The 61775-nt window shown below is 51.5% G+C and overlaps 2 protein-coding genes across 4 annotated transcripts; both read right to left on the bottom strand.

Moving 5' to 3' along the window:
- Positions 1-6370: 6370 nt before the first annotated feature.
- On the bottom strand, positions 6371-28288 carry Slc6a18 (solute carrier family 6 member 18). 2 transcript variants are annotated; one of them, XM_045138998.1, is made up of 12 exons: positions 27988-28288; positions 23599-23739; positions 23241-23378; positions 21639-21820; positions 18805-18915; positions 17968-18080; positions 14904-15032; positions 10630-10786; positions 9068-9272; positions 8537-8696; positions 8218-8380; positions 6371-6691 (listed from the first exon to the last, which is right to left on the bottom strand). In XM_045138998.1, exons 1-12 carry the CDS (start codon positions 28142-28144, stop codon positions 6500-6502), a joined length of 1848 nt encoding a protein of 615 aa, XP_044994933.1. In that variant the 5' UTR covers positions 28145-28288; the 3' UTR covers positions 6371-6499. The 2 variants fall into 2 exon arrangements, with proteins under 2 accessions (XP_044994933.1, XP_044994934.1); XM_045138999.1 differs by lacking the exon at positions 21639-21820 and having other exon boundaries at positions 17897-18080.
- Positions 28289-29315: 1027 nt separating this feature from the next.
- Positions 29316-59265, bottom strand: Slc6a19 (solute carrier family 6 member 19). Of its 2 annotated transcripts, XM_004666119.2 has the most exons (12): positions 58948-59265; positions 46542-46682; positions 45372-45509; positions 43413-43594; positions 42540-42650; positions 42005-42117; positions 37107-37235; positions 36831-36987; positions 34462-34666; positions 34186-34345; positions 31475-31637; positions 29316-31288 (listed from the first exon to the last, which is right to left on the bottom strand). In XM_004666119.2, exons 1-12 carry the CDS (start codon positions 59147-59149, stop codon positions 31085-31087), a joined length of 1905 nt encoding a protein of 634 aa, XP_004666176.2. In that variant the 5' UTR covers positions 59150-59265; the 3' UTR covers positions 29316-31084. The 2 variants fall into 2 exon arrangements, with proteins under 2 accessions (XP_004666176.2, XP_044994939.1); XM_045139004.1 differs by lacking the exons at positions 46542-46682; positions 58948-59265 and adding an exon at positions 45710-46107.
- Between the last annotated feature and the right edge of the window lie 2510 nt (positions 59266-61775).

The raw sequence follows: 61775 nt of genomic DNA, 5'->3' as shown, positions 1-61775 counted from the left end.
TAGGAGGATCGCCGTGAGTTTGAAGACGGCCTGAGACTACATAGTGAATTCCAGGGTCAGCCTGGGCTAGGGTGAGACCCTGTGTGGGGAAAAAAAAGATAAAAGCAAATGTCTCAGCCGGGCGTGGCGGCGCACACCTTTAATCCCGGCCCTCGGGAGGGAGGCAGGAGTAGGAGGATCAAACAAACAAAAAGTCTCATGTTGGTGTAACATACTGCAACCCAGGTTAAAAGTCCCAATTTGGGGGCTGGAGAGATGGCTTAGCGGTTAAGCGCTTGCCTGTGAAGCCTAAGGACCCCGGTTCGAGGCTCGGTTCCCTAGGTCCCACGTTAGCCAGATGCACAAGGGGGTGCACGCATCTGGAGTTCGTTAGCAGAGGCTGGAAGCCCTGGCGCGCCCATTTTCTCTCTCTCCCTCTATCTGTCTTTCTCTCTGTGTCTGTCGCTCTCAAATAAATAAATTAATAAAAAAAAAGTCCCAATTTGGGGCCATTATCTTTGGTATGGACCATGGGTTAGGATCTTTCCAGAGTGTTCTGTGAGGCAGGCCACGGAAGGGGCAGAGAGGCCCTGGTGTCAAGCTCACGGTTGCTCTGGTCTCCATCCCCCATTCAGACTCCTGGGATGCTCCATGTGCCTCATTGTGTCCGTCCCTCTGTCTGCTCACTTTAGGCGTGTGCTTGTGGGGGTCTTGTTAACCCTCCTCCAGATAGGTAGTGTGGGGTACCTGGCATGTGCCAAGTTCAGTCATAGGTGCTGAACCTGGGGACATAATGTCTAGAGAGCCGATACAGAGGACGTCTAGTAGTCAGCATGGGAATTGTGGACATGGAAGTTTTTGTTTTGTTTTTTTGAAGTAGGGTCTCACTCTAGCTCAGGCTGACCTGGAAATCACTCTGTAGTCTCAGGGTGGCCTCGAACTCATGGCAATCCTTCTACCTCTGCCTCCCGAGTGCTGGGATTAAAGGTGTGCACCACCACACCTGGCTGGAAGTTTTCCTTTTTGGTTTTTAGCATATTCTATTTAGTTGAGAGAGAAAAAGGGAGGGAGAGAAAGAATGGGCATGACAGGGCCTCCAGACACTGCAAATGAACTCCAGACGCATGCGCCACTTGCCCTCCCCACATTGTGCATCTGGCTTACATGGGTCCTGGAGAATAGAACTGGGATCCTTTGGCTTTGCAGGCAAACGCCTTAACCACTAATCCATCTCTCCAGCCCTGGACAAGTGCCTTTAACAAGATCCTGGTGGTCACGTGGGGAACCAGGACAGAACCAAGGGACATGATGGTGTGAAGTCCCCACCACAGAAAATGGCTCGGACAAGACCAGCTGAGTAGAGAGTAATTCCAGGATGTCCCCTAGAGGTCACAGACAGCAAGCCTTGGTCGGGGTTCCCTGTGCCGATGCTGGGTGATGGACCGCGCGGGGTCGGTGTTCGCCCTCCCTGGCTTTGGCGTATCTGGTGACTAATGCGTTTATGACGGCCCCAAGTCCAGCGAGCATGCATCTTGTGTTCTGAATGAAGGATGTGTGTTCCTGGCTCTTGGCAGCCAGCCTGCTGGAGCTGACCCGGTCTCAGGGCAGAGGACGTTGGAGAACAGATCAGAACAGGGCGGGGATTCCGGGAACGGAGGCCAGGGCTCAGCTCAGCATGGCACGCGACTGTAAGTCTGCCCTGTGGACTGGACACAGTGGGGCCTATCTGGCCTGCCAGTGGCAGATGGCAAGTTTTTCCAGTCACCACAAGGTGCTGGCATCCTGTCTGGAGGCAAGTGTATCTTTTATTATTATTATTTTTGTTCATTTTTATTTATTTATGTGAGAGCGACAGAGAAACAGGCAGAGAGAGAGAATGGGTGCACTAGGGTCTCCAGCCACTGCAGACGAACTCCAGATGCAAGCCCCCCCTTGTGCATCTGGCTAACGTGGGTCCTGGGGAATCAAGCCTCGAACCGAGGTCCTTGGGCTTCACAGGCAAGCGCTTAACCACTAAGCCATCTCTCCAGTCCGCAAGTGTATCTTTTTTAAAAAAAATAATTTGTTTTAAAAGCTATGGGACTTTTTTATTTATTTATTTATTTGAGAGCGACAGAGACAGAGAGAAAGACAGAGGGAGAGAGAGAGAGAGAGAATGGGCGCGCCAGGGCTTCCAGCCTCCGCAAACGAACTCCAGACGCGTGCGCCCCCTTGTGCATCTGGCTAACGTGGGACCTGGGGAACCGAGCCTCGAACCGGGGTCCTTAGGCTTCACAGGCGAGCACTTAACCGCTAAGCCATCTCTCCAGCCCTAAAAAACTAATTTTTATTTGAGAGAGAGAAAGAGGCCGGGTGTGGTAGCCTTTAATCCCAGCACACGGGAGGCAGAGGTAGGATTGCTGTGAGTTCGAGGCCACCCGAGACTACAGAGTGAATTCCATCCAGGTCAGCCTGGACTGGAGTGAACCCCTACCTTGAAAAGCCAAAAAGGAGAGAGAATGGGCATGCCAGGCTTTCAGTCACTCCATACACATGTGCTTGCATCTGGCTTACGTGGGCACTGGGGAATTGAACCTGGGTCCTTAGGCATTGTTGGCAAGTGCCTTAATTGCTAAGCCATCTCTCCACTCCCAGGCCGGTGCATCATGTTCCAGCTTTTCTCAGGATCACCCGTGTTCCTACCAGCTTAAACCCTTCCAAAGAGCTTGTGTCCTGATCAAGCCCAGCCCATGAAGCGTTGGCTCTCCGACCACCGTCAGATGGTTAAATCTGCCCAAGGCTAAGCAGAAACGACAGCTGAGAAGGAAAAGCTGCCCTTGGGTTTCTCTTGGCTCCGAGCCTCCCACGAAGCCAGGCATGTGTTTATGGAGCAAGGGGCATTCAGCATGGAACAGAACTGAGAAACATTTGAGGAGAAAGGCTGCTTTCCCCGCGGGGTGAGGGATTGCCTTCGCAAAACTGGAAACACCCTGGGCGTTGGCTGGGCGCCCGGCTACCTGGGTGCTCACTTGGGAAAGGTATATAGAACCAGACGGAGCTCCTAATTTTTCCCGGGAGCTTGTAGTGGGCAGAACAGTGACCTCCAAGATGCCCCAGTCCCCAGACCCTGTGACTATCTGACACGGGGAGAGGGGTAGGCCTATAGATGGAATGGAGGGGGGTGACCTTCAACTAAAGATCATCTGGTGGGTCCCACGTCATCACAGGGGTCCCTGGAAGTGTAAGAAGGAAGCTGAGGAGAATTAGGGTGTGAGACTCCACCAGCTGCTGTTGGCTTTCAGCAGCGGGGGCACAGTGAACCAAATGAAGGGGTCCAGCCTGTCGTGTGTGGACACGGCCTCGCTCCGCGCTCCTGGCCGCACGGCGGTCGGAGGACAGTTACGTTTATGATTCGCACCTGATCTTCAGGAATTCATTTATGCACAGAGCTTTTTCTCAGGTGGGACTCATGGCCCGCTCTGGGGACTGTGTGGGGAGCTGCTCTTGGTCCTGGTGTCCGCACCTCGGGCAGGCTTCCTCACCTTGACCCGAGTCTTGCTGAGACGCTGGTGCGGATGAGGCATCGGAGCTGCTGTGGCGTGCCCGCTCCCAGGTGGCGGAGGATGCCAGGTGGGTCCTCCAAGGCTGGATGGGCCTCTTTGGGCTACAGTCAGTGTACCCGGCTGTTGGGCCGTGGAGAGTTTAGGAAGCCTGCTTGTCGTGCACCTGTAATGCTATCAGGAAGGTGACTTCTGTGGTCTGCCCTCCTACAAGCTTGGGCAAGAAGGAATGGATCTGGGCAGGCCTTGCTTCCTCCGTGATAAGCCGCAAAACCGTGGGCACCTGCAGCCCTGTGTCACATTGCGGGCTCACACACACCCTGCCCAAGGTGGTGATGTCTTTTTGAACGAGTCCCGGGCACTCTTGGTTTTTGGAGGTAGGGTCTCACTCTGTCCAGGCTGACCTGGAATTCACTATGGAGTCTCAGGGTGGCCTCAAACTCATGGCAATCCTCCTACCTCTGCCTCCCGAGTGCTGGGATTAAAGGCATGTGTCACCACGCCCTGCGACCAGGCACATTAAAAAAAAAAATATTTATTTGCTTATTTGAGAGCGACAGAAAGAGGCAGAGAATGGGTGCTCCAGCCACTGCATCTAGCTAATGTGGGTCCTGGGGAATCAAGCCTTGAACCAAGGTCTTTAGGCTTCACAGGCAAGTGCTTAACTGCTAAACCATCTCCCGCCCTAAGCATGCTTTTTATGGAGATCAAGTGTTCTGTGGAGCCGTGGTGGGGAGGGAGGTGATCAAAGGTAGAATTACCTTTGATCCCAGAGTCTAAAAGGTCACCTCTACAGAGGTAATCCTCGCCTTACTCAGGATGGAACCGAGCTCGCAAAAGGTGCTGGGAGGGGAGTGACTGGTTGACAAACATGGGGTCCTTACTGATTTCAAAGCTGATAGGCTGTTCACAACTGTGTCATAGTGTGTGTGTGTGCAGATGCGTGTGGAGGCCAGAGGTCAAAATCAGGTGATTTTCTCCATCATCTGCACCTTATTTCTTCTTCTTCTTTTTTTTTTCTTTTTTTTTGAGGTAGGTTCTCACTCTAGCCCAGGCTGACCTGGAATTCACTCTGTAGTCTCAGGGCGGCATCAAACTCATGGCGATCCTCCTCCCTCTGCCTCACAAGTGCTAAGATTAAAGGCGCATGCCACCACACCCAGCTTCCACCTTATTTTTTTTTTTTTTTTATTTCGGCAGATGGGGTTCACTCTAGCCCAAGCTGACCTGGAGTTCACTAGATGAATGCCCTTTGGTATGAGTCACTTGGTATTGGTTGTGGTGGAAGGAGAACTGGCCTGCAGTGAGAATGCATGGCATTTCAGCTCACATGAGGCTGAGCTTGGCGTGCCACGCTGTTCTATGTGGTGGCTTCACCATACCATAACACATTCTTTTTGTCTTGGGGTGTCATGGTCTACGATGCCAGGGCTAAGCGGAGTACTTCCTCCTCTGTGGGTTTGAATGCGTTGGGGCCCTCTCATTTGCATTCATCAGCTTTGCAGGCTGAACTACAAAAGCCTCAAGGGGGCTGGCTGGCCATGGCAAAAACGGGTCCCAGTACGAGTCATGTTCTGCACATACTATAAATCTTGCTGGCTGAAGTTTTCAGTACCACGGACAGAACCACCTGGTCAGGTACTTACTTAAAAGATACCGAAGATGGCACCAGGGCCCTTCCAGGCAGCGTGAAGTCATTGGCACTCATGGGTCCTGTGGGGCAAGTTCAAAGCAAACATACCTGGTCATAGCCCCATACCTAGGATCCGCAGAGCTGATGGAAGGTGGGGGGAGAGCCCTTCTGTGTTTTTTCTTGTTGTTGTTTGTTTGTTTGTTTTTTGGCAAGCCCAATAGACTGGCTTCTTTTTTTTTTTTAATGCGAGAGAGGGAGGGGGAGGGTATTGGCACATCAGGGCCTCCATCCACTGCAGTTGAACTCCAGATGTGTGTTCCCCCTTGTGTGCAACATTGCACGCTTGTGTCACCATGTAGTCTGGCTTACATGGGACCTGGGGAGTCAAACATGAGTCCTTAGGCTTTGCAGGCAAGTGCCTTAACCAGTAAGCCATCTCTCCAGCCCCCAATCCATGATTTTGAAGTCACAGGTGGCTGACTGAGGGACGCACAGACTTGCCAGGGAAGGGTCCCAGAGAGTGACCAGAAGTGAATGAATGAATATCACTCTCTTGATACAGTAGGAACCTTCATGGGCGATTAGCTTTTTGTACTTTCTTGATAAACAAAAAATAGACACTGGGCTGATGGCTCATCAGTCAAGGCACTTGCCTGCAAAGCCTAGGGACCCAGGCTCGATTCCCCAGTACCAATGTAAAGCCACATGTGCAAGGTGGCACATGCATCTGAAGTGGGCTAGAGGCCCTCGTGTGCCCATTCTCTATCTGACCACCCCCTCTCTCAAATAAAAAAGAAATAGACACTGTGGGAAAACAAAATGGCATCGTGTAGGGTAGGCCAACACCTCCCATCTGTGGCATTCCGGGGCAAGGGGTTTCTGGGCTCCCTGATGGTTCTCTGACATCTGCACCTGCCGGTCCCTTCGCAGATGTGGCCTTCCCAGGCTGATGAGGGTAAAGGAAGATGCCTTCCTGCTTACACTGGGAGCTTCCCTTTTCAAACTCAGATCTGCTTTGGAGACCAGCCTTTAGGCTGGATCGCTATAATCAGCAACATGGAGACCCCCTCGCTGAGAAGGAGCCCATGGCCCCATCGCTGTGCCAACCAAATCCTTTCAAGGTTGCCTCACTCAGTGTGGACTCCAGCAATGGTAGCACACACCATGCCATGCAGGGTCTGGGTCAGGAGAATTGTATCACACAGACGGACGCTCAGGACACCTTGCAGCTGCCTGGGACCCATAGAATAGGGCAAAGCAGCGATCGTGTTTACTCAGCAGTGGAAAGCCAGTTCTGAGTGGCCAGAGGCCCGTGCCCCTCACCCAACCCATGCAGTGGCTCAGCCACTCAGCAGTGTCTTCCATTCTGTAGCTTCAGACCACTCTCCAGCTGGGCGTCCTTCCACTTCTGTCTCTGCCGGCACAGTAGCTGGGCCAACGCGACTCCTGGGACCCACAGTGAGGGCAGGAAGGACAGGAGCACACAGATGACCTGGACCCAGCCTGGGTAGAGCTTCTCCTGTTTCAAGGGAAATTGTTCCTGTGGGGACAGGGGAGCATGCTTACACAGGTGCCCTTGGCCGGCATGACCAGCTCTGTTAGAACCAGGTTAGCCCTCAGCCACCATGAAATTGAGCCAAGGGGAAGCTACACCCCCTTCTTTCTCTGAGATAACAGTGAGCGCACAGCTTCTCCGTCAAAGGAAAAGGAAAGGAGTGTGGCCAGAACAACCGCTTGCAGAGCCCCTCCTAGGGGTTGGCATGGGCTTCACAGCCTGCATCATGCATCTTACACTTCTTCCTTGGTGACATGGTGAAACCACTCACCCACCTTCTGGTACTTGATCTGAGGCTGTGGTGGCTGGATACAGGTGTCCACCATAAACTAATGTGTTCTGAATGCTAGGTCCCCAGCTGGTCACAATTTGGGAATTGGAGCCTCCTGGGAATGATGTATTTTTGGGGACGGGCTTATGGGTGTTATAGCCAGCTTCTCCTTGCCCAGTGTTTGTCACACCCTCCTGCTGATGTTGTCCACCTGATGTTGGCCAGGAGGTGATGTCCGCCCTCTGCACATGCCATCATTTTCCCCTGCCATCATGGAACTTACCCTCGAGTCTGTAAGCCAAAATAAACCCTTTCCTCCCACAGGTTGCTCTTGCTCAGATGTTGTCTGCCAGCAGCGCAAAACTAACTGTATCAGAGGCCATGTGGGGATGTGTTGGGTACATCTAATGGGACCCTTGTCATGAAAAGCTGTCAAGGGAATGTCCCCCTTCACCGGTCCTTGCTGTTTTGCTGGGGTTTCCTCGAGCCGGGAATATGGAGTGGAATTACACCCTTGCTCCTGAGAAGGGGAAGTATGGGTGACTCGGGTGGTTCTGAGATGTGCGCATGAACGAGACAGGGTGGGGCAGGACTAAGAACAGAGCCCACAGGCAGGATGGGGGGGCTGGCCCCTTGAGAACCTGTGGCCACAATGCTACCCTCTGCTTGTCACTTATCACAGATGGCTAAAGACCGGTTTTCTGGTTTTTTTTTTGGGGGGGGGTTGGTTTTTCGAGGCAGGGTCTCACACTAGCCCAGGCTGACCTGGAATTCACTATGGAGTCTCAGGGTGTCCTCGAACTCATGGCAATCCTCCTACCTCTGCCTCCCGAGTGCTGGGATTAAAGGCATGCACCACCACGCCCGGCAAGACCGGTTTTCTGGATGCTTGGTACCCCCTTCCCACACACAAGAAGTATGGAATGATCTCCAAGGAGGTGGCTGGGAGGGTACCCGTGTCATCCCCAGCCTAGTTACCACTGGGGTCCACACTTCACTGATTACTGAAGCTCTTGCCACACAGCTAGGACCCCAGCGGGGCACTAGACTGTTGGCGATCTCAGGACTTACAGGAAGTCAAGTATTTACATCCCCAGTTTCCTACAAGTGGCCAGGCTACGCTGTCATGTAACGTCCACGTGTGGGTCACCTGGGCTTGGCCTTGGATAGCACCATGAGAGTTAGGCCAAACCTGAGGGATCCAAGGGGTTCTTCCTCCATTGCCAGGGGAAGGACTTACGTATTGCGGGTTCCAGGCCTTGTAGCTGGGTGCCTTGTGGGCCAGGAGAATGATGTACGCGAGGAAGATGCTGAGTAGCAACAGTGGGCTCACTACGTACCACGCCACCCGCCAGTACAGGCCGGGCCGCTGCCCAGTCATCCATTCGATGTCGTCACAGAACCTGCGGCAGCAAGATTCAGGCTTCCTCGAGAGGATGTCGTCCTCCCCCCCCCCCTCCCCGATTTGGCTTTCCAGCGTCTGAGCAGCTACGGGCTGACCTTCACTCCCGACACCCCCACCCCACCCCGGCGGGGCTTGGTGGAGAACAACAGCTCACCGCTTCATTCCGTACACGTAAATGACCCCGACCACCTCGAAGAATGCAAAAATGATCAAGTTGAGAGAAGCTGCGAAGTTGTCAAAGATCTCCAGCCAGTAGCTCCCAGACTGCAGCGTGAAGCAGGTGGCTGACAGGAAGCACATCAGGCAGACCAGCCCTAGGGACAGCAGTGGGAAGGATGGGGGACAGGGAGGCCCCTGGCATCAGGAGATGCTCCAGATCCCCCAGCTCCCAGATCCTTTCCCCTCCTCTGAGCTGTGCCCAACAGCAAGAAAACATCTGCTTGGTTTAAGGCGGGATGGGGGAGGGGAGCTCCAGCCCTCCCTCCCTCTCTTCCCCCCTTCCTCTCTCACTCCTTGTTCTCTCCACCTTTCCCCCTGGGCCCATTGGGAGCGGCCTGGCCCAGGTTCCCACGGCGACTCACACGTGGCCCCTGGAGCTCTGTATTCAGAGGGAGCAGTAGTGGACAGCGTGCCAAGGCGGCTGGCCGGGACGATGGACCCTTCAGTCATCTGTCTGTCCACTCACCTGTCAGAGCTTCCTTGGGGATGCCTTTGGGCAAGATTCCCATGTCCAGGAGTGGCGTGATGACGCCCTCCATATTCCCGAACATGGAGGACAGGCCCAACGTGAACAGCATTCCAAAAAAGAGTATGGCCCACCCGGTGGCCCCTGGCATGTTCAGGACAGCCTCCGTAAAGATGATGAAAGCCAGGCCCGGGCCTGAGGCACTCTGCAACACAAAAGCCATGCTGTGGGTCACACGTGCGCACACAATCACACCGTGACACATGCGAGCCCACGTTATCACGTGCGTGTGCCCCACGCCATGACCGACAGACGCCCTAAGCCACGATACACGAACACCCCTGAGGTTGTTTGAACAGATGTCCCCCCCGACCCCCAACACCAGCACATTCAGGAGTTTGTTACAGCATGTAATGTAGATCTCCAGCCACCTGGCCCGAGGAGGTGTCACTGTGGATGGAGCCTAGGCTCCAGCCCCAAGGTGCGTTTGGGGACTTGCGGTTCTAAAGATAATGCAAAGTGCTAGAGCTCTGTCTGGGATTCCTGGAGTGTGCTGGCTCGTGGCTTTGGGATATTTCCACCGCTGGGCCTGTGAAAGGGGGCCAGCTTCTGCCATTGCGGAACTTCCCCTGGATCTGTAAGCTTCAACAAATCCCTCCCTCCATAACTGTGCCTGGCTGGGAAATTCATCTCAGCGACGGGAGGCTGTCTGCTACACCTCCGCTGTGGCATACGTGGACGCCCTCAATGTGACATATATACTCCCACACCGTGATATGATACATGCATTATGCCACGTGTGTGACCACGCCGTGACGGGCGTACACCCGTGTCACAGGTACGTGGCCTGAACCGGAACACACACAAGTACACCCATGGTTAACTGTAATGTGACAGAGCCTGCTCTGAGGTGTGAATGCCCACGCTGTGATAGGTACATGCCCCGCACTGACACATGTGAGCACGCACTATGACATTTGAACACCCACCCTGCGATGTGTATATGTTCCCGCTATGACACATGTGCACCCCAAGTCATGACAGGTCCACACCCTACACCATGGCACATATGTACCCACACTGTGATGCCTACTGCCGCACACTGTGATGTGCACACACGTGTGTGCGCACACACATCCCTCTTAGTGTCAGGGGCTAAGGCACGACCCTGCCATTCTGGGAAGACAGGCTGCGAGAAGGGACTTCTTCCTTAAACAAAGTACAGTGAGCAGATGAGCAGGAAATTCAGGGCCTTGGGGTCGCGTTTCAGGAGCCACCACGCTGAGGGTCCACCTCCTGACTGCCTACCTGCCCGGATGCCCCTGTGACCCAAGCTCCGGATGCCCCTCCCGAGCTCTGTGTCCCAGCAAGGCTGACTCCCTCAGGTCAACTTGGCCCAGACACAGACGGACTGGGGTCCATGGTTCCCTGGGTTGGTCGTGGACCTGGGTCTATGGGAAATATTCCCAGTCATTTGCAGCCCAGGCTTCTTCCTGTGTGGCCCTGATTTCCCAGAGACAGATCTCCCGGGGACAGATCTCCCAGCCTGCCCTTGTGATTACCTTATCCAGAAAATCTTCCAGGTGGCAAGCCTTCAGGGGGAGCCGGGCTACCCTCTCTGGCTGGGTGGCATTCAGGTGCAGGAGGACAGTGGGGTAGTCGTCTCTAGGGATGCTCTGCTCTGGGAAGTCAAACTCGTTGATGAGGCTCAGGATGTTTCTGCAGAGACAGAAAAGAAGTGCCGAGACGGCGCTCTGCATTGGCCAGTGCTTTTGTCAAGGGAGATGCAGCGTCCTATGGGGGCCTGGGTCATTTCTTGCTCCTTTGGGGTCCCGTGGACACCCATGTGGGGTCAGTACTTAATGGGGTTCACTAGGAGGGAACGCTGTTTTTGATTCCAGGCCTGGAAGAGGGGTCTTTCCTGGGTGGATACAGCTGACTAAGGGGCAGCTTTCTCCCCCATCAGTGAGAGAGGTGCCATGTAGGGCTGGGCATGGTGGCACACGCCTTTATTCCCAGCACTCGGGAGGCAGAGGCAGAGACAGGAGGATCGCCATGAGTTCGAGGCCACCCTGAGAATGCAGAGTGAATTCCAGGTCAGCCTAGGCTAGAGTGAGACCCTACCTTGAAAAAACAAAGAAGGGGGGGGGTCGATGACTCCTCAAGGTTCACAGTGAGGTGCCTATGGCTCATACCCCTATATCCCCACACCCCTTCTCCACCCTCACTTTTTCTTCTTGTTGTTGTTGTTTTTCAAGGCAGGGTCTCGCTCTAGGGTCCCAGGCTGACCTGGAACTCACTATGTAGTCTCAGGGTGGCCTCGAACTCACAGCAATCCTCCTGCCTCTGCCTCCCGTCCACCCTCACATCTGCACAGACAGTTCAAATACCAGTGGTCTGCAGCGTGGTGGAGGACCAAGCCATCTGCAGGGTAGAGGCCCTCTTAAGGAAACTTCTCCCTGAGCTATTCTGGGGAGTCCTTTCGCTCAGCCCAGACTTGCATGGAGTGTCCCTACAGTCCTTAGGTGGAGGAGGGTCACCACTGGATATCTTGTCCCTGGTCTCTTCCTTTCTCCCCTTTTCTGCCTTCTGTCTGTCCTGGAGAGAATGGGTCTCCTCCACCATGCAATCCTGCTGCTGTGATGTTCTGCCCAAGTGCACAGAGCCAAATGACCTTGGACTGAACGAACCCTCTGAAACCATATGCCCTTGAATTGTTTCTGGTATTGCAGTCACAGTGATATGAAAGAAAGAAACACTGGAAAGCATACCAGAAGAGAGGGTTGCTGCTGGGATAAAGCCCAGTGATGATGCCCTAAGCCTTTGGAACTGGTTTGCAGGAGAAATTTGGAACAGCATAGGGAAGTGGGCTAGGAAAAGCCCAAGATGCAGCCAGGCGTGGTGGCGCACGCCTTTAAGCCCAGCACTCGGGAGGCAGAGGTAGGAGGATCGCCGTGAGTTCGAGGCCGCCCAGAGACTCCATAGTGAATTCCAGTCAGCCTGGGCTAGAGTGAGACCCAACCTCAAAAAAAAAAAAAAAAAAAAAAAAAAAAAAAAAAAAAGAAAAGAAAAGAAAAAAGAAATAGAAATAGAAAAGGAAGAACTAATTTGGCAGAAGAAATTCTGAGACAACATGGCAGTCAAGCTGTGGCATGGTTACCAGTGGCTGCTTTTAGTCAGGCTTACAGTGAGAATTGGGAGCAGAAATCAAAGCAGGAAGATTTAAAAATGATACATCTGGGCCCCTGAAAAGGAGCATTTTTAAAGTTTTTGACAGGGACAATATAGCTGCTAAAAAGGTTAGTGACATTAAAAATAAATCAACTGGAAGCCGGGTGTGGTGGCGCACGCCTTCAGTCCCAGCACCCGGGAGGCAGAGGTAGGAGGATCGCCATCAGTTTGAGGCCATTCTGAGACTACAGAGTGAATTCCAGGTCAGCCTGAGCCTGAGTGAGATCCTACCTCAAAAAAACAAAACTAGCTGGGTGTGGTGGCTCACGCCTTTAATCCCAGCACTTGGGAGGCAGAGGTAGGAGGATCGCTGTGAGTTTGAGGCCACCCTGAGACTATATAGTGAACTCCAGGTCAGTCTGGGCTAGAGTGAGAACCTACCTCGAAAAACCAAAAAAAAGCAAAAAAAACCAAAAAACTAACTAACTAAATAAATCTTGTGGGCTGGAGAGATGGCTTAGTGGCTAAAGGCACTTGCTTGCAAAGTGTGATGGCCTGAGTTCTATTCCCCAGTACCCACATAAAGCCAGCTATATAAGGTGGCACATGCATCTGGAGTTCCTATGCAGTGGCAAGAAGCCCTGGCATGTTCGTTATCTATCTATCTATCTATCTATCTATCTATCTATCTATCTATCTATCTATCTATCATCTCTCTATCTCTCTGCTTATAAATAAATAATAAAAATTTTTTTTTTTTGTTTTGTACGTAGGGTCTCACTCTAGTTCAGGCTGACCTGGAATTTACTCTGTATTCTCAGGGTGGCCTCAAACTCACAGCGATCCTCTTACCTCTGCCTCCCAAGTGCTGGGATTAAAGGCATGTGCCACCACACCCGACTAATATTTTTTTTTTTTAAATAAATCAGGCCAGGCATCCCAGGAATTGGCTAGACCTGACACATCCTAGGCTTTGGATATATATTTTTTTTAATTCATTTGAAAGAATTTTCCTAGAGAAAAGAGAGACTCTGGAAAATCCTGCTCACACAAGACTGCCTTGGACATGGTTTTTTTTTGTTTGTTTGTTTTGTTTTGAGTGGGGGAGAAAATGGGCACGCCAGGGCCTCTAGCCGCTGCAAACAAACTCCAGACACATGCACCACCTTGTGCATCTGGCGTACATGGGCACTGGGGAATTGAACCTGGGTTCCTTGGCTTTGCAGGCAAGCTCCTTAACCGTTAAACCATCTCTATAGCTCCCAGGGCATGATTTTCTCATGTTCATCCACTAAGGTTCTCAGAAGCCACTTTATGGCTCAAGAGGACCCAGATACTGCTTTTTTTTTTTTTTTTGGCTTTTTGAGGTAGGGTCTCACTCTGGTCCAGGCTGACCTGGAATTAACTCTGTCATCTCAGGGTGGCCTTGAACTCACAGCAATCCTCCTACCTCTGCCTCCCGAGTGCTAGGATTAAAGGCATGCACCACCACGCCCAGCCCAGATACTGCTTGAGTGGGCATCGGACTTTGATATTCATCCCACAAGGCTGATATAGCAGGCATGTAAAATACGAGAAATTTTCACATAAAACACAAGAAACTTCCATGTAAAACACAAGAAACTTCCATGTAAAATATAAGTTCCATGTAAAACACAAGAAATTTCCATGTAAAGTACAAGAAACTTCCATGTAAAACACAAGAAACTTCCATGTAAAGTACAAGAAACTTCCACCTAGATTTCAAAGGAAAGCCTGGGAGACCAGGCAATGTGTGATGGGCTCAGGGTCCCCCACAAAGCCCCTGAGAAGCTGATGTGTGAAGCTATGAGGGAAAAACCTCAGCTACGGTGGTTATTCCAGGATGTTGGCGATTCTAAGAACTTGGAACGTCAGAAAGAGAAAGCTTCAGACAAGAGAGAGGCCACACGGACTACAGCTGACGAGGCCATGGGAGCAAGGCTGCCTGCATCTGTTGATGTTGACCGCATGTCCCGGATGCCAGGCATATAGAGCTCTGGGACTTTTTTTTTTAATTAAAAATTTTTATTAACATTTTCCATGATTATAAAATATATCCCATGGTAATTCCCTCCCTTCCCACCCCCACACTTTCCCATTTGAAATTCCATTCTCCATCATATTACCTCCCCATTACAATCATTGTAATTACATATATACAATATCAACCTATCAAGTATCCTCCTCCCTTCCTTTCTCTACCCTTTATGTCTCCTTTTTACCTTACTGGCCTCTGCTTTTTTTTTTTTTTTTTTTTTTTTGAAGTAGGGTCTCACTCTAGCTCAGGCTGACCTAGAATTCACTATGTAGTCTCAGGGTGCCATCGAACTCACGGCGATCCTCCTGCTTCTGCCTCCTGAGTGCTGGGATTAAAGGAGTGCTCCACCACGCCTGGCTCTTTTCTTTCTCATATAAGGACATCTGTTCACTGGATCTAAGGCCACCCCTACTCTGGGATGATCTCAGCCCAATCCTTACCTTTGTTCCATCAGAAAGACACTTTTCCAATCAGGTCATATTCTGAGGTTCCGAGTAGAAAGAAACTTTGGAGGGACCCTGTCCAAACTTTGGACTCATCAGAGGAAATAGGATGTGCAGCTCACAACACACACCCTACAAAGCACAAAGCAGTACCTGTGCTCACCTGTCCAGACACTGCCCATAGTCGTTGGTTGCCTTAAAGCCCAGGACAGAGAAGATTATAATGGACGCGTAGAGGGAGGTCATGCTGTTGACCAGGGCGATGGTCACGGCGTCTTTCTTGCAGTTGTTCCTGGACAAGAGCACACAGCCATCATGGGGCTTTTTGGGTCAAAACCAGGTTTCCACCAGGCACGGTGGCGCACGCCTTTCATCCCAGCACTCGGGAGGCAGAGGTAGGAGGATGGCTTTGAGACCGAGGCCAGCCTGAAACTACAGAGTGAATTCCAGCTCAGCCTGGTCTAGAGTGAGACCCCACCTGGAAAAACAAAACAAAACAAACAAGCTTCCTTTGGGAGGAAATAGAGGAATTCTTTCGTTAGTATATATATAGTATATATAGTATATAATTTGTTTTATTTATGAGAGAGAGAGAGAAAACAAACACACCAGAGCCTCAAGCCACTGCAAACAAACTCCAGACACACGTTCCACCATGTGCATCTGGCTTTCATGGGTTCTGAAGGATTGGACCTTGGTCCTTAGGCTTTGCAGGCAAGTGCCTTAACCTCTGAGCCATCTCTCCAGCCCTGGATGTAGGTTTTGTTTTTTGGGGGGGGAAGAGGGGGTTGAGGTAGGGTCTCGCCTCTAGCTCAGGATGAGCTGGAATTCACTATATAGTCTCGGGGTTGTCTTGAACTTACAGTGATCCTCCTACCTCTGCCTCCTAAGTGCTGGGATTAAAGACGTGCGCCACCCACACCTGGCTTCTGGATGTAGGTTTTAAAAGGCTATCTCCAAGCTGGGTGTGGTGGCGCACGCCTTTAATCCCAGCACTTGGGAGGCAGACAGAGGTAGGAGGATCGCCATGAGTTCATTCAAGGCCACTGTGAAAATACAGAGTGAATTCCAGGTCAGCGTGGGCTAGAGTGAGACCCTACCTCAAAAAGAAAAAAAAAAAAAAAAGGCTATCTCTCACCGAGAATTTGAGGCCATCCTGAGAATACAGAGTGAATTCCAGGTCAGCCTGGACTAGAGCGAGACACTGCTTCAAAACAGAAAGCACTGTTGAAGGAAACCAGACCATTCAGGGCCTTACCCTGCTTCTCCTCACGCATCCTCCCACCCCACAGAGGGCATAAAGGCTGGAAGTTACATCAAGTTAGTCTGTCAGAGCCTGGCATAATGATATATCATCTTAGGAGCAAGGTCACTACGCCCTGTTGAGCTGTGTGCACACTGGGTCACAAGGCCATAGCATCCGTGTATGTCAGCATCCTGGTATCATCTCCAGGCTCCTTCTGAAGGTCAGTAAGGTTGACAACAGTGCATTTATGATTTTATGGCCCCTGAATCACACACATTTTGGTCAACATCTGCCAAGTATGAAAGAAATAAAAATGTTCAACATTTTGACAGAGAGGACTGAGAGAGACAAAAAGAATGAGACATTAAAACAGAGCAAAGACGATTTGGAAAGGGGAAGATGTTTAGTAGAACAGGAGAGGAACAAAGGAGGGTACTGGGAAGGGAATATGATCAAATTACAGTATGTTCATGTATGAAAATTCTCAATACAAAAATGTTTGTTAAAAGCTGGGTGTGGGGCTGGAGAGATGGCTTAGCGGTTGAGCGTTTGCCTGTGAAGCCTAAGGACCCTGGTTCGAGGCTTGATTCCCCACGTTCGCCAGATGCACAAGGGGGTGCATGCGTCTGGAGTTCCTTTGCAGTGGCTGGAGGCCCTGGCGTGGCCATTCTCTCTATCTGCCTCTTTCTCTGTCTGTCGCTCTCAAACAAATAAATTTTTAAAAACAAAACAAATTTTTTGAAAAGAATATATTTTTAAAAAAAGCTGAGCATGGTGGCGCATGCCTTTAATCCCAGCACTTGGGAAGCAGAGGTAGGAGGATCATGGTGAGTTTGAGGCCACCCTGAAACTACATAGTGAATGCCAGGTAAGCCTGGGCTACAGCAAGACCCTACCTAAAAAAAAAAAAAAAAGTTTGTTAAAAAAGTCAGATTAGGGTTGGAGAGATGGCTCAGCAGTTAAGGCGCTTGCCTTCAAAGCCTAAGGACCCAGGTTCAATTCCCTAGTACCCAAATAAACCAGATGCACAAGGTGGTACATGCAAATGGAGTTCATTTGCAGTGGCTAGAAGCCCTGACACGTACTTTCTCTCTTTTTCTTATAAATAAATGTTTTTTTTAAAGTCAGATCAGGGCTGGAGAGATGGCTTAACAGTTAAGGTATTTGCCTGCAAAGCCAAAGGACCCAGGTTCAATTCCCCAGGACCCACGTAAGCCAGATGCACAAGGGGGCGCATGTGTCAGGAGTTTGTAGTGGCTGGTGGCCCTGGAGCACTCATTCTCTTCCTCCCTCTCTCTGCCTGTTACTCTCTCCCAAATAAATAAATAAATAAAAATAAATTTTAAAGTCAGATCAAAATGGAGTTGTGTATGTCAGACACAACCAAAACTGAGCCGTGAAGAGGCTTCCATGTGACGACGGTCACGGGTACAGGAGACAGCTGATGGTCGCCTCACGCAGAGGCCACCCAAACCTCTCACGAGGAGCACTCTGTGAAAGCCATCTGCCAGCCACTGTCTGCTGAAGCTCAGGCTGAGGCCCCTGTGTCACGACATCTTGTGAAATCCCTTCATGCCTTTGAGGAGGTTCCCCTCGTTCCATCCTTTGTTTACTGGGGCGCACGCACGCATTCCTATTGTCTTGCTCTATTTCCCAATGGAGGTCATTGTTCTTGCAGCGTCTCTGAGCAGAGACCTGTCACTGAGAGCCTGCTTAGGTGAGTTGAGTTGTCTGGGAGGTGCCAGCAGCTGTCAGGGAGGGCCACCCTGGCAGACCCCCGGGGGATGTCCTCTACTGCGTCCAGGGATGGTTCGGGGACCTAGGGAGCCACACTGTGGCAGGACATTGCCCCCTGGAGTTCATAGTTCACCCCCATCCCACTGTGTGATCCTGATATTGAAAGTGCTTACTGTGTGTGTCCTGGGTTCGCTGGCTCAGCACGGGGCTGAGAAGGAGTCCACACCCCAAGCTTGCCGCCTACCTGGGCGGGTTGTAGCTTGCGAAAGCAATGTGTCCTCCGAAGGCCAGCGAGAGAGAGAAGAAGATCTGGGTGGCCGCGTCCAGCCACACCCGGGGATTCTGGAGCGTTTGCATCTGGAACGAATCAGCAAGGCCTCATTACCCGGAAAGCAGATCATACCAGCCGGACCACACCAACTGGCCCATCGGACCTTTCTAGAACCTTCTCCAGGTCCACTGGGAGGCACACTGATGAGCAGGAGGGGTGTGACTTACTCAGATGCCTCGGAAGTGACAGTGGCCCAGGATGAGGTCATGGTACTGTCGCCTCTCTCTGCTGGACTCGCTTGAGAATTTGCAATCACTAAGGCCTAGGGGATGTTCACTTTGCCCTCCTGAAGCAGGGGACCATCTGTCTACACTGCCATTTGTCTGCTGCAAGGGTTCTGCTCAAACCCACACACTTCTGCTGGCTTCCTTGGGGGGAGCTCACTTGTGCCAAGGTAACACCCTGCCAGTAGGCAGGGTGCTTTTGCCAAGCAGTTCCCAGGACCCTGGAAAGTATGAGATGGTCTGGAAGGGCCGTAGGCCACGGAGACTGGTCCCCTGATTCCTGTGGCTCCCTGTTACGGGGGGTCCAGGGCATACCCTAGCCATGCACACCTGGCCTCTGCCTGTACCCTACCCCATGCCCTTAACCTTCCATACTTGGCAGACATCCACAGTGGCCAAGACCGCCTGTCCCGCATGCTGTCTGTGATTCCGTCTCCCCTTCCTGAGACCCCCACGCCCCTCTTCATTACGACCTGGGTCGGCCTCACCTCAAGTTTGCCTGGGCATGCTCTCGGGGCCCACGTACCTTGGGAGTGAACAGGTAGGTCAAGCCCTCTGCTGCCCCCGGCAGAGTCAGGCCTCTGACGAGAAAGATGGTCAGCACCAGGTAAGGAAAGAGAGCTGTGAAGTAGATCGCCTGGGGGACACCAAAGGCGGCAGATGTGGGGTTGCCTGTACCTCGGGCGTGATTCTGAGGCGCAGCCAGCCGAAGGCGCACTGGGGATGTGGAGTCAGTGTGGGATCAGGGTCCCGATGGGGGCACATCACTGATACCACACAGGCCTTCATTGTGGTGTCGGCGGAGGTGGGCATTGACCTTCCAGGACAAGCACACTTATCTCAAGGACAGGAGCTAGGCCCTTTAGTACATGCCTGGGCTGTGCCTCCTTCTCCACCTCCCTCTCCCTACCTTCCTCTCCCAGGCTTCCCCTCTCCTCAGCCTCTCCCTGCCTAGGCTCCATGGCCACCCTCCATCTCTTTTTCTCGAAGCTTCTCCTTCCCACAAGCTCTCCTGAGCAACCCCTCTACAATGGCTCCCGTCTTGCCCGAGCACCTTCGTTTCTGACTTTGCGTCCTCCTCCGTCCCTCTCCAGGCTCTCCGTCCATCCTTATACTGGGCTCACTGGCCCTTCCCCTGTGGCTATCGCCCACTCACCCCGACGCCCTAGCTGTCCCCCGAGTCAGGCCCGCACCCCTCTCTTCCCTGGCAGGGCTATCCCCAATCCTCAGTTGGCATGGAAGCTTCTGTTCAGCAGGCCTCCATGGGACAAAAGATGCCCATGGGACATTCTTCTCTCGCTGTGCCCAGGTCTCCTACAAAGAGCTCATGGAGCCACCAGCCCTTTCTAGGACTTTCTGATGGGAATCGTTTGGAATCCCAGGCTCCATTGGCCATCCCAGTGAAGCGGAGTGTAAAGGCCTTTGGTGAGCCTTGGCAGCTAGCCCGAGAGCAGGAGCTCTGGGGTCCACGGTCGAAGGAGGGCCCAGGATGCAATCCCCGGCGCCCCCACCTCACAGCCACGTGGACAGGACATGCATGTGACGGGGTAGGGGACGTAGCAGGGCTCCCGAGGCCTCGGCCTTGGTGCTACCTCGGGGGAACCACAGTGGTACCGCTGTTCTCCACCTCTTGTCAAGACAGCCACCTGTTCAGAGCGCAGCCTGGCGGGTCTTGGGCTATTTGCATGTAACACATTAGAAAGCAACACGCGGGCCCATCGTGGTGGCGCGCGCCTTTCATCCCAGCACTCTGGGCGGCAAGAGGTAGGAAGTGGAAGCCACTCCGAGAATACAGAGTGAATTCCAGGTCAGTCTAGAGTGAAACCCTACCTCAAAAACAAACAAACAAACAAAAAAAGAAAAAGAAAAAAGGAATTGAAACACCATTAGGTTTATTTTTTATTTATTTTTTTGATTTTTCGAAGTAGGGTCTCCCTCTAGCCCAGGCTGACCTGGAATTCACTATGGAGTCTCAGGGTGGCCTCGAACTCACGGCGATCCTCCTACCTCTGCCTCCCGAGTGCTGGGATTAAAGGCGTGCGCCACCATGCCCGGTTTACGATTAGGTTTTTAAAGACACATGTGGTGAAGGGATCACAAGCGGGAACAAGACAGAAGTGTAGCTGTCACTTCCTAGAGGCCACGCAGAGCCCCAAGGCTCAGAGAAAGAGTAGCAAGGCAAGGAATAGATGGGACCTGCAGAAGAAAAGCCCATGGGAAGACAGAACCCGCCACAGCGTTACCATATTGGATATGGGCATGGTCTAAATGCCCCAGTAAGACAAGAGTGACCACGGATGGCCAGGTGGCGTGGTGGCACACACCTTTGATCCCAGCACTCGGGAGGCAGAGGTAGGAGGATCACTGTGAGTTTGAGGCCACCCTGAGACTACATAGTGAATTCCAGGTCAGCGTGGGCTAGAGGGAGACCCTACCACAAAAAACCAAAAAAAAAAAAAAAAAAAAAAAAAAAAAGAGTGGCCATGGATGGAAAAGACCCAATTATGGTGAGAAGGGAAAGGCAGTGGGGGAGAATATACTTGAAATACATTACACAGTGGCACAAGAATGACCTTATGTAATGTTGTATAATGAAAAAATTAAAAATATAAGTCAAGGGCTTGGAGGGATAGCTTAGCGGTTAAGGCACTTGCCTGTGAAGCCTGAGGACCTGGGATTGATTCTCCATGACCTACCCTAGCCAGATGCACAAGGGGGCACATGTGTCTGCAGTTCGTTTGCAGTGGCTAGAGACCCTGGCGCGCCCGTTCTTTCTATCTGCCTCTTTCTCTCTGGCTGCATATCTCTCTCAAATAAATAAATTATGGCCTGGAGAGAGATTGCTTAGTGGTTAAGGCTTTTTGCCTGCACAGCCAAAGGATCTCGGTTCCCAGGACCCACGTAACCCAGATGCACAAGGGGGCGCATGCATCTGGAGTTCATCTACAGTGGCTGGATGCCCTGGTGCACCCATTCTCTCTCTCTCTCTCTCTCCCTCCCTCCCTCTTTTTCTCTCTCTCTCAAATAAATAAATAAGTAAACAACAAAATATGTCTTAAAAAACAAAAAAAATTAAAACTAACTAAATAAATTATATACGCATATATAATTTTAACAAGACCCAATTAGATAGATGTTGCCCAAATGAGCACGTTTTCAACCTGGAGACACAGAGGAGAGCGGACACATGTGTGCACATGCGGAAGAGAGGTAGGCAGCTGTCTGAGGTAGGTCAGCTCCAGAGCACAGCATGGCCAGTCAACAGAGGGGTCAGTTCTCCAAGAAGATACCATCCCAGGAGTACAGGACCCTCACACCTAGCCTGCAGGCAGCCGGGAGGGTTCTGGGCCCCACACTCACCTTCCCTGTTGACTCAATGCCTCTGATGACACACAGGTACACAATCGCCCAGCAGGCCACCATGCAAAGGAACAGCCACCACTGGAAGGTACCGCTGTCACTGATGTCAGCCGAGATGTTCAGCGTCTGCCGGTACCAGAAGTAGCTCACGGTGCCGCTGCCCTGGCACTCTGGCACAAACCCTGGAGCCAGGATCCCGGTCACCCGCTGGCTGTGGGGCTCGGAACCAGTCCACACCAAGGCCCCAAGCACAGCTGGCCTGTCTGTCACATGAGCTGCCCCTGACCTGTCTGCTTTTTTTTTTTTTTTTATTTTTTTTGGTCAGTTTTATTTATTTATTTGAGAGTGACAGAGAGAGAGAGAGAGAGAGGGAGAGAGAATGGGCACGCCAGGGCCTCCAGCCACTGTAAGTAAACTCCAGACACGTGCGCCCCCTTGTGCATCTGGCTAACGTGGGTCCTGGGGAATCGAGCCTCGAACCTGGGTCCTTAGGCTTCACAGGCAAGCGCTTAACCACTAAGCCATCTCTCCAGCCCACCTGTCTGCTTTTATTGCCCCCTCCCCACACTTTAGATCCTTTCTTACTCTTCTGGACCTGAGGCTGAGATGGAGAAGTGTCTATACAAAGTCAAATGTACATTCCTTGTGAATATATCTGCCCTGGTGGCCCTGGGCCCAACAAGTAGCCAGAGGCCGACAGGGGAGATGAAGGACTGGATTTCTTTCTCTGTTTCATACATATATATATATATATATATATATATATATATATATATATATATGTTTTCCAAGATAGGGTCTCGCGTTAGCCCAGGATAATTTGGAGTTCACTCAGTAGTCTCAGGCTGGCCTTGAACTCACAGCAATCCTCCAATCCTCTGCCTCCCAAGTGCTGGGATTAAAGGTGTGCACCACCATGCCCAGCCCTTCAAATATATTTTTAATATTTTATTTATTTATTTGCAAGCAGTGAGAGGGGTGAAGAGTAAAGAATGAGAACGAGAGAGAGAGAGAGAGAGAGAGAGAGGGAGAGAATGGGTGCGCCAGGGCATCTTGTCACTATAAATGAACTCCAGATGCATGCAGCATTTTGTGCTGTCCTGGGGAATCAAATTCAGGCCTTTGGGGTTTGTATTCAAGCACCTTTAACTGTTGAGCTCTCTCTCCAGCCCCTCTTTTTTTTTTTGGTCTTGTATTTATTATTATTATTATTATTTTAATTTTTATTAGCATTTTCCATGATTATAAAAAAATATCCCATGGTAATTCCCTCCCAGCCCCTCCTTTTAGAAATATTTTTTATTTGCAAACAGAGATAGAGAGAGAGAGAAATGGGTGCACCAGGGCCTCTTGCCCCTGCAAATGAACTCCACATGCACCCACCACTTTGTCCATTTGGCTCTACCTAGGTGCTTGGGAATTGAGCCTCGACCATCAGGCTTTGCGGACAAACGCCTCTAACTGCTGAGCCATCCCTCCAGCCCCAGGGTTAGATTTCAAGCCCGCCTTTCAGGAGAGACCACAAAGACGCCCTCAGTGGTTCTGTCCCCTGGGTCTACCCCAGCATGGTGCACAGGGCTCTGGGCTCCTGGCAGGATCTACCTGTTCTGTTAAGATCCAGCGGGCAGGTACTCCAAGGCAGCGGGTGCTGGAAGGAGTTGAGAAAGAACCACAGGACCCAGACGAGGACAGTGTTGTAGTACAGGCTGACCAGGAAGGACACGGTAAAGCAGCCCAGGCCTGCAGAAGCGGTGGGGGGCCCCAGCACCAGTGAGGAGATGGAGGGGAACCCTTGCCTCCTCCATCCCCGGACACACACATGGCCTACAACAGCAGCTCCCACTTGCTCCCGCCCCCACTCTCCCGCGCCTGCCACGTCCTGTGGCGGGCACAGCCGGCTCCCACCCACCCGGGAGGTCCCGAGGGACCTGAGCAGGCAGAGCCCTGGAGGGAGGCGCACCTACTCCGCCGAGGTAAGGGGAGATGGCCATCCACACTCCGAGGCTGCCCCTCCGCAGGCGTTGGCCGATGGCAAGCTCAATGTGGAAGAGAGGGATCCCCTCAAAAACCAGGGCGATGAAGTAGGGGATGAGGAAGGCCCCTGCAGGAGGAGAATGGGCAGGGCTGGGGGATCAGAGACAGCGGAAGTCCCTGCGAGGACACGGGGGTGGGGGTGGGGGTGGTAGGCGTGACATCAGTAAGGGACAAGGGGCGCTAACTGCCTTCCTTCCGCTGGTAACCTGGTTCTCAGTACTGGCAGCGGAGTCCCAAGGGTGACACGGGACCTCCACCCAGGCTTCCAGGCCTTTCCGTTTTTGTTTGTTCCTATTTGTTCATTTTTCATTTTGTTTATTTATTTTGAATATTTTTGTTTATTTATTTGAGAGAGGGAAAGAGGCAGAGAGAGAGAGAGAGAGGGAGAGAACGGGCATGCCAGGACTTCAACCACTGCAAACAAACTCCAGATGCATGTGCTACCTTGTGCATCTGGCCTATGTGAGTACTGGGGAATCGAACTGAGGTCCTTTGGCTTTGCAGGTATGTACCTTAACTGCTAAGCCATCTCTCCAGCCCCATTTATTTATTTTTAAATTAGTTTTTAAAATATTTTATTTATTGGAGATACACACACACACACACACACACACACACACATATATATATATATATATACACACACACACACACACACACACACACACACGCATATATATATATGGAGAGAGAGAGAGAGAGAGAATGAACACTCCAGGGCCTCTAGCTATTGCAAATGAACTCCAGACACTTGCACCACCTTGTGCATCTGGCTTTACCTGAGTACTGGGTGATGGAACCTGAGTCCTTTGACTTTGCAGACAAGTGCCTTAACAGCTAAGACATCTTTCCAGCCCTTGTTTTCTTTTTCTTTTTAAATATTTCATTTATTTATTTATTTGAGACAGACAGAGAGAGATGCAGCTAGAGAGAGAGGAAGAATGGACTTGCCACAGCCTCTAGCCACTGCAAATGAACTCCAGACTACATAGTGAATTCCAGGTCAGCCTGGGCTAATGTGAAACCCTGCATTGAAAAACCGAAAAAAAAAAAAAAATTATGGTTTGCAAAGCTTTCTGAAGTCAGACAAGCGGGGGAGGGAGAAGATAGATCACGTGACTGCTGCCAGGGCGCAAGGGTCTCCGTGGGATTGGTGTGGGGCAGGGCTCTGTGGCCTCAGATCTCCTCCCTACAGAACAGGCCTCTTGACACTTCAGTAATCTCACCACATAGGATGATGAGACAGGGGGATCTAGAGTTTTAGGCCAGCCTGGGCTACATAGTGAGACCAAGTCTTAAAAACAAACAAGGGCTGGGCTTGGAGAGATGGCTTAGCAGTTAAGGTACTTGCCTGTAAAGCCTAAGGACTCAACTGTGATTCCCCAGAGCCCATATAAAGCCAGAGGCAAAAGGTGGTGCAAACATATGGAGTTTATTTGCAGTGGCTGGAGGCCCTGGCGTACCCATTTTCTCCTTCTTTCTTTCTCTCTCTTTCTACTGGCCTCTTTCTCTATCAAATAAATAAATAAAATAAAACAAAACATTTTTTAAAAAGAAAAGAGGACCAGAGGGATGGCTTAGTGGTTAAGGCATTAGCCGTCAAAGTCAAAGGACTCAGGTTCAATTCCCCAGGGCCCATGTAAGTCAAATGCACAAGGTGGTGCATGTTTATGGAATTCATTTGCTGTGGCTGAGGGCCTGGGCATACCCATTCTCTCTCCCACATCTCTCTCTTTCTCTATCTGCCTCTTTCTCTCTCTCTCTCAAATAAAATAAATAAATAAATAAATAAAAATTAAAAAGAAAAGAAAAATGCATTAGCCTGGGGATGTGGGAAAGGATTGCTTGAATCACATATAGAGACCCTGAGGTCGATCTCTTGCACCATAAAAGCAATAAAAAGTAAACCTTGGGGCTGGAGAGATTGCTCAGTGGTTAAAGGCACTGGCTTGCAAAGCCTAATAATCTGGGTTTGATTCCCTAGTAAAGCCAGATGCATAAAGTGGAACACGCATCTGGAGTTAGTTTGTAGTGGCTGGAGGCCCTGGTATGTCCATTCTCTCTCTCGCTCTCTCCCCCTCTTATTGCAAATACATAAGTAAACTTTAAAAAAGTAAGCCTTGGGCTTGAGAGATTGCTGAGTATTTTAGGCACTTTCCTGTGACTCCTAAGGATCCAGGTTCATTTGCCCAGTACCCACATAAGCCAGATGCACAAGGTGGTACATGCATCTGGAGTTTGTTTGCAGTGGCTGGAGACCCTGGTGTGCCCATTCTTTCTCTGTGTTTGCCTCTTCTTCTCCCCCTACCTCTCAAAAATAAATAAATAAATAAATAAATAAATATTTTAAAAATACAGCTTGCTGGGCATGGTACACATGCCTTTAATCCCAGCACTCGGGAGGCAGAGGTAGGAGGATCACTGCGAGTTTGAGGCCAGACTGAGACTACATAGTGAATTCTAGGTCAGGTCAGCCTGGGCAAAAAAAAAGTAAGTCTTAAGGTCCCTTGGCACATGGTAAGTGGCTTTCTCTGTTCTTGTCCCTCTGGGGTTAGTCTTGTGTGATCCACAGACACTCCTAGCCCTGGTGTGCTCTGTCCACCTGCGACATCAGAGCCCACACGCTCACGTCCCTGCCCACCTCCTGGATGACAAGGTCAAAATCTTATATTCCTGCCTATCTCCGTGAGAATGAAGCCAGAGTCATGGGCCCTGAAAGAGATACATCTCGTGTTTCCACGAGGGAAAAGTTTTCTATGACAAAAGCAGAGACGTAAGAGAATGGATGACAGTCCTGTGAGCCCTGGGTGACCTCAGGTCTCACTGGAGCTGAGAGAATTTAGGGAGCAAATTTACCTGGCATTCCAGCCTGGCTCCATACAGACACAGCTGTCCTATGGCACTTTGGAACAAGGTTAAGTGACATTTGATGTCAGAGCCTATCTGTCCCCTCCCATGTCCCAATGTACAGAGCTGCAACTGGGGCTGGAGAGATGGCTTAGCTGTTAAGGCACTTGCCTGCAAAGCCAAAGGACCTCGGTTCGATTCCCCAGGACCCACGTAAGCCAGATGTACAAGGTGGCACATGCATCTGGGGTTTGTTTGCAGTGGCTGGAGGCCCTGGCGCACTTATTCTTTCTCTCTCTCTCTCAGATAAATTATATATAGATAGATAGGTAGAGAGAGAGGGCTGCAATTGTGTGGTTACATGAAGACAAGCAGGTGTCAGAGTGAGGGTGGCTGTGTGGACGTGGGGGTGGGTTCTTTCATCAGTGAAAAGGCTTAGTGTGTGCCTAGTTTAACAATCAGGAGCCCGGATTGTCTGCAGAGCCTCCTGGGCTCTCGAGAAGAGCTCCTTTTAGGGGAGGCTCCTTGGCAAACTCAGGAAGTCTGCCCTGGCACCCTGTGAAGAACCAGGAAGAAGTCAAGGTGGCGACAGGAAATGTCAAGGCCGCTGCCTACGTTCAACCAAGGAGAAAGGTGGTGTGAATATTGGTTTCTCCTCCTCACTCTGCCCGTCCAAGACCCGGAAAGGCTGGCTGCCATGCAGTGGATTTTCTTTTTCTTTGTTTTGTTTTTCGAGGAAGGGTCTCACTCTAGCTCAGGCTGACCTGGAATTCACTACGTAGTCTCAGGGTGGCCTTGAGCTCACAGTGATCCTCCTACCTCTGCCTACCAAGTGCTGGGATTAAAGGCATGCACCACCACGCCTGGCTGATTTTTTTTAAACATTTTTTATTTATGAGAGAGAGAGAGAGAGAGAGAGAGAGGTAGATAGAAAGAGAATGGCCTCCAGCCACTGTGAATGAACTCCAGACGCATGTGCCACCTTGTGCATCTGGCTTACGTGGGTCCTGGGGAATCAAACTGGGGCCTTTTGGCTTTGCATGCAAGTACCTTAACCACTAAGCATCTCTCTAGCCCCTTGGAGTGATTATATATATACTTGTTAGAGAGAGAGAATGGACACGCCCGGGCCTCTAGCCACTGCAAATGAACTCCAGACGCATGCGCCACCATGTGCGTCTGGCTACGTGGGTGCTGGGGAATCGAACTGGGGCCTTTTGCATGCGCCACCATGTGCATCCGGCTTCCATGGGTCCTGGGGAATCGAACCTGGGTCCTTAGGCTTCCCTGGCAAGTGCTTTACCTGCTGAGCTATCTCTCCAGCCCCCTGCGGTGGTTGTGAAGGCATTAGGCTTCTCCCTGGGAAATGGGAAATTCCAGTCTCCAGGAAGGGACAGCTGCCGCCCAAGGACAGGACAGGCTTCGGAGGGAGGCCCACCCCACTGCGCGAGGACGGTCAGCCGCTCACCTCCTCCGTAGGTCTGGCACAGGTACGGAAACCTCCATATGTTGCCCAGCCCCACTGCAAAGCCGATGCAGCTCAGTAAGTACTGCACCTTGTTGTCCCATTTGGGCCTCTCGTCCTCGCCGTCCTCAAGCTGGCCCAGCTCGCTGACCTGGGCCATCCTGTGCAGTCACCCCCAGGTGCAGGCGCAATGTGTGGGTGCGTGCTGGGTGTGTGTGTGGGGGGGGGATTAGTGTCCTGAGGCACACTGTCCCGTCGAGGCGCTGTGAGACTCCGGCTGGCCCGTGGACGCAGAGCAGTGAGTCCCTCCTCAGAGGCATTTCGTTTATTTCAAGGAGAGCAGTTAATTGATAACCGGAGTCAGGTTCCCGCTGCTGTGTGGCCTGTCCCAACACCCTCGGATTCACTGCCTTGCCTCCGCTTTCCCAAATAGCAAGGAACAGAGCCCCAGAATCCGCTCTCACCATACACAGTGCGGGCTGCTCACTGCGGGGTGCAGGAACCCAGTGCCAGCACAGGAAGTTTGGGCGTCTATTCATATCCATTCATTCATTTTAAAAAAATATTTGTAGCTGGGCTTGGTGGCACATGTCTTTAACCCCAGCAGTCAGGAGGCAGAGGTACGAGGATTGTCGTGAGTTTGAGACCGCTGTGAGTTCAAGGCCATCCTGAGACTGCATAACGAATTCTGGGTCAGCCTGGAATGAGTGAGACACTACATCGAAAAACCAAAAAAAAAAAAAAAAAAAAAAAAAAAGAACCCCCCCACCCAAAAAAAAATTGTATGCGCCGCCATGCCTGGCTGAACTTGTGATCCTTCCATCCCTTGGTCAAGGTTGTCTGAACTACAGCCACAGTTGCAAACATGTGGGTCCCAGAGGCCAGGATTTTATGGGATCCATTTTCAGTATGAGAGCAAAGTTAGGTCTAAAGTGGGCAAAGGGTTGAAGAGAGACAAGAGGGACAGGAAGGGAGTTGGGGGGGGTAGGGTCCCTGGCAGGGGAAGTGACATCAGCTTCATGCCAGACGAGTCTCTCAAATTTGGTTCCCTTCCTACTTTCCTGCCACACTATGCAATCCCGTACACACCGCAGCCAAAGGCCCACCTGTCGCCTACCAGTGGGCAACAGAAGGTGACACCTGCCACCTGCCGTTCCTTAGTCTCAGGGCGGCCCGCTGAGCTGTGGTGCCAGGTCTCCTGTGGTGCTAAGGTGTCTTCAGAGAAGTCAAAACCGAGAGGTGAAGCCCATCTCATTCCTCCGGGTTCTTGGCACTTGACACGCGTCCTGCCTGCCCTTCTGCGCCCCAGTGATGACTCTCAGCCAAGAATATTAGATAGCAATAGTTTACTGAGACTTTAGACCCATCAACTTGCATTTCTGTCACGGTCACATTTTATACAGACATGGGGCTTGCAAGCAATTCCTTGCCGGGGACAGCAGGGGACACGACTGACCCAAGCCAGGCCACAGGGGGAGACTTCACACATGGTCGAGCCTCCTCAGAATCCAAAAGACCAGCGACATCTTCCCAGTCAAGGCTCCAGGGGCTTCAGGGAAAGGGGGCGGGGACCCACCCCTGCTCATGGGGGCCAATGCTATTCTTCCGAGTAAGGCTCTGTGGCCCGTGACTCTCAGTGGCCAGTGTGCTCATGGGGGTTGTCTGAGGACAAGACTCAGCGCTCCCACAGTGGGTGCCCAGCTGGGGTGCCAGGAGTCGGAGCAGTACTGATGTGGCACCAGTGTCTAGCACAGCCTCCACCCTCTCAGAAAGTTCAGTCCAACTTAAAACTAGGCTTTTTTCTACAGAACGAGGAAGGGATCAGGCTGTTAGAGCGAACTCTGTGAGTACCACGTGCCTGTGGCTGAGGTTAGGTGTGAGTCAGAAACACCAAGCCAGTGGTAGGAGAGGTGGTTTGGGGGATCAGGAAATCTGGGCCTCATGGTCACTAAGGTGCTGGGGACTCACCGTGTATACTCAACGCCAGTGGCTATTTTTTTTTTTTTTTACCAAGTTACTTTTTAACCCCCTTTTGCCAGCACCTGGCTAAAGATTCACGGGCCGGTTGGTGTATTCTCCAGCCCACGGGGCAGCTCCTGCCACAGCCCGGCCGAGGTGAGCTGGGCTGAAGTGCTCCGTGGAGCAATGATTAAGTGGGTCAGTGATCAGAAAGCCAGGGCGTGCTTTCCAAGCCAAGGAAAGCTTTCTTACCCTCTCCTGCCAGCCTCCTGGGCTTCTCTTTGAGGACCAAAGGAGTGCACCCCTTGAACTCGGGGTTTGAGCCTAGGGACCACAGCAAGAGCTGGGACGTTGACAGAGTGTCCCTGCCTCCTTCTTCCCACTGCCAAGGCAGGGACAGGGCGTGGGCACGGCAGGGTGGGCCCCCGAACAAGGCGACGCTGGGGGCCACAGCTCATGCCCCACGCTGCCCAAGATGAGGGTGAGTGGAAGGGCGGCCAGGCCGGAGTGGTTGGCACAAGCGTCACAAGCAATGTAAACACGTGTCCTCATGTGTGCTATGTGCACACAGATAACAGGCACGTGCACACGCCAGTACATATGCACACACACACACACACACACACGTACATATGTAGACACGCCTCCACACTTACAACTCATAACTCACACGTGTGTAGACACACACAGACTCACACATAAACACTCGCATATATATATATTCAGATAATACATGTATATACACACAGATACACAGAAACATGCAGACACTTCCCTGTATGTGCACACACATGCACTATGTGTACACACGTATGCATGTACATGCAGGCATAACGCTGACACACGTGCATGAACTTATACACGCACAGACACACCTGCATATACATGCCTCCATTAGACACTCCCACACTAATGCGTGCGTGTACCACACCTATGCACATGGATCTATACCTTCCGTACACACACAACTACGCATGTGCACCACATATTTGCACCACACATGCGCGACGCTTAGATGGCGCGTGGAGTCCAGGAACGTAACCGCACACGTTAACTTAGGTGGTAGCCTGGCCCCGCTGCAAGGGTCCTGCCTCTTCCCGCCTGCCCGTGCCATCTGCTGCCCTCGATGCCCTGGGCCCACTTAGTACTTCAGGTCCCCATTCACGGAGGTTGTGGACACGGTGCTGACCAGCCCATGGCGGTCCCCGGTCTTCTGACAACGGTTCCTGATGAGCTTGTAGATTGCAAAGCAGGGGATGCTGAGACAAGGCACCCCAGCCACGACCACCACCACAGCATACACCCAGCCTGGGTATGGAACCTTCTGGGACTTGGGGAACCCCTCCTAGGGAGAGAGCAAGCAGGTGACACGTGAGGGAAAGTTGTCCAAGTCCCATAATCTTACCTGCTCCTGGGGAGCTGAGGGGGATTGGGAAAGAGCCCCAAGGGTTATCCTTGCCTGCACACACCCCCACCTTCTGCCTCCAGAGACCTCTCGCCTCCTGCACCCAGCCAACGCCCGGGCACTCACATAATCAGGGTCCCAGACGCTATACATGAGCTTCCTGTTGACCTCGATCACGAAGAAGAAGAGGAAGATGACCAACATAATCAGCGGGCTGACCACTCTCCACGTGACCTGCCAGAAAAGGTTGGGCTTGTGGCCGATCATGAACTCGATGTCCCTGTTGAATCTGAAGAGAGGCCAGAGGACAAGTTACCATGGAGATGCTAGCTGTCACCACAGGACTGCCAGTAGCGCGTGGCTTGTCAAGGCCAAGGACCGTCTATTCTTCTGCATCTGGACAGTGGTGTTGTCCTGTGGTGCCCTGGCCTTCCCTCAAAGAGACCTTCCATCCATGTAGATGTCCCCAACACTTAGCAGAGGTGGTCCCGGGTTGTCATGGCCGGCAGCCGCCCAGAACCCTCACTGCACCGAGACACCCGCCCAGCATTCCGATGTGAACCGTCAAGAGGTCATCTTCACCCTACAACGTGGCCATAGGGACGGGGGTCGGCAGGCCTTCCCACTCGCCTCCCGCTGAGACTGGGCGGTGCCCGCCATCTCCTGGCCAGTTCCAAGCCTGTCCTGTGTTCAACTCTCTTTGACACAGTGATTTATTGTGATCAGGATGGGACAGGTAGAACTGTCCGGGACCCCAGAGAACACTGGGACTTGGATACAAACGATGAAAGAATGGCCTTTGGGAAATGTTGCCATCTATCTGTCCTTCATCTGGTGTCTGCCTCTCCTTACATCCTTGAGCGGTCACTGTCCTCAAACCCCTCGTGGGTGGCGGGGCATCCAGACCACCGAGCATGTGTGTCACAATCCCAGCTCGGCTGCAGCCGACCACGTTTTAATATCTGTGTTCCTTGGGGACACCATGTGCTGGATGCTGAGCCTCTCAGCCTCCCCCCTGGCCACGAGCCTGGGCAGTTTGAGCCTGGCCCCCACTCATGCTGATGTAATCTCGCCTGCGTTCTGTGTGACCTGAAATAGGCTTACCAGAGCAGGAGCCTCTGGCAGAGGCCTTTCACCGGCTTAGTTCTAATGGAAAGCACCAGATCATTCCAGAGAGGGCTTGTGATCCAGCCTCTACTGAGGCTGTAGCTTCCTGGGCCTTTGCCCAGCAATGGTGATGGGGAGAGATGGTTAGCCACGTGCAGGTCTGGGAGTGGTCCTTGGTGCTCAGTGGCCGCCCCCCCCCGCCCTTTTTGGGTCTGTGCGCCACCCCAGCTGCTAAAGTGTCTCTCCCTAGAAAGGACTATGCTCCGCTCAGAAGCAGCCCTCGATGGGGTGCCTTTGGGTGCACAGCACCGGCCCCACCCAACCTGAGACAGCTGAGGCCCCTGTCGCAAGGAGATGAGCCCCACAGCCCCCACCCCCTCCCTGCCTGGTCCCCACTTCCACTGTCTGCCCTCGCTGAAGCCCCAGGGCTGCTCTGGGCTCCCAATGGGAGGGTGAGGAGGTCTTGTTTAGAGTCGTTTGATTATCTGTGTGTGTGTGTGTCTATGTCTGTGTGGGGCACAGGTGGGTGTGTGGGTGCACATGTGTGTATGTATGTGTGAGTATACGTAATGTGTGTACAAGTTTGCGGGGGGGCCACGTGTGGGTGTGCGGGTGCACATGTGTGTGTGTGTATAGTGCACATACGTATGTTTGTGGGAGGCACGTGTGTGTGTGTGTGTGTGTGTGTGTGTGTGTATGCATATGGAGGCCGGAAGTTGACGTTGGGGGTCTTCCTCAGTCAGGTACCATCTTACTCTCTGAGACAGTCTAAACCTCGAACTCACTAATTCAGCTAGACTCGCTAGCTGCTGAGCGCCAGGGATTCCGGCCTCTGCCTGGATCCACAGAGCTGAGACTGCAGGTGTGTCCCCCCCCCACCCCTGCTGGTGTTTTGCGTGGGATCTGAGAACGCAAACTCGGGGCCCCCTGCTTGGGCAGGAAGCACTTTACAAACAACCCATCTCCCTAGTCCTGATTACACATCTGGTTATTTTTTTTTTTTCCGGGGGTGGGGTTCGAGGTAGGGTCTCACTCTAGTCCAGACTGACCTAGAATTCAGCATTGAATCTCAGGGTGGCCTCGAACTCACAGTGATCCTACCTCTGCCTCCTGAGTGCTGGGATTAAAGGCGTGCACCACCACTCTTGGCTATAAACCTTTTTTTTTTTTTTTTTTTTTTGAGGTAGGGTCTTACTCTAGCCCAGGATGACCTGGAATTCAGTATGGAGTCTCAGGGTGGCCTCGAATTTACAGCGATTCTCTTACCTCTGCCTCCCGAGTGCTGGGATTAAAGACGTGCACGACCATGCCCGGCTATAAATCTTTTTAATAAATTGTGTGGTAAGATATGTTTGATTTTTTGATGGGGGGGTACTTTTCTTTCTCTGGAGCCCAGGTTACTATGGACTGGCTCCTAGTGTGCCTGCAAATTCCCAGGCCTCGACAGGTAGATCCAGGGACACCCAATAACTACAGGGGTATAGTTTTGATCACCTTTGGTGAGACAGAAGGTGTCCATTTGGCCTGTATGCTCCGGCCTCTCTTTGCCCCACAGATACAAGTGCCAGCACCAGGCTGATGCCAGCCCACTCCTGTGAAGGACAGCTGCCCCGAGGCCCCGTGACATGATGCGTCCGCCTCCCTGGAGCCCTGACCTGGCTAGCCCAGCCCAGCAGGGATTCCGTGGGTCAGCTTCTGCACTGGAGACGGCTGACCGCGCTGGCCCCTACCTGTCCACGCCGTACACGTAGATGACGGCAAACATCTCGCAGAAGGCTATGATGAGCAGGGGAATGGAGCCAGCGTAGCTGTCCAGCAGGGAGAGCCAGTACTGGCCAGACTTCAGGGTGAAAATGAAACCGATGAGATACATCACCAAGCAGATGAGGCCTGCGGGCAAGACGGGGAGGCAGAGCTGTGGGCGCAGGGATGGCCTGCCCGCGACTACGCCCGCTGCCCACCGGGAGGGGCGCAGGCGGGTCTCCTCCGGAGGGTGCCCCACACACCTGTGAGCAGCTCCTTGGGCCACTTTTTAGGGGTGATGTTGAGATCCTGCAGGGGCACGACAACGCCCTCCATGTTGCCGAACATGGATGAGAGCCCCAGGCAGAAAAGCATGACGAAGAACAGGACGGACCACAGTGGTGACACGGGCATCTTGGTGATGGCCTCCGTGAAGACGATGAAGGCCAGGCCTGTGCCCTCCACACCCTGCGCGTGAGTACACCGTCACGAGGGGACCCCGTCCCTCCCTTCTCCTCTGTCCCAGCCTGCGGGGTGTCCAGTAGCCAGCCACACAGGTCACCCCGGTGGTGGAGACCCACACCACCCAGCGAGCTTACCCTGAACAAAGACCCGGCACACGAGGGTTACAGTGTGAAAACTGGCCAAAATCTGACCTTCTGGGCTCAGAGCTGATCTGTCCCGAGCCGGGCGTGGTGGCGCACGCCTCTGATCCCAGCCCTCTGGGAGGATCTCGCCCGTGGGTTCGAGGCCACCCTGAGACTCCACAGTGAATTCCGGGTCAGCTTCAAAAGGAAGCTAATCTCTTCTGGCCAACGGAGTGGCTCAGAAATGCAAACAGGACTTTGAGCCAGCCACTCAAGCATACAGCCTGGGGGTGCTCCAAATTTGCATGGCTGAGGGCACACGCAGAGTGCTGGGGGAAGGGTGCGCACAGAGGCCCTGGCAGTGGAATCGTCAGCTCAGTCAAGAATCGTCCTCAGGGAGTTGATCGGAACCAGCGCTGAGAGACTCTCATGGTCTTTTTCTGGCCACCTCCGTGTGGCTCTGAGAATCCTATCCCTCCCCACGTATCAAGGGCCATTAGCGATAGATCAGCACCCTCCAAAGTACATGGGCGAGACCCCACTAAGAAAACCGCAAGATTAGACATGAAATTAACCTCTGAGCCATAAGGACTTGTAACCATCGCTACTCATTAGAATAGGGCTCAAAAGTTTTAGTATTAAGACAATGTTATTTGGAAAGAACAAAGAACAAGGTTTAGGAAGCCAAAATAATAATAATAATAAGACAAGGTAAGGGCTTCCTCCATTTCCTGAGGTTGAGGAAGACAGCCTGGTTCTGGTCACCCAGTAAGCTCAAAAACAAAGTTATGGGCTGGAGAGATGGCTTAACAGTTAAGTGCTTGCCTGTGAGCCTTAGGACCCTGGTTCGAGGCTCGATCCCCCAGAACCCACATAAGCCAGATGCACAAGGTAGCGTATGCATCTGGAGTTCGTTTGCAGTGGCTGGAGGCCTTGGCGCTCCCATTCTCTACCTATCTGCCTCTTTTTCTGTCTGTTTGTGTCAAATAAATAAATAAAAATCAGCAAAAAAAAAACCACAAAGGCATAAACTGGGTGTGATAACACATGCCTTATATAGTCCCAGCATTGGGGAGGCAGAGGCAGGAGGATTGCTATGAGTTCGAGGCCATCCTGAGATTACATACTGAATTCCAGGTTGGCCTGGGTAGAGCAAGACCCTACACCTTGAAAAAAAAAAACACAAACAAAAAAGAAAACAAGCAAACAAAAAACAAAATTATAAGCCAGGTGTGGCGGCACACACCTGTAAGCTCAGGCGGCAGAGGTAGGAGGATGATAAAGTGTTCAAGGCCACCCTGAGATTACAGAGTGAATTCCAGGTCAGCCTGAGTGAGACCCTACCTCAAAAACAAAAACTGACAACAACAAACAAAGTTATAAATTCTTTCCTCTCCTGTAGAAGGAATAACATTAAAAAAAAAAATAAACTTTAGGGGATGGAGAGATGGCTTAGAAATTAAGGCATTTGCCTGCAAAGTCACAGTTCGATTCCCGGGACCTATGTAAACCAGATGCACAAGGGGCGAATGCATCTGGAGTTCGTTTGCAGTGGTTGGAGGCCCTGGTGTGCCTATTCTCTCTCTCTGCCTCTTTCCCTTTCTCAAATAAGTAGGTTTTTTTTTGTTTGTTTGTTTTCATGGTAGGGTCTCACTCCAGCCCAGGCTGACCTGGAATTCACTATGTAGTTTCAGGGCGGCCTCGAACTCACAGTGATCCTCCTACCTCTGCCTCATGAGAGCTGGGATTAAAGACATGCACCACCATGCCCGGCTCCCTTTCTCAATCAATAAATAAAAAATTTAAAAATAATAAACTTTCGGGGGTGATGGAACACTTGACATGGACTAGAGGGATCAGGGCCTGAGGGTGGCCGGGCACATGTAGGTGGACAGCTGCCCCAGCCTCCTGACTTAATCTCAGCTTCCACATCCTCCAGAGGCCCAGACACTGACCATGCCAAGAGCCTGGTACAATCCTCGGGGACTGGCAGAGGTGTCCTCCCCCCAACCCCGGAGGCAAATACCTCCACCCACAACACCCACCTCGGAGAGGAAGGAGTTCATGTCACACGTCTGGAACTGCAGCTGTGCGTAGGCTGCGGGGTTGGTGGCATTGCACCATTGCTGCATCGCCTCGAAGTTCTCCTGGGTGACGTTGCCCTCGGGCAGATCAAACCCATTGATGAGTGTCAGGATATTCCTAGAAGCAGCAAGAGGGGCTGGCACTGTCCCTGGTCAGGGTGAGCTAGCCTTGCATGGGACTCCACCCCACAGGGGCCCCGCTAGGGCCCAACCCAAGTGCCAGGTTGGCAAACTCACTTGCTGAAGCAGTCGTCAAAGCGCTCCGTGGCTCGGAAGCCGATGATGGAGTAGACCACGGTGGCCGCGAATACGGACGTGAAGCCATTGATGATGGACACCACCACTGAGTCCATCTCACAGTTGTTGCTGGGGACAAGAGCGGTGTCATCACGGGTCCGCACAGCCGGGCCACATCCCCTGGCTCAGGATGAGGACCGAGCTGGGAAGGAACAACTTGCCGGGGCTTAATGCTCGGACCCTGAACTGATCCCAACAGCGACCGAGGCTGTTGGTGTGACTCAGGGAAAACCCGGGTACACGTCTGCCGGATACAGGTGGGCGTTGAGGCCTCGAGGGGACCAGAATGTCGCGTCCTGACCCTGAACCCACGGCTGGTGACCCTTGCTGCTGCTCATCCTGATTCTACCCTTACTCCATAGCTCATGGCTCAGGGGACCTCTGAAAGCCCAAGACACCTCAAATTCCAAACTAGGCCGGGCATGGTGGCGCACGCCTTTAATCCTGGCACCCGGGAGGCAGAGGTAGGAGGATTGCCGCGAGTTCGAGGCCGCCCTGAGACTCCATAGTGAATTCCAGATCAGCCTGGGCTAGAGCAATACCCTACCTCGGAAAAACCAATAAATAAATAAATAAATAAAATAAAATGAAAACACACAGAACAATAACAACCAAACCAAACTAGGCCTCGGGCAGGCTGGTAGTCAGCCTCTCAGGGAAGGGACAGGCCCCAGACCTGCCAGCAGCTGTGAAAACTCCCACAGGTTGGAGGCCGGCATTCAGCTGCTTGCAGAACCTTCTCCCCTCCTAAGTTTCTCTAAACACGGGGCCTTATTTATTTATTCTACAGATTTTAAAAAAATTATTTAATTTATTTATTAGAAAGAGGCAGAGAAAGAGAGAGAGAATGGGTATGCCAGAGCCTCCAGCTACTGCACATGAACTTCAGATGCATGCTCCGCCTTGTATATCTGGCTTATGCTAGTACTAGAGAATCGAACCTGGGTCCTTAGGTTTAACAGATAAGTGCCTTGATCGCTAAGCCATCTCTCCAGCCCTATGCTACAGATTTTTGTTTGGGAGAAATTGTGCAGAATCAGGTGGACCCTGGGTCCAGGTGGACCATCTGCCTGGGTTAAAAAAAGAAGAAAATAGGCCGGAGCACTGGGCAGGTAGAGGTAGAAGGATCGCCGTGAGTTCGAGGCCACCCTGAGACTACATAGTGAATTCCAGGTCAGCCTCAGCCTGAGCTAGAGTGAAACCCTAAACTTAAAAAAAAAAAAAAGGAAGAAAACAGGTCCTGGCAGGTTCTGCTGGACTTACCCATCCTGGCACTTAGGACAAGGGAGCATTCTGGACCTCTGACCTCTCAGCCCTGTGCCCCTCGGCAAGACACACATCATCTACGTCACAGGAGGGCCTGTCTTGGCTAAGGTCCCCAGGTAGATTTCTGATCAGCTGACCATCTCAGAGTGTGTGCCACTCCAGGCACTCTTGACCCTCAGAGGCACAGAAGGTAGGATCCCCTTGTGACCTCAGCTCCGTGGACCGTACTTAGGCCTGTGGTCCATTCCTTCCCGACCCTCAACTAATACTTAGCCTGACGATGCCACAGTTGACTGACCTGAGTGCCTTAGGCTCCATGCAGAGACACCCAACCTCCCCGCCCACCTCTCTTCGCTCTGCCTGATGTGTGAAGGGCCGGCAGGGAGGTGCACATCAGATTGCAACGTGACACCGTGGTGGTTGGACTCAGGTGTCCCCCATAAACCTATGTGCTCTGAATGCTAGGTCCCCAGCTGGTGGCAATTTTGGAACTGGATCCTTCTGGAGGAAGTATGTTGTTGGGGATGGGCTTATGGGTATTATAGCCAGCTTCCCCTTGCCAGTGTTTGGCACCCTCTCCTTCTTTCATCGTCCATCTGATGTTGGCCAGAAGATGATGTCCACCCTCTGCTCATGCCGTCATTTTCCCTCTGCCAACATGGAACAGTCTGTAAGCCAAAATAAACCTTTTTTTTTTTTTTCCCCACAAAATCTGCCTTTGATCAGGTGTTTTCTGCCAGCAACACAAAGCTAACTACAACAGACAACATCCCACAAAGAAGGGAGAGCTACACCCAAATGCCGACAATCATAGGAAAATGATGGAGAAGCCAGGCGTGGTGGCGCACGCCTTTCATCCCAGCACTTGGAAGGCAGAGGTAGGAGGATTGCCCTGAGTTCGAGGCCACCCTGAGAGTACAGAGTGAATTCCAGGTCAGCCTGAGCTAGAGTGAAACCCTACCTCGAAAAACAAAACAAAGGAAAGGAAAGGAAAGAGAGAGAGAGACAGAGAGAAAGAAAGAAAGAAAGAAAGAAAGAAAGAAAGAAAGAAAGAAAGAAAGAAAGAAAGAAAGAAAGGAAGGAAGAAGAAAAGAAAATGATGGACAACCGAGGTTACATAGGGATCAAGCCCTGACGGACACACGTGGCGTGGAGTCACGGGTTCTGTGACAGGCCACAGGCCACGGGCCACATGCTGCTGGTTTCACTGGTAGGAAATGGATAAACAAGTGAGTGCTGCCAAGGACCAGGCCTGGAGGAGAGGAATGCCTGCTCATAGGAATGTTCTAGAACTAGATGGAGGTGCAGATCTGTGGATGAACCAAGACCACTGGGCTGTGGCCTCATGTGGGCAGATTGCTTGGGAGTACACGTGTATCTGGATAAAGCTGCCATAAATCTCCGCCCCTGCTTGGGCCCCACCTGCCCCCTTCTGCAGGGTCACCTTTCCAGTGGCATCAAAGGAAGCCTTCTAAAGCCGGGAACCCACCACTCAGTGACCACATGATCTTGGTCCAGATGCAACCTGGCCACACCCGGCTCCAGTGTGTCCCCTGTAGTGCCCTCCTGACCACAGGGATCACAGACCACACCCTTCAAGAATAGTCCATCAAAAAATGGAGGGAATACATCCCTGATACTGAAAACTTAAAACGGGGGTAGTCATGAGCCCTAGGGGTGTAACGTCTGCTGCTCACTGGCTAAATGCACATACTATCCTCACCAAACTTCCCAGTAAGCACTTCTCTTAATGTTCATACCCTTATATTAATGCTACTCTCACTTTTGGTAGAGAATCTTCTCTTTTCAGATAGCAGCGACCTTGGGATGACGCAGAAGGTATCATGGTGCTGGAAAGAAGTGACCGCAGTGCTCAGTACTGCAATATCTCGATCACACCTTCCAAGGCTCAGGGTCTAATGCGGAAGAGGTGGCGGAAAGAATGTAAGAGCCAAAGGAAGGGTAGGACTCCACACAACGTGTTCCTCCAGACACAAAATGGCCTGGATATCCATGACCTCACAGTGCCTGACACTACCTACCCAAGACCATCATAACAGGAGACATCAAAATTAAAAGAGAGACTAATTGAGATGGGGAGGGGATATGATGGAGAATGGAGTTTCAAAGGGGAAAGTGGGGGGTGGAGGGTATTACCATGGGGTATTTTTTATAATCATGAAAGTTGTTCATAAAAATTTGGAAAAAAAATTTGAGAGGCTAGAGAGATGGCTCAGTGGTTAAGGTGCTTGCCTACAAAGCCTAATGACCTGGGTTCTATTCCCCTATACCCATGTAAGCCAGATGTACAGAGTGGCAAATGCATATGGGGTTTGTTTTCAGTGGCTAGTGGTCCTAATGTGCTCGTTCTCTCCCTCTCTCTCTCTCTCTCTCTCTCTCTCTCTCTGTATCTCTCTGCTTGCAAATAAATAAAATATTAAAGAAAAAAAAAGAGGGCTGGAGAGATGGTTTAGTGGTTAAGGCACTTGCCTACAAAACCAAAGGACCCAGGTTCTATTTCCTAGGACCCACGTAAAGCCAGATGCACAAGGTGGCGCATGCATCTGGAATTTGATTGCAGTGGCTAGAGGCCCTGGCACACCCATTCTCTCTCTCTCTGCCTCTCTTACCCCCCTTTCTCGGCCACTCTCTCAAATAAATAAATAATTATGAGAAAAAAAACACATAGGCAGGCTCATTGTGAGTCGGGGGCCAACCTGGGACTACAGAGTGAGTTCCAGGTCAGCCTGGGCTAGAGCGAGACCCTACCTCAAAAACAAACAAACAAACAAAAAAACAGCGGTTAAGATGCTTGCCTGCGAAGCTCAAGGACCCAGGTTCAATTCCCCAGTACCCAAGTAAAGCTGGACCACAAAGCAGAGCATGCACCTGGAATTCGTTTGCAGTAGTTAGAGGCCCTAGTGTGCCCATTCTCTCTGTCTCTAGCTTTCTGTCTCAAATAAATAAATAAATAAATAAATAAATAAATAAATAAATAAATAAATAAATTTGTATATATATATACATTTATATATATATATGTATATATATATATATTTATTTATTTATTTATTTACAAAACAATAAATAGCCTGGCATGGTGGCACGTGCCTTTAATCCCAGCACTCGGGAGGCAGAGGTAGGAGGATCGCCATGAGTTCAAGGCCACCCCGAGACTACATAGTGAATTCCAGGTCAGCCTGGGCTACAGTGAGACCCTACCTCGAACCCCCCCAAAATAATAATAATAATAATAATAATAATAATAATAAATTATTATTAGAAAAATTAAATTAGATTAAATTAAAATTATTAGAGGGCCAGGTGGAGGGTTCCCATGGGGATGATCCTCCGCAAGCATGTGTCTGTGTTTCTTGCTCTCCTCTGGACTTTCACAGCCCTGTCAGAAGGCACTGCTGATCCGTGCTGCCATTGCATCCTTTCGCCCTTGCCATCTCTTTCTTCCCATCCACACAACAAGGGTTCCCTGCGGTCGCTCAGGCGCAGGCGCCCCGGTGCACCCGGGAGGCCCCGCGGCACCCGCACCGCCCCCGAAGCGCAGTCATACTCACTGCACGGAGTTGTAGCTGGAGAAAGAGATGAGGCCCCCGAAGGCCAGGGAGAAGGAGTAGAAGACCTGGGCCCCCGCGTCCAGCCACGTGTTGGGGTTGGACAACTCGGTGACCTGTTCGGAGAGGACGCCCAGCTACGATTGCAGGGACCACCAGGTCCAGGGAAACCCGGGAGGGGAGGGGTCCGAAGGGAAGGAAACCGGGTCCGAGTGGGTGATCAGGGGAGGGCAAGGTGCCACAGCCTGGTAGATCAGCTAGCTCAACAGGGGCCAGTAATCAGAGAAGGGCAAAGTTTGGTCAGCCCGCAGACCCCATGCCAGCATGCACGTATGGAGGGCGCATTGGCAGGCGCTTCCCGTATCAGGCCCCGGCTGACAGCCACGGCACTGGCTTGGGTAACAGCTGACACGCTACGGACGGGCTGGTCTTGAGGATAGGAGGGCGTGGAGTCAGGGAGGTTCTGTCCCCAGCGTGGGCTTTCTCCCGTGGGATCTAGAGCTCCGGCGTAGATAGCAGATGGAGGGAAGAGACTCACGTTGGGCGTGAAGAGGAAGACAATGCCATTGGTGGAGCCCTTCAGGGTCAAGCCACGGATGAGGAAGATGGTGAGCACGATGTAGGGCAGGGTGGAGGTGATGTACACAGCCTGGGGACAGCAGGAAAAGGACACTGCATGAGTCAGGGCCAGGCGTCAGTCAAGAAAAGCCTGGCCCTTCATGACACCCTGTCAAGGCTTCCCTCGTAGGTGTGGGGGAGGATTAGGCCTTGCTCTTCCATTTGTCAATTGCCCTTATTATGTAACTCAGCCAGAGAGAGAGTCTCAGTTAATTTTGCATGAAATTATAAAGTGTGTTGGGAAAAAAAATGTCTTGGCCACCATGGAATACTCAAAAACCTGGCGTATGGGCTGGAGAGAATGCTCACCGGTTAAGGCGCTTGCCTGCAATGCCTAACAACCTGGGTTCGATTCCCCAGGCCCCATGTAAAGCCCAATGCACAAAGTGGTGCATGCATTTGGAGTTCATTCTCAGCAGCCCTGATGTGACCATTGTCATTCTCTCTCTCCCTCCTTCGAAATAAATAAAACATATATATAGGTTTTTTGAGTTAGGGTCTCACTCTAGCCCAGGCTAACCTGAAATCCACTATGTAGTCTCAGGGTGGCTTTGAATTCATGGCGATCCTCCTACCTCTGCCTCCCGAGTGCTGGGATTAAAGATGTACGCCACCACTCCCGGCTATTATTATTATTATTAAATTTTTTGGAAATGAAAATGTTTAAAAAGCCGGCAATGTGTAAACCCAAGGATGAGGACTCTCGGGAAAGGCGAGCAGAGACAGCGGGCTTAGCTGTGGGGACCCGAGCTCTGCAGCCCACCCCCACGCTCCAGGGCCGCAGGCGCCGCACCTTCCCGGTGGTCTCGATGCCCCGGATGACGCACACGTACAGCACGCTCCAGGCACACGTCAGGCAGAGCAACATCCACCACTGGATGGAACCCGAGTCGCTGATGGAGGTGGAGATGTTGAGGGTCTCTCGGTACCAGAAATAGTCCACGGAGGAGCTCTGCGCGCACTCCTCCTCGTAGCCTGCGGGGGAGGTCGTGTGCCCAAGTCACGGTGTGGGTCAATGGCCGTGGAGAACAGCAAGGAAGGGTTCAACAGCAGAAGCCCGGCTGAGTGGCGACACACTGCCATTGGGGACAGATATGCTAGTGCACGTAGACACAGCCAGGCACACACAGGAACACACTCTCAGATGTGACCACTCCTGCACATCTGTATGCACACGCCTTGCATCACACACGCCCATACACGCACACATTCACACCTGTGCACGTAAGCGTGCAGTTGGCTGGGACGCTCTTAGGCTACGGTGTGGATCCAAACCTCAGAGTGCCAGCTCTCCCTCCCCATGCCTTGGCTCCTTCTCCCAATCCTCTGGTGTCTGACTCCCTCCGACACCCTGTCTCCTCCTCCCTCCTCTCCGGCTCCTGGGAGAAGCTTCCCTCCATTCAGGAACAGCTGGTGTAGTGAGTTCCTATTGGGAGTCCCTGGCCATGACATGCTCATAAAGGTCTAACTCCGTGCCCGCTCACCACTGTGGGCCCCTCTGTCTGGAAGAACCAATAGACCGTGCCACAAGCCAGGTGTGGTGGCGCACGCCTTTAATCCCAGCACTCGGGAGGCAGAGGTAGGAGGAGGATGGCCGAGAGTTCGAGGCCACCCTGAGACTACAGAGTGAATTCCAGGTCAGCCTGGGCTAGAGTGACACCCTACCTTGAAAAAAACAAAAGCATGAAAAAAGAAAGAAAATACTATGGGATATTGTTTACAATTATGGAAGTTGTCAATAAAAATAAGTTAATTAATTTGAAAAAAGAAAGAAAGAAGCCGGGCTTGGTGGCGCACGCCTTTAATCCCAGCACTCAGGAGGCAGAGGTAGGAGGACCGCCATGAGTTCGAGGCCACCCTGAGACTACATAGTGAATTCCAGGTCAGCCTGGACTAGGGTGAAACCCTCCTTCCAAAAACCAAAAATAGGAGGAAATTACCATGGGATATTTTTTTATAATCATGGAAAATGTTAATAAAAATTTAAAAATTAATAAAAAAACAAAAATAAAAAAACAAACTCATTATATAGTCTAGGGTATTCTCAAACTTTGTAGCAATCCTCCTGCCTCAGCTTCTCTGGTGCTGCGATAGAAGGTCTGAGTGGCTGAGCCCAGCTGCCTTGTGGACTTTAAAATGCCCTATGCCTTAAGAAGGTTCTGCTCTTTGCATGGAATCTAAGAAAAATCTAAGTACAGTCAACTGCATGAGAACGTGTAAGGAGGCCGGGCGTGGCAGCTCACGCCTTTAATCCCAGCACGCGGGGGGGGCGGGGGGGGGGGCCAGGTAGGTTGGCCATGAGTTCAAGGCCAGCCCGGGACTCCAGAATGAGTTCCAGGTCCAGCTAGGCTCGATTGAGACCCTGCCTCGACAAAACAAAAACAAAAGCAAAAACAGGGCTGGAGAGATGGCGTAGCGGTTAAGCGCTTGCCTGTGAAGCCTAAGGACCCCGGTTCGAGGCTCGGTTTCCCAGGTCCCACATTAGCCAGATGCACAAGGGGGCGCACGCGTCTGGAGTTCGTTTGCAGAGGCTGGAAGCCCTGGCGTGCCCATTCTCTCTCTCTCCCTCTATCTGTCTTTCCCTCTGTGTCTGTTGCTCTCAAATAAATAAATAAAATTAAAAAAAAAAAAAGCAAAAACAAACAAACAAAAAGAAAGTGCAGGCAGTGCCCCCCCCCCCCCGTGCATCATGCCAGACGAGTCAGGGGTTGGAGGACAGTGTCTGGGGTCCAGTGTCTGGCCCAGGGCTCACCTGTGCGGTTACCGTTGAGCGGGCACTCGCTCCATGGCAGAGGCTCCTGGAAGGAGTTGAAGAAGTACCACATGACCCAGGCGATGATGGTGTTGTAGTACAGGCCCACCATGAAGGATACGAACATGGAGGCGATGCCTGCGAGGGGGTGTCACTGTGGTGGGCACCTGGGTGGCCCACGGGTGCCACCCCATGGGATCGGACTTCTCCCCAGACTACAGAGCAGGTGTGGCCTGGGCCTAGCTAAACCCCATAAGGAGCTGTGATCGTTTAGTACCCGACTCACCCAGCGCGGGCTCAAGGACCCCTTCCCAGCCCCGCAAGCTCTCCATCCTCACCTGCTCAGCCTGCAGCTCCAGGCAGGTGGCCCCAGGACCTTTGCAAAGAGCCTTTGAGGAGCCTACTGGGGAACGGCCCACGTGACCAGCCCCAAGCCCAGGAGAGGAGCGTAGGCTCAGGAAAGCCTTCTCTACCGAGAGCGACTGAGAGAGAGAGACACGTGAGAGGTCACGGTGGACGATGGCTCCCATCTTAGGGGAGAGTTAGGAGGGGCTTGTGGAGGGTAAAATGAAAAACCAAATGTTGCTCTATCGGCTCGACATGAGTCGAGATGGGGAAAATGGAAGAAAGAAGGGAAGGAGGCAGAGGGAGAAAGCCAGAGAGAGATGGGGGGAGGCTTGAAGGCAAAGAGAGGCCCCTGCACGGGCCTGGGCTTTGGGGTGTGTGCAGCCCTGTGGCTTCCGGGACAGATACCTTGGACCCTGCCCTTCTCTGCCTGTCGACAGGCCCCCACCCACCCAGCCACATTCTGAGGTCTCAGTGAGCCGTGGCCGGTCGCTGGAGCTCCCTCCAGCAAGGTTACGTCCAGGCCAGAATTTGTAAATGAGTGACCACACCCAGGCACACGGTCGGTCAGTCCCTGGTGGCCTTCCTGGCTCAGTGCGTGGGAGCAGACAGAGGTGACAGGAAGAGCAGGCGGCCAGCTCCCTCTTCTGGCTCCAGGGATCCCTTGCGGAACCCACTCTGGGCCACTGAGTTTGGTGCCACCCAGACTGTCCTGTGTTCCTGGGCTTGTGGTGACTCAGGTGGCCTCTGCTGACCTGGAGGGTTCCCGATGACCTAGGCCGGACAAACGCCAGCCCGGCAAAGCCCTGGGGGACACATACGCACCTACACCCTTCAGAGCCGGGTGAATGGAGCTCCACACGCCCATGCTGCCCTTCCTCAGCCGCTGGCCAATGGCGAACTCCAGGTACAACAAGGGGATCCCCTCCAGCACGAGCAGGATGAGGAACGGGATCATAAAGGCCCCTGAACGGGAGAAACAGGACACGTCACTATGCAGGCCAACAGGCTGCTCTGGGGACAGGTGCTTACAGAATGTGTCCTAACTAAAACGCCACCAGCACCCCCGCCTCACTTGAACAGAACTGAGACCTGCTGATGAGAGTGAACTGGACAGCCTAGAGGGACCCTTGGTAGGCAGACGGTCCCCAGGGTCACACAGGCTGACATTACCTGCTGACTTCAAGAGTATAGTCCTTAAACTGGGCGTGGTGGCGCACGCCTTTAATCCCAGCACTCAGGAGGCAGAGGTAGGAGGATCACCGTGAGTTCAAGATCAGCCTGAGCTAGAGTGAGGCCCTCCCTCAAAAAATCAAAACAAACAAACAAAATATATATATAGTCCTTGGAAGGCCGGAGAGATGGCTCAGCTGTTAAGGTGCTTGCTTGCAAAGCCTGAGTCAATTCCCCAGGACTCAGTAAAGCCAGATGCACAAAATGGCATATGTGTCTGGAGTTCATTTTCAGTGGCAAGAAGCCCTGGTGCTCCCATTCTCTCTTCTCTTCCCACTCTACTTGCAAATTAAAAAAAAAATGTTTTAAAATATTTTTATTTGCAAAGAGAGAGCTGGCACATGCCTTTAATCCCAGCCCTCGGGAGGCAGAGGTAGGAGGATCGCCATGAGTTCGAGGCCATCCTGAGACTACATAGTGAATTCTAGATCAGCCTAAGCTAAAGTGAGACCCAACCTTGAACCCCTCACCCCACAAAAGAGAGAGAGAAAGAGAGAGGGAATATAGGTGTGCCTGGGCCACAGAGTCACTGCAAACTTCAGAACTGATCCTGGTCACTAGGCTTTTCAGGCAATTACCTTAATGGTTGAGCCAGCCCTAAAAATATATTATTAAAAATAATATGGCTGGGTATGATGGTGCACGCCTCTAATCCCAGCACTCAGGAGGCAGAGTAGGAGGATTGCTGTGAGTTCAAGGCCACCCTGAGTCTATCGAGTGAATTCCACATCAGCCTGGGCTAGAGTGAGACCGTACCTCGGAAAAAAGCAAACAAAAAAAGAAAAGAATATTAGGCTGGAGAGATGGCTTAGTAGTTAAGGCACTTGACTGTGAAGCCTAAGGACCTATGTTCGACTCCCCAGATCCCATGTGAGCCAGACACACCCAAGGCCATGCATGTACACAAGGTGGCGCACACATCTGGAGTTCAATTATAGTGCCTGGAGGCCCTGGAATGCCAATTTCTCTCTCTCTCTCTCTCTCTCCCTCTTATGAAAAATAAAGCATCTATGGCTGGAGAGATGGCTTAGCGGTTAAGGCGCATGCCTGCAAAGTCTAAGGACCCTGGTTCAATGCTCCAGGTCCCACATAAGCCAGATGCACATGGTGGCGCATGCGCCTGGAGTTTGTTTGCAGTGGCTAGAGGCCCTGACGTGCCCATTTTCCCTCTCTCCCTCCCTCTCTCTGTCTCTAATAAATAAATAAAAATAAAATCTTAAAATAATTGAAACTGTTTTTTTAAAAAAGCATCAAGCTGGGGGAGGTGGCACACGCTTTTAATCCCAGCACTCGGAGGCAGAGGTAGGAGGATCGCCATGAGTTCGAGGCCACTCTGAGACTCCATAGTGAATTCCAGGTCAGCTTGGGCCAGGGTGAGACCCTACCTCAAAAAACCAAAAAAAAAAAAAGAAAAGAAAAGAGATCATGACATCAAAATAAAAGAGAGACTGATTGAGATGGGGAGGGGATATGATGGAGAATGGAGTTTTAAAGGGGAAAGTGGGGGAGAGGGTATTACCATGGGATTTTTTTTTTTTCTTGGGTTTTTCAAGGTAGTGTCTCACTCTAGCCCAAGCTGACCAGGAATTCACTCTGTAGTCTCAGGGTGGCCTCGAACTCACGGCAATCCTCCTACCTCTGCCTCCTGAGTGCTGGGATTAAAGGTGTGCGCCACCACCCCTGGCTTACCATAGGATATTTTTTTTAAAATTAATTTATTTATTTATTTGAGAGCGACAGACACAGAGAGAAAGACAGGCAGAGGGAGAGAGAGAGAATGGGCGCGCCAGGGCTTCCAGCCTCTGCAAACGAACTCCAGATGCATGCGCCCCCTTGTGCATCTGGCTAACGTGGGACCTGGGGAACCGAGCCTCGAACCGGGGTCCTTAGGCTTCACAGGCAAGCGCCTAACCACTGAGCCATCTCTCCAGCCCCCATAGGATATTTTTTATAATCATGGAAGATGTTAATAAAAATTGAGGAAAAATAAATAATCAAAAATAATTAAATTTTTAAAAAGCATCTAACAATATCACCAGGCACATAGAACAGTGAAACAGAAAGCCATGAGGGTCTTCTGACTAGGGCTGTAGACCCCAGGCCACTTGCTGACCACAGCCCAGTGGACAGAGCGAGCAACCATCAGCCTCTGGGATCCCGTTTCTGCGGCCCTGTGTCATTACACTGGCAATGCTAAGTCTGTGGTCAGTCTGAGGAGAGACCTCTGCTGGCGACACTGGGCGACTTCAGGGAGACCGTGACGCCTCAGCTCACAGAGGCTGTCGGCTCATCAGCACGTGCGTCCTCGGTTTTGAAGTCTGGTGATCCCACGAATGGTCGTGAGTAGTTGCTTCCCACACGGCTCCAGGCTGTGCAAACGCAATGGTACAATAGACCCAACCGCCCCGACATTGGAAAGCGCGTGGGAGGGATGGCTCAGCAGTTAAGGTGTTTGCCTGCAAAGCCTAATGACTCGGGTTTGGTTTTCCAGTGCCCACATCGGCCAGACGCACAAGATGGTGCGCGTATCTGGAGATCGTTTGCAGTGGCTGGAGGTCCTACTGTGCCCATTCTCTGTCTATCTGCCTCTTTCATCCTCTCTCTTTCTCAAAAAAATAAATAGAAAAAGGAGACATAAAGGGTGGAGAAAGGAAGGGAAGAGGATACTTAATAGGTTGATATTGTACATATGTAATTACAATGAATGTAATGGGGAGGTAATATGATGGAGAATGGAATTTCAAATGGGAAAGTGTGGGGGTGGGGAGGGAGGGAATTACCATGGGATATATTTTATAATCATGGAAAATGTTAATAAAAATTAAAAAAAAATAAATAGAAAAGGTTAAAAAAAAAAAATCATGTCCCTATTGTGCTATAAGAAAGCAACTTCAGCCGGGCGTGGGGGCGCACACCTCTAATCCCAGCCCTCGGGAGGCAGAGGTAAGAGGATCATCATGAGTTCGAGACCACCCTGAGACTCCATAGTGAACTCCAGGTCAGCCTGGGCTAGAGTGAGACCCTACCTCGAAAAACAAAACAAAACAAAAAGATGCCCCTGTCACTAATCACTGGGAAAATGTAACCCAAAACTGTAAGAGCCCGCCTCATACCACACACCAAAAATACCACACACGGATAGAGACTGGAGCTCTCAACAGCGGTGGTAGCACTCCCAGGATGGCCATTCCTCATAAAATTAAACAAAGAACGACCATGTGACCCAGCAATCCCGCTTCAAGGAATATACAGAAAGGAACTGAATGCTGTGCTCATCAAACTGCCCAGTAAGCACTTCTCTTAATGTTCATACCCATATACTAAGGCTACTCTCACTTTTGGTTAGAGGACCTTCTCTTTTCAGATGACAGTGACCTTGGGATGACTCAGAAGGCACCATGGTGCTCAGAAGTGACAGGGGCGCTCAGCACTGAAACATCTCTACCACACCTTCCAAGGCTCAGGGTCCATTGCAGAGGAGGTGGAGAAAAGAATGTAAGAGCCAAAGGAAGGGTAGGACTCCTTACAACGTGCTCCTCCAGACACAAAATGGCCTGGATCTCCATGACCTCGCAGTGCCTGACACTACCTACACAAAACCATCATAATTGGAGGAAAAGATCATGACATCAAAATAAAAGAGAGACTGATGGAGAGAGGGAGGGGATATGATGGAGAGTGGAGTTTCAAAGGGGAAAGTGAGGGGAGGAAGGGCATTACCATGGGATATTGTTTAAAGTTATAGAAGTTGTCAATTAAAGAAAAAAGACAAATTAAAAAAGAAAGAAAGAACGGAACTGAAGTAGAGTCTTACACCTATTTTCACAGCGGCCTGAAGGTGGGAGCCTTGGATATCTACCAGTGGCTAAACAAATGTGACCCAGCCACAGAGTGGAATATTATTCAAGCCTAACAGAAGGGTGAGGCTTAAGGAATTGCTTCGTGGTTAAGGCTTTGGCCTACAAAGCCTAACAACCGGGGTTCGAGTCCCCAGTATCAATGCAAAGCCAAAAGCACAAAGTGACACGCAGCCCTGGGGTCCATTTGCAGCAGCTGGAGGCCTTGGTGTGCCTGTTCTCTCTGTCTATCTCTCTTCTCTCTCTCTCTTTCTGCTTGCAAATAAATAAATACAATTAAAAATGTTTTGTTTTTATTTATTTATTAGAGAGACAGAGGGAAAGAGAGAGAGAGTGGGCACACCAGGGTCTCTAACCACTGCAGACAAACTCCAGATGCACTGTCATGTGCATCTGGTGTATGTGGGACCTGGAGAATCAAACCTGGGTCCTTAGGCTTCACAGGCAAGCACCTTAACTAGTAAACCAGCTCTCTAGCCCCCAATATTTTTTTTTTTTTAAGAAGGAAATTCTAATTCTTGGAAGAACCCAGAGAGATTACTCTTGAGTAAGATGACAGTCGTTCACAGAAAGACAAATATTGCAGGGTCCACCTTGGAGATCAAATATCCATAGACTCTAGAACAGAGATTGCATGGGTTGGGGTGGTAATAATGACAATTTCAGCAGAGGAGGATGAGAAAGTTCTAGAGATGGATGGTGGTGATTCTGCAGAACCCTATGAATGCACCTAATGCCTGGGAACTGCAACTTAAAAATGGCCAAAGGAGGGCTAGAGAGATGGCTTAGTGGTTAAGGCGCTTGCCTGCAAAGCCTAAGGACCCAGGTTTGATTCCCCAGTGCCCATGTAAGCCAGATATACAAGGTGATGCATGTGTTTGGAGTTCGTTTGCAGTGGTTGGAGGCCCCTGTGTGCTCATTCTCTCTATTTTCCTTTTCTTCTCTCTTTCTCTGGTAAATAAATAAACATAAAAAGAGTGTATTTTATGTCCTGTGTCTTTTGCCACACAAAAGTTGAAAACAGAAGCCCATGAGGGTCCGCTGCTTCTGTAGTTAGTGTCTTTCAGGTTGTTCTGTCATCGGAGGGAACATTTTGACCACTGTATTTAGATTCTAGTTTTGAACCATTAAGAAACTCTTTGCTGAGCCGGGCGTGGTGGCGCACGCCTTTAATCCCAGCACTCAGGAGGCAGAGGTTGGAGGATCACTGAGAGTTCGAGGCCACCCTGAGACTGCATAGTGAATTCTAGGTCAGCCTGAGCCAGAGTGAGACTCTACCTCGAAAAACCAAAAATAAATAAATAAATAAATAAATAAAAATTAAAATTAAAATAAAAAAGAGAAACTCTTTGAAGTCTGATGTGCAAATAAGTCAGTGCTGGGGTGGAATGGGGCAGAAGATGGCTTTGCTATAAGACCTGGAGCCACAGACCCGCTCGCCTCTCTGACATGACAGGTGTTCAGTGTCTAAGACGATGAGAAAGTTAAGTACATTGGGACCATTTTAAAGTGAAGCTTGCCAGGCGCGGTGGCGCACGCCTTTAATCCCAGCACTCAGGAGGCAGAGGTAGGAGGACAGCCGTGAGTTCGAGGCCACCCTGAGACTCCATAGTGAATTCCAGGTCGGCCTGAGCTAGAGTGAGTCCCTATCTCAGAAAACAAAATAAAAAAAAAAAAATAAGGGCTGGAGAGATGGCTTAGTGGTCAAGGCGTTTGCCTGCAAAGACAAAATATCCTGGTACGATTCTCCAGGACTCACGTAAGCCAGATGCACAAGGGGGCACATGTGTCTAGGGTTCATTTGCAGTGGCTGGAGGCCCTGGCATGCCCATTCTGTCTCTCTCTCTGCTTTTCTCTCAAATAAATAAATAAAATATAAAATAAATAAAATAAAATAAAGTGAAGCTTGGTGTGCTGCCTTGGGAAAAGTTCTGCTCCCACACATGAGAGGCAGGTGTGGTGTGTACACATCCTGTAGGAAAAGCCAGTGCCCATGCCAGGGGGCCGCTGACAGGAAGAGGAGGCACAGGACCTGGGAAGTCACAATGCTGACAAGAATTTTGACTTGCAGGCCGGAGAGATGGTTTAGCTTTTAAAGCGTTTGCCTGCAAAGCCTAAGGACTCCGGTTCAATTCCCCAGGACCCACGTAAGCCAGATACACAAGGGGGAAACATGCGTCTAGAGTTTGTTTGCAGTGGCTGGAGGCCCTGGTGTGTGCCCATTCTCTTTCTATCTGCCTCTTTCTCTCTCTCTCTATATATAACAATTTAAAAAAAAGAATTTTGACTTGCGTTTACTTTCGGTTTTTTCAAGTTTCCATTCTCTTTCGAAAATTCCAGACTGAGGGCTGGAGAGATGGCTTAGCGGTTAAGCGCTTGCCTGTGAAGCCAAAGGACCCCGGTTCGAGGCTCGGTTCCCCAGGTCCCACGTTAGCCAGATGCACAAGGGGGTGCACACGTCTGGAGTTCGTTTGCAGAGGCTGGAAGCCCTGGCGCGCCCATTCTCTCTCTCTCCCTCTATCTGTCTTTCTCTCTGTGTCTGTCACTCTCAAATAAATAAATTAAAAAAATTAAAAAAAAAAAATTCCAGACTGAGAAGTTCAGGCTGAGGAGTGGAATGGTTTCTCCTGGAAGTCTGTTCGCTCAGCGAGAACAAAGCTCACAGTGGAAGCCATGGTACACGAACCCAAAGTGAGGCTGGAGAGACGGCTCAGCCGTTAAGACACTTGCCTACAAAGCCTCAGGACCCAGGTTCCATTCCCCAGCACCCAGGTAAGCCAGATGTGCAAAATGCATCTGGAGTTTGTTAGCAGTGGCAGGTGGCCCTGATGCACCCATTCTCTCTCTCTCCCTCTTTGTCTGTCTCCCTCACTCTCAAATAAATAATTTTTTTTTTTTTTTTTTTGAGGTAGAGTCTCACTCTAGCCCAGGCTGACCTGGAATTCACTTTGTAGTCTCAGGGTGGCCTCTTAATCATGGCAATCCTCCTACCTCTGCCTCCTGAGTGCTGGGATTACACCCGGCTAATAAATATATTTGTTATGTGTTTTTTTTTTTTTGCAAGGTAGGGTCTCACTCTAGCCCAGGCTGAACAAATAAAAATACTCTTTAAAGACAGACTAATGGAGTGAGGGGAGGGGATATGATGGAGTGTAGATTTCTGAAGGGGAAAGTGGGGGAGGGGAGGGAATTATCACGGTTTAATGGTCTGTAAGTATGGAAGCTGTCAATAAAAAGGAAAAAAAAAATATTCCAGGCATGATGGCGTATACCTGTAATCTCAGCACTCGGGAAGCAGAGGTGGGAGGATCGTTGTGAGTTTGAGGCCACTCTGAGACTACAGAGTGAATTCCAAGTCAGCCTGAGCTAGAGTGAGACCCTACCTTGAAAAATCAAAATAAATAAATAAATAAATAAATAAAAAATAGCAGGGCATGGTGGCGCATGCCTTGAATCCCAGCACTCAGGAGGCAGAGGTTAGAGGATGGCTTCGAGCTTGAGGCCACCCTGAGAGTACAGAGTGACTTCCAGGTCTGCGTTGGCTACAGCAGGACCCTACCTCGAAAAACTAAAAAGAAAACAAGGAAAAAGAACCCTAACTTGAGAGCAGCCCAGAACTGTGCAAAGAAAGGACGACTCTGTCCACCCAGCTCTGCCCACATCACAGCCCTTCATGTCCTAGTGTCCCGGGATCTGCCAAAGGGCATGAAGACGCCCAAACATCCAGTTTAGGAACACCACCCAGGGGTGAGCCCTCAGGCCAAGGTACCTTCTTCCCTGCAGACAGAGACCCAGAACACAAAAGGAAAAGACTGGCGGGGAGAGAAAGAACTACAAGAGACAGAATTAAAAACAGAGACAGCTTGTATTGGTTGAACATTTCTTTGCTATGCCCCCCCCCAAAAAAAAACAGAGACAGAAAACAAAGAAAGAAACACCCCAGAAAGAGATAAACAGGGAAAGACTGGGAAGGACAGGAAATAGACAGAGATAAAGAGAGACAAGAAAAGATAAGAGATCCAGACGGAGAAGACCAGGAGACAAGTGAAGCGGTCTCTTTCCTCAGAGGTCCTTGGATCCCTGGGGTGAACCCCACAAGTGTACTGAGGATGGCCAGCTGGCACCTGCCCTCCCTGTCTTGTGTGTGTGTGTGGGGGGGGGTGAGCCAGCCACTAATCACGTGGGGGCCCAGGCACTGGGGCTCAGCTGGCACCCCTAGATCCCAGAAGCGTGAGCCAGGCTTTAGCCCTGCCTGGGATCTTTGCCTCTGAGCGCTTGCTTGTGCCTACTCCCGGAAGGGTGTATGGGCAGAGGAAGGGGGTGCAGGCGTCGACTGGGGGGCAAGCTGGGGCTCTCGCAGGATGGACCGGCAAAGGACCAATGTCCAAAGGTCCCCAGAGACCAGACGTTCCCTGCAGCCATGAGTCGATGGTATTTGCTGTTTACATACAGGGAAGCTTCCAGAGATCCCAACCTGGTGTGCTGGGAGGGGATGGGAGAGAGATGGTGATAAGGACTCCACCAGAGGGAAGAAAGCCAGGATGTTGTTCTTTTGTCTTTGAGACCTGGGGGGGAAGAAGAAAGAATGAGGGAAGAGAGCAAGGGGAGGAAGAAAGAGGGGAGAGGAGAGGAGGCAGCAGGAGAGAAGGCAGGGGCTTGGGCTAAGAGCAGGGTCTCTTGTTCTTGGGGCGCTGGGGGGGGGGACTGTATAGCCCTCGGCCATGGCCCCTCGGCCCACAGCAGCCTGGGGGAGGGGACCGTGCATCCTCCAAGTCTGATTAACTTTCTCCCTGGCAGCCGCTGCATCCAGCCAGAGTCCCGGCCCAGAATAAACCCTCGGTGAAACTTGGGGTGAAACACAGCACCTGTGTCAGGGGCCTGGGAACGCTACGAAAGCAACCTGACACGGGCAGGGAGCAGCAGCTTGGGGGGTCCTACCCTCCTGTGTCCACCTGGCCAAAATTCCAGTTTCCATTCCTTCAGGCTTCTATGAGGGAAGCGGTCAGTGGAGGACAGAGTGACCCAAAGACATGTGGATCATCTGGGAGGGACAAGCAGGACCCTTGGCTGCCTGAGGCCACTGTGATGAATGGTTCCTGAAGACCAGGAAGGCGCCTGATGTCTCCACATGAGACGCCCGGAGATTGGTGGACAGAACCTATGGTGTCTGCTCAGAAGCAGGGTCATCCAAGCGGGAGAGATCTGGGTTCGATTCCCCAGGACCCACATAAGCCGATGCACAAGGGGGCACACGCGTCTGGAGTCTGCAGTGGCTGGAGGCCCTGGCATGTCCATTCTCTCTCTGCTCTCTCTCTCTCTCTCTCTCTCTCTGTTTACAAATAAATAAAAATTTTAAAAAAAAGTAGGATCATCCATTGACCCTGTTCTCCCTGCCTCACCCAACCTTGTCCCTTGGATCTCAAGCTCAGGACCTCTCAGAACTCAGGGCCCAGAACACTGTGCCCAAGGGACCTGAACCTGTGACCAGAACCTGTGTGGTCCCTGGTCCTATCAGTCCTTCCAGTGCTGCCTGCTCTCACTCCACCCTCCACTGGGGGTCTGCAGCCCCAGGGTCTCCAGACTTAGTGCATCCCAGGCTCGGATCAGAGACCATATGACATGCTAGGGACCCCTATCTGATTCCCATCAATGCCTGACTCTCAGAGACAGCTTTTTCCTTCCTTCCTTCCTTCCTTCCTTCCTTCCTTCCTTCCTTCCTTCCTTCCTTCCTTCCTCCCTTCCTCCCTTCTTTCTTTCTTCTTATTAAAATATTTTTTAAGGGCCTGGCGTGGTGGCACATGCCTTTAATCCCAGCACTCAGGAGGCAGAGGTAGGAGGATCTCTGTGAGTTCCAGGCCACCTTGAGACTACAGAGTGAATTCCAGGTCAGCCTTAGTTATAGTGACACCCTACCTCGATAAAACAAAAAAAACAAACAAAAAAATTTTTTAAAATATTTTATTTATTTATTTGAGGGAGAAAGAGAGAGAAAGGCCTGTAGCCACTTCAAATAAACTCCAGATGCATGTGCCACCTTGTGCATCTGGCTTACGGGGTACCTGGAGAATTGAACCTGGATCCTTAGGCTTCACAGGCAGGTGTTTTAACTAATAACCCATCTCTCCAGCTCTCTTTCTTTCTTCCTTCTTTTTTTCTAAAATTTTTTTGTTTTATTTATTTATTTGAGAGAGGCAAAGAGAGAGAGAGAGAGGCAGAGAGAAAGAGAATGGACGCGCCAGGGCCTCCAGCCACTGCAAACGAACTCCAGACACGTGCGCCCCCTTGTGCATCTGATTAACGTGGGTCCTGGGGAACCGAGCCTCGAACCGGGATCCTTAGGCTTCACAGGCAAGCGCTTAACCACTAAGCCATCTCTCTGACACTCTTTCTTTCCTTCCTTCCTTCTTTCTTTCTTTCTTTCTTTCTTTTTTTTTTTTTTGGTTTGTTTATTTTCCCAAGGCAGGGTCTCACTGTAACTCAGGCTGACCTGAGATGTACTGTGTAGCTCAGTTGTCCATTAAATTCATGAGCCACTGGCCAGCCCTTTTATAAAAAGCCTGCATAACCACCTATGGTGCAGGCTCAGGCCCAGCCCTTCTCTCCCAGGAACAGCAGAGTCCTGATTCCTCTGAACCCCATACCTCATGTGGCACCTTGACATCACCAGGATCGAAAGTACAGGACAGCCTGGGGGATTCCCTCTCTGCGTGGAGGTGGAAGGAAGTCCCGGGTCTATTTGCATGTGGAGGGGGCCAGGTCTCTGGGAGTACAGGGGGGCTGAGGGCAGGGGCTTATGAAGCCCGGGACCACTTCTGCGGAGGCTAGCCGGGAGGCAGGACCTGGGCACTATCACTCCTGTGAGGCCCTGCCGCGGGGGGAGTTGCCAACGAGAGCCGCTTGCCAATCTACAAGGTACCCAAAAGACCAGTTTCAGCTTTGCCACGACACTGTCTTATCACGATGCCAGTGTGAGAGATGGCACATACCAGCTGGCAACTAGGGAAGGTCCTGAGACCGAGAGAGCCTTGCACTTAAAAGGAGGGTGTCTGGCATGCACACACCCTGACTGCGGCACACCCACGGCCCAGAAGAGCCAGTTTCTGTACCAATGGGGCCAGCCCAGACCTCCCCTGGCAGGGACATGATAAGGATGGCATCGCCTGGACTCCGGTGAGGAAATGGTGTTGGAAAGCCCCCTTCGAGCCCAAGGTGGTCCTCAACAAGGAAGGAGGGGGGTTCGGGTGCAGCAGTCCCTGGTTGGGGGGTGTTGGGTCAAAGGAAGCAAGGTATGGGCATGTATGTGCGTGCAGTTTCTGTGCTGGCCAGGGGAGCACCTGTGACCCCCACCCACGCCCCAGCTATGGCCCCCACCACCGATTCTCTTGGAACTCAGGATCACCTCAATAGGACAAGGAACCGCCAGGGACTACAACCCACCTCCTGTGTGTGGGTCAAAGAGCTCGTGTTTGTTGATCAAAGGCCAGCCTAGAGCACAGAGGCTGGAGAGGCGGCTTAGCGGTTAAGGCATTTGCCTGCCAAGCCAAAGGACCCAGGTTCAATTCCCCAGAACCCACGTAAGCCAGATGCACAAGGGGGCACGTGCATCTGGATGCTCTGGCGCACCCATTCTCTCTCCCTCCATCTCTCTTTCTCTACACACACACACACTCTCTTTCTCTCCTCCTCCTCTCTCAAATAAATAAAAATACAGTATTTTTTAAAAAGTTTAGGGCTCTGCCCATGTAACCTCTGCCCTCCACCCAGGACCACCCTCTCCAATAAGCCTAGGTCTTTCCTCTATCTGATAGGATCAGATGGTGCCCAGCTGCAAGATGGGCCCAAAGGAGCCTTCCACCCACTGAGAAGGTGCTCCGCTGGGGGATCTGGCTGTCCCCACCTTCAGGGGAGATTGTTCCTGAGAGCTATGTAAGGCACCCGGGCCACACTGGCAGAGGCAGAATACATCTCCTTTACCAAGAACCTGAGACCCATCTCCCCCCGCCACCCCCGTGACCCTCTGGGGTGCTGAGGGTCTGGGAAGGGGTGCCCATCTATTTCCTTGGCTAGTCTCTTGTTTCCTCCTGAATCCCGTCTGGATTTGGCCTTAGCCTGAGCCCCGCCTAGCTGCCCCCGGCTCGTACCTCCTCCGTGGCTCTGGCACAGGTAGGGAAAGCGCCACACGTTGCCCAGCCCCACGCAGAAGCCCACACAGGTCAGCATGTACTGCATCTTGTTGTCCCACTTGGGCCGGGAGCTGGCTTCCTTCTGCTCAATGGTCTCCAGCTCATCCAGGGATGGAATCCGGTCTTCCAGGCCCGGGTTGGGCAACACAAGCTTCACCATGGTGCTTGCTGGGCCAGGCCTGGCACGTGTAGGCAGCTCGAGAGCTGGAGGGCAAGTGGAGGTGGCTGGGAGCCCCAGCGCTTTATAGAGAACCTTTGGCACCTCACTCCGAGCACCTGGGTGGAATGGAGGGAACGGAGGCGTCAGCAGATCCTCAGGGTGCGTCCGTACTGCTGTTAATGCCTTATCTGCAGGGCCGCCCAACCTGGGCCAGCAGAGCCGCCCCCTGTGGCAGTCCGCCCCCCTCCCCCTGTGCAAATGCAGATACAGCCCCCCGGTGTAAGTTTGGAGTTGGGGGGGGAGCAGTACCAGGCCCACTCCCCAGGGAGATGGCAGGGCCCCTCCTGGCAAATAGAACTATAGATTGTGCCTATTGAGCCTTCCCTGACCTGCTCAACTGGAAGCTGACTGGCCTCAGACCCTCAGGGCCCCCCCGTCCCCCCACAGAAGGCTGTCTGAGACTTCCACCTGCTGGGTGCAGAGGCCTCGTTGATCTCACCCCCAGCCAGCAGGTTTCTGTGCTCATAAGAAGCACAGTGTGAGCCGGGCGTGGTGGCGCACACCTTTAAGCCCAGCACTCGGGAGGCAGAGGTAGGAGGATCGCCGTGAGTTCGAGGCCACCCTGAGACTCCATAGTGAATTCCAGGCCAGCCTGGGCTAGAGTGAGACCCTACCTCTAAAAAAAATAAAAAATAAAAATAAGCACACCCCAGCATTCAGAGATCTCCTGATTTCTGTTCTTCTTTTTTTTTTTTTCCGAGGTAGGGTGTCACTCTGGCCCAGGCTGACCTGGAATTCACTATGTATTCTCAGGGTGGCCTCAAACTCACGGCGATCCTCCTACCTCTGCCTCCCGAGTGCCGGGATTAAAGGCGTGTGCCACCACACCCGGCCAGGCCTGATTTCTGTTCTTGCAGGGAACTCTGGGGGAGAAGGAGACTGAGGCTGGGTCCTGCTCCCCACGGAGGGCTCTGACCAGGAGACACAGGGAAGACAGGACATCGCCCCAGAGAGCCATCTACCCTTTTCAGACAGGCCCCCAGTGGCTACATCTAAGCCAAGAGAGGAGAGGGGGGAGCGTCCATTTCATGCCAACATTTCTGGGCATGGCGGTGGAACGCATGATCTCAACACGGGGCTCGGCACCAGGCCTTTCCAGACCCCCTGCCGAGTTCTTCCAATCCTTGATCCATCCTCAGTGAGGGAGGCAGTACCCTCTCCGGCCGCCTACAAGCCTCCTTTCCAGAGTGCCCCCCATCTTGCCCCTCAGGGGTCAGCTCTGCAGGAGGACCTCCTCTGGCAGCCTGGACTCTACTGACCCTTTCCTCCCTGCCCCCAACCCCTGGGCCTTCCTAGAATTCGCAGGACTTTTTTTTTTTTGTTTGTTTGTTTTGATTTTCTAGGTAGGATCTTGCTGTAACCGAGGCTGACCTGGAATTCACTATGTGGTCTCAGGGTGGCGATCCTCCTACCTCTGCCTCCCGGAGTGCTGGGATTAAAGATGACTTTTTCTTTTTGGTAATGATAGGATTTTTTTTTTTTTAATTAGGTCTATGTCTATTCTTTTCATCAGTGGTCAGCCACACTGGATGATGGCTCCTAAGGCTGGGTTCTGTCTGTGTCCCTCCACCTCGGCTCACACTGAGGTCCCTCCATGTCAGAGATGACAAGGGACATCACCCTGGGACGAGCAAGTTCAGGGGCCTGACCTTTGTCATCACACCCAGGGAAACTCAGAAAGGGAAAGGGAGGAGGCCAGAGGGAAATGATGAGGTATACATTTCAACTGTCCAGCTCACAGGGCGTGAGGGGGAAGGACGGGCTCTGAGGTCGGCCTCAGAAAGAGGCTGCTATGGAGACTAAGACCCAAAGAGATAGAAACAGAGACCGAGACAGAGGAGGACTCACAGAGATAAGATCTGAAAGAGAGATAAGAAAGAGAGAGACCAATAGAGACAGACAGAGATAGACTTTTGCTCACTGGTCGAGGCACTTGACTGCACAGCCCAACGACCCTGGTTCAATTCCCCAGTATGTGAAACCAGATGCACAAAGTGACACATGTGTCTGGAGTTCATGACATGACCATATTCTCTCTCTCTCGTCTTGCAAATAGATAAAATAAATAATTTTTAAAAATTTTGTTTATTTTCATTTATTTGAGAGTGACAGACAGAGAGAGAAAGAGTGAGAGAGAGAATGGGTGCATCAGAGCCTCTAGCCACTGCAAATAAACTCCAGATGCATGTGCCACCTTGTGCATCTGGCTTATGTGGGTCCTAGGGAATCGAGCCTCTAACCAGGGTCCTTAGGCTTCACAGACAAGGGCTTAACTGCTAAGCTACCTCTCCAGCCCAAAATAAATATTTTTCTTTTTAAAAAAGAAAATAAGCTGGGCATGGTAGTGCACACCCTTAACCCCAGCATTCAGGAGGCAGAGGTAGGAGGCCACCCTGAGACTACAGAGTGAATTCCAAGTCAGCCTGGGCTAGAGCAAGACCCTATCTTGAAAAAACAAAGAAAAAAAAAAGAAAGAAAACAAAAAGAACGAAAGGAAGGAAGGAAGAAAGAAAAGGGATTGGAAGGATGGTGTTAGCCTGCAAAGCCGAAGTACCCAGGTTTGATT

Source organism: Jaculus jaculus, chromosome 20 (assembly GCF_020740685.1).
Source record: "Jaculus jaculus isolate mJacJac1 chromosome 20, mJacJac1.mat.Y.cur, whole genome shotgun sequence".
Lineage (NCBI taxonomy): Eukaryota > Metazoa > Chordata > Mammalia > Rodentia > Dipodidae > Jaculus > Jaculus jaculus.
The sequence above is the reverse complement of the archived record's forward strand: the minus strand, read 5'-3'. Positions and strand labels throughout refer to the sequence as shown.

What these genes read in the sequence shown, in the direction of transcription:
- Slc6a18 (XM_045138998.1), bottom strand. Translation starts at nt 28,144, where the DNA reads ATGGCCCAGGTCAGCGAGCTGGGCCAGCTTGAGGACGGCGAGGACGAG. An exon ending in CCCTTACCTCGGCGGAGTAG is followed by an intron (nt 23,379 to 23,598) that starts GTGCGCCTCCCT and finishes CCGCTTCTGCAG; the next exon opens with GCCTGGGCTGCTTTACCGTG. An exon ending in AGGCCTGGAACCCGCAATAC is followed by an intron (nt 6,692 to 8,217) that starts GTAAGTCCTTCC and finishes CTGTCCCCACAG; the next exon opens with GAACAATTTCCCTTGAAACA.
- Slc6a19 (XM_004666119.2), bottom strand. Translation starts at nt 59,149, where the DNA reads ATGGTGAAGCTTGTGTTGCCCAACCCGGGCCTGGAAGACCGGATTCCA. An exon ending in TTTGACGACTGCTTCAGCAA is followed by an intron (nt 36,988 to 37,106) that starts GTGAGTTTGCCA and finishes TGCTGCTTCTAG; the next exon opens with GAATATCCTGACACTCATCA. An exon ending in GCCCAAGGAGCTGCTCACAG is followed by an intron (nt 34,346 to 34,461) that starts GTGTGTGGGGCA and finishes TCTTGCCCGCAG; the next exon opens with GCCTCATCTGCTTGGTGATG.